The following is a 67,630-nucleotide window of genomic DNA, read 5'->3' as shown; positions in this document are numbered from 1 at the left end:
GGGGCGTTCATGGCCCTCCCGGTTAGTGCCACGGGGTGTAGGCCGAGTTGGGATTCAGGGGTCTCCGTCTAGGTTTGGGCCTTGTGGTTGTGGGGTGGTGGGGCTCGAGTTGTTGCCCCCATTCTGCCCCTCCTCTCCTCTTACCCCCCTTTTTCTGGTAGTTCCCTTGCCCCTATCTCTCCATGTCAAAGGCCCTGCTCTGTGTCCGGTGTGAAAACGTGCCGTTGTCCAGCTCGCTATATAGCGTATTAAACTATGGTATTAGTAATACAAAGAAAATAGCATATAAAAGATATGTATAGGTGGGTTCAAGTTCCTTAGGTTGGTTAGTGGCCTCAGTCCCCTCAGGCCCCAGGAGGCAGTCCCTGTTGGTGTGTAGTTGTGCCCGGTTGGTGCCGGCTATGTTATATTCATAAGTCCCAGTCCCGGGCATGCGGTGAAGCTTGTTGATGCTGTTTGGTTGGTCGGTTCCTGGGTGTTCCTTCTCACAGAGCAGCGGTCGTTGTGGTCTTGCATTAGTTGACGGGGTTGTGGACCTCACTTGTGTCTCTGGTAGTTTGATGCCCAGTGTGGCTGCAACGGTTGCCATCTTTGAGGTATCTTGAAGGACGTGGGTGGTGTCTTGCTTGCGGACTAGCAGGTTGAATGGGTGTCCCCAGCGGTATTCCATGTTCGCTTGTGCCAGTGCACTGGTGAGTGGTTTGAGTTCCCGGGCGCTTGGCTAGTGTGATGGGTGAGAAGTCTTGGTAGAACTGGAGGGTGATGGCGTCTAATTTTGGAGGGTTTCTGCGCATAGCAGCCATGATGGCTTCTTTGAATGTGAAATAGTGGAGTCGCACTATTACGTCTCTGGGCGCCATTTGGTTTTGGCTGGGAGGCTTCAGGGCTCTGTGTGCCCGGTCTATGGCCAGGTCTTGTGGCGTCGCTTCTGGGAGGATTGTCCGAAAGAGTTTGCGTAGCATGGAGGGTAGCATGTCAGGGGTAACCATTGCAGGGAGGCCCCTTACCCTTATGTTGTTGCTCCTGGAGCGATTTATTAAGGTCCTCCATGACGTTTTCCAGTGCCTCCACTCTGTGTTTTTAAAGTCGTAATTTCTGCTTCGTGGGTGTTCTGCATTTCTAAGAGCTCCTCTGCTCTCTGCTCCACTTGCCCTGTCCCCCAGGTCAGCTATTTCTGCTTTGAGGCTGTGGAGCTGCTTTTCAAGCTCTGCAGCCATGTGTTCTTTAATATCTTCTGCAACGTTGCGCAATAGTACCTGCAGGTCTGTGAGTGGCGTGGATGCCGGGGCTGCTGCCTCACTGTGGTCTGATTTGGAGGCTGAGTCTTCCCGCCGTCGTGGGGAAAATGGCGCTGGAACAGAGAGGCCACAGATGGTGTTGAGTCGCGCTTTTTGTGATTCCCTCCCATCTCGGGCGAGCATGGAGGTCTTGGTGCGTGTGCCGGGTTGTTGGGTGGTCTGTACGCCGATTGTAGCTGGTAAGGTAGCTATTGTGAGAGCCTGATAGCAGGAGCTTATTCACTAAGCAGCCATATTATTCCCCGGTCATGCTCCCTCTTTTCTTTGTTATCATATATCTACAACACAGGATTGCACCAGGGCAAAATCATACCCATATACTAAAAGAAAGAGTGAGTGCCAAGCCATTGATATGAAATATCATTTTATATATTTTTTTATATTTTCAATTTTAACCAAAATGATTAAATCATTTTTAAAAAAATTATAAAAAAATATTGGAAAGGTCATCAATATGGGCTGGCTGTAGTATTGTATGTGTGGATGATATGACACATAGTGTGTTTGGTGGTGTGTGTATTTGTGAGGCTGCTTGTGGGATACAGGGAACTGGTGGTGGGCTTAACACAATATGGCTGTATTGTGGAACTGAATCCCCATAGTTGTTTGCTGGGATTGGAGATTTTAAGTAGCCTTATAGCATTTAGAAATTTATTTTATGAGTGTGCTGTTCCTTAACCCCTTAAGGACACATGACATGTGTGACATGTCATGATTCCCTTTTATTCCAGAAGTTTGGTCCTTAACCCCTTAAGGACCAAACTTCTGCAATAAAAGGGAATCATGACGTGTCACACACGTCATGTGTCCTTAAGGGGTTAAGGGGTTAATCTGTATTATTAAAACTAATTCATGGTATTTATTTTCCAGATGGACAGGTCTACTGGTCTTTTAAAACAGACTCCTCATCATCCAAGCCAAATTCGTTAGAGGTAGAGGTAGCATCCTTTGTGGCCCTTGCCCATCTTTCCATGAAAGCCCCCACTAAGAAAGACATCTTCAATGCTTCAAAGATAATTTCTTGGCTGTCCAATAAGCAGAATTCACATGGGGGCTTCGCTGGCACACAGGTAAGCAGCGTATACATGTGTAACCTACAGTTCCACTAGCATGTCTGTTACATCTTTTATATGTTGACAAAATTATGTAAACGCATTTCCTGTAGTCTTTCTAGACCTAGGAATATAGTACCATTCCCAATGCTATAGTGTTCTCTTCTTTATTTAAATTCAGGGCCCATTAAATCTAAATAAAAATGTAAGAAAAAGGGTATTACTTACCTTTTTTTCCAGCGCCGAGATCAAGTCCTGCAGCCAATTGTCCTGCCTCTCGCAATATCACAATATGCATATAATGGTCCAATTTAATGTTCCCTATAGAGGAGAACTGGAGTTGCTTGACGTTTTTATTAGAGACTGTGGGAGAACGTTCTCACAGCAAATGCACCTCTACTGGATGTCAGGTAGAGGTAGAGGCAATTTTTTTTGTTTTTCCAGATAAAATGTTGAGACACATATGCAAATAAGATGGTACATGAGATCAAAACAATACAGAAACACTAGCACTAAGATGATAATTGTGTTGTGACACAATGCATTGTGCCATGCATAGTAAATACAGGCCATAAGGTATCTCCTCATAGACAAAGCATAGATATCTGATATCTGAAGGTCAAGTAAGCCCACTGGTTAAGAATAGAGAAAGAGGTGGAAAGTAAAAAAAAGAAGGGTGGGCGGTGAGAAGTAGATAGAATACTCTGCCACAGTCTGCTTGCCAATTTGTCAACACTGCTTGAAAGCGTTTCAAGTTCCGTAGGTTTTATGTGACAAATCTTCATATTTCTTAGTGATGTAAAGTATGTCAGACATGGCTTGGGTATGTGGGGGTTGCATCGATTTCCACATGTGTGCAATAGTTGTGATGGCTGCTGTGATAATATTGAGGATAAGAGAGAGCCTCACTCCCTCTACCTCTGCTTGGAGCATCTTCAATAAATATATCTCTGGTTCTAAAGGGAGCACCTAAGTGGCTGTGTTCTGGATCTTTTGAATCTTCAGCCAGAAGTGGTTTTCAAGATTGGACAAGACCAGAAGATGAGAGGGAGGAGTTATGCCAGTCAAAGGGATGTTGTTGCTATTGTTGCTTCAGTGTGTCAGTACCTCAACTATCTCAGGCAATGCCTGGGTCTTGCGGAGATTGTTTTTATAAAAGGAAACATCTCCATATTTCCTAAAGAGATCATTTAACTGTTGTAGGGTTATGTTATACTGAGGGTGATGTCATCAGTAAATAATGGCAACTTGTTTATCGAATCGTTCAGAGTGGCACCTTGAATTTCTGTAGTGTGTTTGATTTCTGAGATCTGTGGTTCTAATGCCAGAATAAACATTAAGGGAGAGAGTGGGCATCCTCGCCTAGTAACATTTTGAATTGTGACAGACTTGGAGAAGAATCCGAACTTTAAGACCCTTGCAGTTGGGGATTAGTATAATAACTTGACAACTAGTGATGTACCGAACTGTCCGCCGGCGAACAGTTCCTGGCGAAATTAGCGTGTTCGCGTTCGCAGCGTGCTTTTACAACCAAAATTTTGTTTCCACTGTAATAGAAGAGCAGATGCCTGCCTGCCAGCTTCTGTGTGAGGTTCACATTGGATACTGTGCCTACTTGCCCAGTGCCACCACTCATATCTGTTTTAACAATTGGTTAAGCTTTACATTTAAAATAAATAATTTGTTTTCACTGTAATAGAAGAGCAGTTGCCTGCCTGACAGCTTCTGTGTCAGGTTGGATGCCTTGCCCATTTGCACAGTCAGTGCCACCACTCATATCTGTTTTAACAATAGCTTAAGCTTTAGATTTTAAAGAAATCATTTTTTTTCACTGTAATAGAAGATCAGTTAGTTGTCTGCAAGCGTCTGGGTGTCAGGCCTACTTCAGCGTGTGCTCTGTAGACCTGTTCCAGCGTGATTTGACAGTTGCCAATCATATTTGGTGTCTCTATAGCGTGCTTTTAAAACCAAAATTTGTTTTTCACTGTTATAGATTGAATAGCAGTTACTTGTCTTCAAGCGGGTGTCTCAGGCCTACAGTGTGTGCTCTGCAGAACTGTTCCAGTGCACATTGCCAATCATATCTGGTGTCTCTATAGCGTGCTTTTAAAACCAAAATTTGTTTTTCACTGTTATAGATTGAATAGCAGTTACTTATCTTCAAGCGGCTCTGTCAGTCCTTCCTTCAGCGTGTGCTCTGCAGAACTGTTCCATTGCCAATCATATCTGTTCTCACAGTAGCTTGCACGCATAGTACCACTAATCCCCCAAAAAATGACAGGCAGAGGCAGGCCACCCTGCAGGGGCCGTCGTGGTCGTGGTGCTGTGATTCCCTTTTGCCCTAGAATAATGCCCAGTTTTCAGAAGCCACGTACCCTGAACTTGAAAAGTTCTGAGGACATAGTTGACTGGCTAACACAGGACACCCAATCTTGTACAGCCTCCGCTCGGAACCTTGACGCACCATCCTCCTCCAGCTTAGCTTCAGGCACCTCTCAAGATAGCACTCACCCGCCTGCCGCCACCGCCAAAACTAGCACCACAGCCGCTTTACTTGGTATGTCAGAGGAGTTATTCACACACCCGTTTGAAGAAATGAGTGATGCGCAACCATTATTGCTAGAGGATGTAGATAACAGGGATATGTCTCAGGCAGGCAGCATTAAACACATGGAGGTACGGTGTGATGATGATGATGTTGTACCCGCTGCTGCTTCCTTTTCTGACTTGTCAGATACAAGCGAAGCGGTTGATGATGACGATGCGTCCATGGATGTCACGTGGGTGCCCGCTCGGCAAGAAGAAGAACAGGGCGAAAGTTCAGATGGGGAGACAGAGAGGAGGAGGAGGAGACGAGTTGGAAGCAGGGGGGGGTCGTCGCAAGGAGCTAGTGGCACAGTCAGACAGCATGCATCGGCACCCGGGGTCAGCCCGACAGCACGCCAATCAACGCATGCTGTGTCCACCACCAGAATGCCGTCATTGCAGAGCTCAGCAGTGTGGCATTTTTTTTGTGTGTCTGCCTCTGACAACAGCGATGCCATTTGCAACCTGTGCCAAAGGAAACTGAGTCGTGGGAGGTCCAACACCCACCTAGGTACAACTGCTTTGCGTAGGCACATGATCTCACATCACAAACGCCTATGGGATCAACACATGAGTACAAGCAGCACGCCTACTCTAAGCCGCCATCCTCCTCCTGGTCCAGCATCTTCAGCCACGTCAACCACTGCTGTCCTTCTTGCCCCCTCTCAACCATCCGCCACTCCGTTTCCCGCCTTGAGCAGTTCCCGCTCATCTGCCCACAGTCATGTGTCTGTCAAGGACATGTTTGAGCGTAAGAAGCCAATGTACCAAGTCACCCCCTTGCCCAGCGTCTGACAGCTGGCTTGTCCGAACTATTAGCCCGCCAGCTTTTACCATACAATCTGGTTGAGTCTGAGGCGTTCAAAAAATTTGTAGCTATTGGGACACCGCAGTGGAAGGTACCCGGCCGGAATTTCTTTTCACAAAAGGCAATCCCCAACTTGTACTCGATTGTGCAAAAGGAAGTCATGGCATGTCTGGCACACAGTGTTGGGGCAAGGGTCCATCTGACCACTGATACCTGGTCTGCAAAGCATGGTCAGGGCAGGTATATCACCTACACTGCGCATTGGGTAAACCTGCTGACGGCTGACAAGCAAGGAATGCGTGGCATTGCAGAGGAGTTGGTGACACCGCCACGAATTGCAGGCAGTCCTGCTGCCACCTCCTCTACTCCTCCTACTCCATCCTCTTCCATAACCTCCTCGGCTGAGTCCTCTTGTGCCGCTGCTTCTTGCTCCACATCAACGGCACCCCCCCCAGCTCCCCAGGTACTATTCCACATCCCGGATACGGCAGTGTCACGCCGTCTTGGGTTTGACTTGCTTGAAAGCAGAGAGTCACACCGGACAAGCACTCCTGTCCGCCCTGAACGCACAGGTGGAAAAGTGGCTGACTCCGCAGCAACTGGATATCGGCAAAGTGGTGTGTGACAACAGAAAAAATTTGATAGCGGCATTGAAGTTGGGCAAGTTGACACATGTGCCGTGCATGGCACATGTGTGTAATCTGATCGTACAACGCTTTGTGCATAAGTACACAGGCTTACAGGACGTCCTGAAGCAGGCCAGGAAGGTGTGTGGCCATTTCAGGCGTTCCTACACAGCCATGGCTCACTTTGCCGATATCCAGCGGCGAAACAACATGCCAGTGAGGCGCTTGATTTGCGACAGCCCTACACGTTGGAATTCAACACTCCTAATGTTCGACCGCCTGCTCCAACAAGAAAAAGCTGTTAATGAATATTTGTATGACCGGGGTGCTAGGACAGCCTCTGGGGAGCTGGGAATTTTTTTGCCACGTTACTGGACGCTCATGCGCAATGCCTGTAGGCTCATGCGTCCTTTTGAGGAGGTGACAAACCTAGTCAGTCGCAGTTGTGTGTGTGCGTGTGTGCGTGTGTATGGCTGTCTGCCTGTGTGTGTGTGTGTGTGACAGGGTGAAGATTTCTTGCACAGGGCGCCCAAAGGCCTAAGGCTGGCCCTGCGCATGGGTCAGTGGCTCTGCACCAGACTTCCCTCCAATTGATCAAAGTTAAAGAATTTCAAGTGGACTGATTACAATTACAGGGCCTCTAAAGAGTCCTGTATTGTTATTTGTCGTCACTACCTTCCCGCGTCGGGAGTGGGTCATTTGCGCCCCTGCTGCCTTCCTTGCATGTGGTAGCTGTTTGTCAGTGATTTGTCAATCCATATCTGCCAAGTGACCCTATGTAGGGGTAACAGTCCCTATTCTGCTCTGTGTCAGTGTGTATCATGGTCTCTGTGGACAGGGAACAGTCTCTATTCTGCTCTGTGTCAGTGTGTATCAGGGGTTTTGAGGACAGGTGTCAATCCATATCTGCCAAGTGACCCTATGTATATCTGCTGTCAGTACACAGGAAAAGTTTAAATATTTCTTGTTCTACGTTCTCTGCAACTCCACGCACCGACTCATCCAATACGTGAAGATCTGGGGTTTCTCTGACTCTCCTCAGTAGTGTATCAAACAGAGTCTGCACTGTGGTAACACGGACATCTTCAGGACATAACTCAACTATTTGCAGATAGGCAGTCTGCAGCTTCTCTTTTTCACCTGTTCTCTTCTTTCTCTTATGCGTATTCTTGTCTATATGCAGGTGGTCTCTTGCCTTTCTTTTAACCAATTCGTTCCTTCCATATGGTTTCAAAAGATCTCTGGCATCATTACTTTCAACGCAAATAACGTCATCATAGTTAGTCTCCTCATTATTCACCGGGAAGAGAGTGTTTGCACTGACTACCCACAGCATGCTCTTGCCATTGCCTACTCCACCTTCAACGACAGGGTGCAAGTCCCAAGGAGAAGGATCATTCACTTTATTATCTGTCTTTATTTCACAAGTAGTGCCTGGAACATCCTCATGGGTCACAAGATGTAAATCTGGACTAATGTCAACCCCAGGGTCTGGAAAATCATCAATTTGAAATTTTTCGAATAATCCCAGTGGGCTGCCACATTCTTCCTCCTCTGATGGTATTAAAGTTTGCAGAGATTCACTATGGGGTGGTATCAAGCATTTTGGAGAACAATTAAGCATCTCCATCCCAATACGTTTCAGATGTCCTATCAGCTCTTCCACCCTATGCGATACTATGGGCAGGCTACCCGTGACGTCATTACTCACGGCCCTATTTCACGCGGACACTCTGTGTCAGTGTGTATCATGGTGTCTGTGGACAGGGAACAGTCTCTATTCTGCTCTGTGTCAGTGTGTATCATGGTCTCTGTGGACGGTGAACAGTCTCTATTCTGCTCTGTGTCAGTGTGTATCATGGTCTCTGTGGACGGTGAACAGTCTCTATTCTGCTCTGTGTCAGTGTGTATCAGGGGTTTTGAGGACAGGTGTCAATCCATATCTGCCAAGTGACCCTATGTAGGGGGAACAGTCTCTATTCTGCTCTGTGTCAGTGTGTATCAGGGGTTTTGAGGACAGGTGTCAATCCATATCTGCCAAGTGACCCTATGTAGGGGGAACAGTCTCTATTCTGCTCTGTGTCAGTGTGTATCAGGGATCATTAGGATAGGTGTCAATCCATATCTGCCAAGTGACCCTATGTAGGGGGAACAGTCCCTATTCTGCTCTGTGTCAGTGTGTATCATGGTCTCTGTGGACGGTGAACAGTCTCTATTCTGCTCTGTGTCAGTGTGTATCATGGTCTCTGTGGACAGGGAACAGTCTCTATTCTGCTCTGTGTCAGTGTGTATCAGGGGTTTTGAGGACAGGTGTCAATCCATATCTGCCAAGTGACCCTATGTAGGGGTAACAGTCCCTATTCTGCTCTGTGTCAGTGTGTATCATGGTCTCTGTGGACGGTGAACAGTCTCTATTCTGTTCTGTGTCAGTGTGTATCATGGTCTCTGTGGACAGGAAACAGTCTCTATTCTGCTCTGTGTCAGTGTGTATCAGGGGTTTTGAGGACAGGTGTCAATCCATATCTGTCAAGTGACCCTATGTAGGGGTAACAGTCCCTATTCTGCTCTGTGTCAGTGTGTATCATGGTCTCTGTGGACGGTGAACAGTCTCTATTCTGCTCTGTGTCAGTGTGTATCATGGTCTCTGTGGACAGGGAACAGTCTCTATTCTGCTCTGTGTCAGTGTGTATCAGGGGTTTTGAGGACAGGTGTCAATCGATATCTGCCAAGTGACCCTATGTAGGGGGAACAGTCCCTATTCTGCTCTGTGTCAGTGTGTATCAGGGGTTTTGAGGACAGGTGTCAATCCATATCTGCCAAGTGACCCTATGTAGGGGGAACAGTCTCTATTCTGCTCTGTGTCAGTGTGTATCAGGGTCTCTGAGGACAGGTGTCAATCCATATCTGCCAAGTGACCCTATGTAGGGGGAACAGTCTCTATTCTGCTCTGTGTCAGTGTGTATCAGGGCTGGGCTTTGAGGACAGGTGTCAATGTCAGGTGATTTCTGCCCTTTATGGATTAAAAGCAGACTCTGCATCAACTGTGCAATTTTGCATGGGAGTTTTGCCATGGATCCCCCTCTGGCATGCCACAGTCCAGGTGTTAGTCCCCTTGAAACAACTTTTCCATCACTATTGTGGCCAGAAAGAGTCCCTGTTGTTTTTAAAATTCGCCTGCCCATTGAAGTCAATGGCGGTTCGCGCGGTTCGCCGGTTCGCGAACATTTGCGGAAGTTTCGGGTTCGCGACAACACTATTGACAACTTTTATAAAAGGTTCAAGTAAGCCAAAACGTACATGTATTGTCAGTTTAGTCGGTCAATTTGGCATCCAATGCAAGGGCAATTTGGCTCTATTCCTAGCTGCCTCAACCAAGGATAAATCTCCATGTGTTATCTGAGACTTGCCATCCAGGGGCAAATCCCACTTGTTCCAGTAATTTAATGCTGGGTAATAGGTGGCTGAGTATGGAAGCCAATAGTTTGGCATACAGTTTCAAGTCTGTATTTAAATGAGATTTGGGTCTGAAATTGGGGAAGGAGGTGGGAGGTTTACCCGGCTTCGGTAGGGTAATGATAGTAGTCTCAAACATGTTGTAAAGTTCCTCCTCGGGCATTGGAGCATACTCCGAAAGCTAGTTGAGGCTCTCTGAGAGGCAGTTTCAGACACAGGTGAGCTTGCCCTCCAGTGGACAGCATCTTGCCTAGCAAACATTTTGTCAAAACACTGAAACACGTGCCTTTTTCCCCAGGTTTACTCTGGGGCTTGTGGGAAGACATTAGGGTCTCAGCTGTAAGTATTTTAGCTTTGGTCTACAAAGGTTTGAGGATTGCTGTTAGTTTGGAAAGCTGGGTCTGTACTTTTACGGAGTGATACTTACATGTGTCTGCTCTCTGTTGCACTTTGGACATACCCCCACTACCTGCAGGGTAAGCATTGCAGTATTTACTAAATGATAATGCTTTACATTGCAGAGTTAAAGGTAACAGACTACTGCACCCATACCATTTTATTAAGATCTGGTCTGGCTTTTGGGCACAAAGCAAAAGCAAAGCATTATTAGGGCTCACATTATCTGTTTTCAGAATGACATACTAACATTCATAAAAATAATTTATTACTTCTATACTTTATTATAGTATGAACCCTGTGGATAACATGTCTAATCTTTTGTAGGACACATTGGTGGCATTTCAGGCTTTGTGTCGTTATGCTGAACTGACCTACACTGGACATCTAGATTTAGAGGTGACGGTAACTGGAGATGATTTTCAATACAAGTTCTCGGTGAATGACACGACTCGACTCCTACTGCAAAAAGGATCTCTCCAGCAGATACCGGGAAACTACACTATACAGCTCAAAGGGGAAGGTTGTGCATATGTACGGGTAAGGACATATACGGGATAGGTTTCATTTTTACCATTTTCTTTGTTTGAGTGAGGACTTATAGTTGATCCAGCTTACTCTTTGGCATATTTATACATTAACAAAAAGGCATTTTTTGCTAAGCACCAAAACAGCGTTAGTTTAATAAGGAAGTTTTGGTTTAAAACTCATGCCCATGCAGTCTCATTGGTTAATCCTCTGCTGTTTATGAGTTACAGTACTTTGTGTATGCAGGCCGTGTCACATGGCCCTTGACTTTGACTCACACAACCTCCATAATAAAATAGAAAATACAGCATAGTTTGTTTCCTTTAGTGAACACAAGTTTTATTTCCTATCTGTGAACTGTACTCTAATCACAAACAGGAGGCTGCTGCAGGCTCTAACAGGCAAATCACAAAACAGGAGATAATAAAAATCTGATTTACACACACTGCTCAATAAGAGAATCCAGAAATGTATACTCTTTCAGGAAAAGAGTAGGAAGGCTGTGTGAGTCAAAGGCAGGGGAGGTGTGACTATATGGACGAATAGAGGGACACATAACTAGACAGGTGGATAGATAGATAGATGGGTGGCTAGATAGACATATGTCTAAACACACAGATATATGGACAGATGGCTAGAATGATGGATAGTTGGATAGATTTGTATTTGGTGGTTGTGATTAACTTGTATTCTTCTAGCATTTGTTTATTCAATGTGTGTTATCGAGCACCTTATTAACTATTACAAAACTCTGCAGACCATGCTGAAATACAATATGAATTCTGCCGAGAAAAGCATAATGTTCGACCTTCATGTCAATACCACTACGGCAGACTGCAAGGACCGAACTAAACTATGTTTCCACATTAACATTTGCACACGGTAAGTTACAGTGAAAGAGTAAAACATCCGCTTTGGAAGAGCTCACACTGGAGACGGTACAGTATGATCTAATTCTTCATTTATTGTTTTAAGCTAAATTTTAAGTAAATCGTCTGTTAGTATTTGTCTTGTTTATTGCCCTATGTTTTGCTGAATGTGCCTGTTTTAGGTATATTGGGCAGCGGACAGAAACTGGCATGGCGTTAATTGAAGTTGATTTACTCTCCGGCTGCAGCGCCGATATAGAAACCATAGCAAAGGTAATACAGGGAATGGGGAATAATTCAGGGAATGTGGGGTAATTCATGGAATGTGGGGTTAATACAGCACATTGGAACAGTAAATGAGGTATCTAGCACAGGATAAATCTAAATGCACAGCAATGGCCCGGTGTAATATAGGGTATAAAAATGCTGTGTGGTAACCAGTATAGTGGGTATAATGACGCTGTGTGGAGGGTTGTTATCCAGTTGCGTTAATGATTTTTGTCCAGTACAGAGAGTGCTATTATATGGAAAATGACTTACTGTGATAAACCTTGTCATGTAAGTTTTAATATGAATCTGTTTTATTTATTTTTGTATTCAATCATTTCAGCTTGAGATGCAAAGTTTGGTAATGAAGACTGAAGTCAAAAGGGATAAAGTTATCATTTATATTAATGGGGTGAGCTGGTCGGTGACATGGAATATCGAGACACAGACAGACACAGAGACAGACTCGGATACAGACAAGAGACCAGAGGCTAAACCAGAAACTTAGGAATTTGCTGTCCCTTTTCATCTTTATTTATCTCTAAACTTTTCACAACTCTCAGTTTTTAAAATGGAAATTGCAGATTTTAGGCTCAGACTGTTTAATTGGTAAAATTCAGATATATAACTTCGTTATTAAGGTGAATGTGCAACTTTGTAATCCATTATTGACAATTCCTGGTTTAGTGAATAGCTCTATAGATCTCTCTGTCTCTCTATGATTCCTGTTCCTTTCACACTCTGTCTCTATGTATTTGTTTTTGTGTGTCTGTCTATATTCACATTCACTCACTGTCTCTCTTTATTTTTATGCAGCTCTCTCATCAAACTGAATGTTTCTCGTTCACCATAATTCAAGATATCCCAGTGGAAAATGTGCGCCCCCAGCTGGTCAAGGTGTTTAGTTACTATATGCCAGGTAACAAAATGATTTTTAAAACTCCTATATACTTACATGCTGACTTCTATGCTGCAAACGAAAAACAACAACAACAAAAAATAAGATTAAAAACAAACAGGATTAAGGGGGAAGTGGTGCTGTGTTAAGAAACCCATTTCAGCTACAATAAACCAAATGTAATGTCGGGCGTGCACTTCACAAAATATCAGCAAACCCAGGTGAAAGCTTGCAGTGATTCTATTTGCCATACACAATATACCGTATATACTCGAGTATAAGCCGACCCGAATATAAGCCGAGGCCCCTAATTTTTCCCCAAAAAACTGGGAAAACTTATTGACTCGAGTATAAGACTAGGGTGGGAAATGCAGCAGCTACTGGTAAATTTCTAAATAAAATTAGATCCTAAAAAAAATATATTAATTGAATATTTATTTACAGTGTGTGTATAATGAATGCAGTGTGTGCGTATGAGTGCAGCGTGTGTGTGTATGAGTGCAGCGTGTGTGTGTATGAGTGCAGCGTGTGTGTGTATGAGTGCAGCGTGTGTGTGTATGAGTGCAGCGTGTGTGTGTATGAGTGCAGCGTGTGTGTGTATGAGTGCAGCGTGTGTGTATGAGTGCAGTGTGTGTATGAGTGCAGCGTGTGTGTGTATGAATGCAGTGTGTGTGAGTGCAGTGTGTGCGTATGAGTGCAGCGTGTGTGTGTATGAGTGCAGCGTGTGTGTGTATGAATGCAGTGTGTGTGAGTGCAGTGTGTGTGTGTATGAATGCAGTGTGTGTATGAATGCAGTGTATGAATGCAGTGTGTGCAGGGCCGGTGCAAGGATATTTGCCCCCCCCCCATATGTCCTGACCTCCCCTCCTACTCCCTCAGTGGTCCTTACCTCCCCACCCCCGTGTTCCTTCACCCCCCTCCCCCAGTGGTCCTGACTCACCCCTCCCCTAGTGGTCCTTACCCTCCCCTCCCCTAGTGGTCCTTACTTCCCCCTCCCCTCCCCTAGTGGTCCTTACTTCCCCCTCCCCTCCCCTAGTGGTCCTTATCCCCCCCTCCCTCCCATAGTGGTCCTTATCCCCCTCCCTCCCATAGTGGTCCTTATCCCCCCCCTCCCTCCCTCCCATAGTGGTCCTTATCCCCCCCTCCCTCCCATAGTGTTCCTTTTCTCCCCCCCTCCCTCCCATAGTGGTCCTTATCCCACCCCCTCCCTCCGATAGTGGTCCTTATCCCCCCCTCCCTTCCATAGTGGTCCTTATCCCCCCCTCCCTCCCATAGTGGTCCTTATCCCCCCCCTCCCTCCCATAGTGGTCCTTATCCCCCCCCTCCCTCCCATAGTGGTCCTTATACCCCCCCTCCCTCCCATAGCGGTCCTTATACCCCCCTCCCTCCCATAGTGGTCCTTATACCCCCCCCCTCCCACAGTGGTCCTTATACCCCCTTTTTTATTATTATTATTTTTTATTATTATTATTATTTTTTATTATTATTTCTTATTTTATTTATATTTTTATTTATTTTTCGTCCCCCCCTCCCTGCTTGATACATGGCAGGGAGGGGGGCTCTCCTTCCCTCGCTGGTCCAGTGGCAGTTCAGTGGGGGGGAGAGGGGGGCTGGCAGAGCTGTAACTTACCTGTTCTGCAGCTCCTGTCAGCTCTCTCCTCCTCTGCGCCGTCCGTGCAGCTCCTTCTATCAGCTCACACTGTAAGTCTCGCGAGGATTTACACTGGGAGCTGACCGAGGTGCTGAACGGACGGCGCGGAGGAGGAGAGAGCTGACAGGAGCTGCAGAACAGGTAAGTTACAGCTCTGCCAGCCCCCCTCTCCCCCAGTCTGTATTATGGCAATGCAAATTGCCATAATACAGACCTTGACTCGAGTATAAGCCGAGTTGGGGTTTTTCAGCCCAAAAAATGGGCTGAAAAACTCGGCTTATACTCGAGTATATACGGTTATACTGTACTTAAGATAACCACGTTCTATGCTATAAGAAAAACATGAAAACAAATCATAGTGTAGTAGTGTATAGAGCACAAAACAAAGATATAACACATTATTCAGAGCCTTGTAAAAAATTGACTCTAATCTATAGCAGCGTAGAAAATAAATACTCAGACAGTATAAGTAGCCAAGACAGGAATACTGAGACCAGGTCCTGCTCCCTCTTCTCCATGATTTGACAAACAACTGCTCAAATGCAAGCAGAAACACAGAAAATGTATAATAGAAATGCAATACTTTACAATGAATAAATGGAGCCACAGCACAATGTGTTTCAAACATCCATCTAGGGCAGGGATAGTCGACCTTCGGCACTGCAGATGTTGTGGACTACATCCCCCCCCATAATGCTCTTACACCGATAATGCGGGCAAATTATCATGGGAGGTGTAGAGCAAAACATCTAGAGTGCCAAAGGTTGCCTATGCGTGATCTAGGGTCTTCCTCAGGTAAATATGAAGTACTAAGTTCCATTTTTTTTACTCCACCATGCCAAAACTACTGCTTTCCAGATTTATGGTGGCCAGTAACATCTAGACAAGGCTAGTAGGTTAGATCCTGGTATTCTGAGTCCTGGTCAGAGCTTACGACAAAAGCTCAGTGAGGGCCAGTGACAGGCTAACTATAGTGCTGCATTCATTAACAGATTGTCATTGCATTCTTCCCTTGCAGATGAAGAGGCCTACGCAATGTATAACCTACCCAACTAAGAGGTAAGTGGAGTCCAATTTAAAAAGTTAAATTAAGTTAAAACACTGCATTAGACAGTAAGCAAAGTATTAGAGTGCAAAAACCGTGAGAGTATAATCACAGCATTAGTGCGCACACACTGCTTTAGAATGTGTACTCAGTGTTAGAGTATCTACATTAGAGTTAGTAGTGTCAATAGAGTGTCAATATAATATATATACCCACGTGTAATAAGTGAACTATAATACAATAAAACATATACAAGAGTACTAAACTTCAAATCGAAAACAGCTTCCCAGGGCGCCTCCCCAACTAACACCCCCTTATATGACAAAATATGGAAATATACAGAAAATGGGATACAGCTGTATATCTGCTAAGAAAATTAACACATAGTGATGTACTGTAATGTACAAATTATCACTTTACTGCTGATAGCACTCACAAGAGGTCGGAATATAGAGCACCTTGAATCAATCCTTGAGGGACTTATAGCTGTTATCACGTCCACCTCCTTTGTATCCGGGAATCGCTGGTCCCCCCACAGAATACTTCTCAAAGATCAGGATAACGATTATAAAAATGTATTTGGGGCACAATCAGCCAATAAAAACATAAGTCATATATATGGAATTTGTTAAGAACAGTCCAAGATTTAATGTATATTTTGTTTTCTGTTGTGCATTGTTACAGATTGTGGATGCTTGTAACAATGCACATTGCATTAACTCATTGCGGTAATTCAAGTCTAAAACACCCTGCTACATTGGTTTTTTTATGTGTTGATAGGGAGAAGGAATGTCTCTTGAATAGAAATGGGAAGCCAACAGGCACGAACACGTTGGTGTCCAGAATAACATCAGAGAAAAATTCAGCTTTTATGTTTATTCTGTTGTCAAGCAAAATAACAAATTGTACACGTTATTACTTTCCATGTCGAAATAAAAATATATTTCTATTCATAATAAATCAGTAACAAATCATAAAAGCTTGTCTTTACTATAACTTTATAAAGTGATTACAGATTGTAATACTCTTGGGGAAAAAAATATTTGGAACTCAGCTGCAGGTGAAAAAATAAATTGGATACTGTCCCTTTAAGAAAATATATTTTATTTAAATAAAGAAAATGTAACCTTGGCAGTCTTCTGCAGCAATAATATTTAAAGTAAAAATGCATGAAAAATGGAATCTGGTTTAAGTATAACTTCACAAGAAAGTAGTAATTGGTTGAAAATGGAAATAGAGAATACTTAATTAGCAACACGCAGTATAGTCCATTAGACTTAAATAAAATGTTGACCAAGCAGGTGATTCCTGTAGTACAAAGTAACAGGTCTACTGGTATGAGTAGTGGTTGTAGTCATTAGACTCCAATAATAATAATTAACATTTGAGTAATTTGGCAAATTATATATTCGATACAGATAGTAAGTGGAATCCCTGAGGGCAGACTTCAGTATTCCTTATCCTTCCCAGATAACCTCACATAAGAACCAATTAGTTATTGCAATCACTGGAGAACGTATCTTGCCTTCCATTAGTAATGGGAGTTAAAGTCCTTTCCAGAGTAGAATGAATTATGGTTCCCTGAAGTAAGTGGAGAGAGGGAGGAATCCGAAGTTAAGTCTGTTCCTGGAGAGGGAGAGTGGAGTAGAGCGTAGCCAGGATCAAAGCCAGAGGTCCGTTACACAGGTAGTCCGTTTAGCAGAGCACCGTAGCACAGCCGCAACAATGTAGCAAGTAGCGAGAGCACATCAAACCACAAAGATTGAGCACTTTAGATGCGGTCACGGCTTCCTATCGAAGGGAAGCGCGTAGCATCGGACGCATGGGCGGAGACTGATCGGCGAAACCTGGATGTCATGGAGGAGTTCCGAGACAATATGGAGGAATCCTGACACAGATGGACGTTTCTCGTCTACAAGAACCATAAAACACATTCTTTGTATGAGGAACTTGCAAACCCAGTGTCTAAATGTTAAACTGTTTGTGCGTCTGTTTTGTCTTTGTGCTCTTGTGCTTGTTAGAACGTTAACATCATCCTATTTTTGGAAACCCTATTTACTATGGACGTATGTTGTTACACCTTTTCAAATGCAACACAGCAAGACGGGATCTTCATTTTACAGATCGTCCTCTGGTCAACCTTGTGACTGATGGAGAATCCTAAACTATGTCCCAATGTGGTCATGGGTGTATGGTGCTTGGATCTGATATCATTAAACATGAACGCAAAAAGGAACAAAAATAAAACTATGAAACCCAGTGTAAGCATGAATTTTAACCACAAGAGGGGGTTAAAGTACAAAGTAAAGTGCAAAGTGACTAACTTGAAAAGGAAGAGACAATGTTTCCCAAGTTAGATAGTTACTTTATTTGTGTTACAAACTCTACAACAATTTATACTGAGTTTTGCTCTCATCCCTCACTAGTAAATGGACACTATATAGCACCCATTTCATCTGCTTATTTACCAGAGTAGTTTTTCTGCTCTGTTTGTAAGAACAGATCTACCCTGATCCAGTCATAGATGCTTTTTTGAATAAACTTTTTAAATATATATTTTTTGAATATTACAAAATAATATATATTTAATTTATAAAAGAGTATAGCAATATATCAATAAATATCAAGATATTGACATTTTTAACCCCTTAAGGACACATGACATGTGTGACATGTCATGATTCCCTTTTATTCCAGACGTTTGGTCCTTAAGGGGTTAAACTAGTAAATACTTTTTTAAAATTTAGCCAAAAATATCAAATCATTTGAAAAGCTGATCTAAAAGTATGTGACAAATGCCAAAATTAGCTAAGTTATGGCATTTACATAAACACATAAAGGCATTCATGATTAATTATTAGAGTAATAATTAATATTAGTTGAAAATTAAAATATAACTATTAAAATAATATGAATAAATTAAACAAGTAAAAGTTATCCATTTATAAAAAGATTCCTACGCATACAAGACTAATTTTTGTTCGCATAGATAACACCTTTAATAACACCTAACGCAATATTATGCAAATTCAAAATATCTAATTTATCATAAGATATCAAGTATAATCATCGTTTAGCCCCGTTAATCCACTACATGATCATGTTTAGCACTAGCAGAACAAAACAATATAAGAGAGTGCAAATTTACAAATAAGAGAAAGGGTATTATACTCAATAGTATAAGATGAGTGTATAGAAAGCCGCTGGATACAAAAAACCTTCCCAAGTTTCAAATGTAATACATGCAAAAACACAAAACAGTACCAGCGCTTAGCAGATATTCCACTGTGAAACAAAATGGGGAAAAAGGAAAAAGAAAGTCCAAAATGTTAGAGTCCCAAAGTACAAATAATTTAGAAAAAATATATTTCCCGTTAGATTGGGCTTTCTAAGAATTGCTATGGCAATTCTGCCTTGAGAAAGCCCAACCTAACCGGCGAAACGTGTAGACTGAGCCTGGCGGCAGTTTTAATTTGAAAGCTTTTGGAAGCAGATCCAGCGGTGCTCACGGTTGGAATCCTTCCGGGTGATAGAGGTCTGCACCGGCTCGGATGCACAGGATCGGTCTGCACCGGCTAGGATGCACAGGATCGGTCTGCAGTATCTCCCAAACGGAGTGGTCAACTACCAGAGACTTGTGCACTGTATTTGCACCAATGCTTTATTGTGGTTCTTAGAGATAGGTTCCACCACTCAATCTCGTCAGAGTTCCACAAAGGTTTTTTTTTTTTTTCAGGGGATGATAAAATACTTAGTGTTGCACTATATTTGTGTTTTTTTTAATTTAAGGTGGATACATTGTCACACCGGGATTGGATTCATTTAAATCGTTAAGTATACAGATCATAGCACTGTACAACTACAAGTATATTCCCCACTATCTGGAAATATCATTTTTCAAAATTATATGTACTTTGGGACTCTAACATTTTGGACTTACTTTTTCCTTTTCCCCCCATTTTGTTTCACAGGGGAATATCTGCTAAGCGCTGATACTGTTTTGTGTTTTTGCATGTTTAGCACTAGACTTGGAGAATAATTTGGGGACAAACTGCCAAATTGTGGTCAATTCGTGATTGGTTGAACTCACAAACTCTGAGCTGAACTATAGCTGAAGCATGGACCACCAGAACCAGAACCAGAACCACACAATGAAAATCATGATCAGTTCGAGTTTGTGATTCTAGATTCTGTCCGTGGCCTTAAAAAGAGACAATTGGTGGGATAAAGGATGATTGAAGGATAGGGAACAGACACTAAATGTTGATTTTATTCATATATCACATGAGAAGTGACCAAAAAAAAAAATCTATATTTGTATATTCTTCTTCTTATTATTTTATTATTTATATAGCGCCAACAAATTTCGTAGCGCTGTACAATGGGTGGACTAACTGACACATAATTGAGATCAGACCACTGGACGTACAGGAACAGAGGAGGTTGAGGGCCATGCTCAATGAGCTTACATGCTAGATATATTATGTATATATTTTGCGGCACACTGATTGGCCCAGTTTTGCTCCCTTTTATGTTCTTTTGAATCGATTTCCGGATCAGAATCTCAGTTCCAAAATTCTGCCGAGCCGAACTGTAATTCGCCCGATATAAGGGTCTCCTTAAAAAGCGTTCTGTTGGGCGGGGCCTGACCGGGGAGCTGAACAGACATGCTTTCTGTGAGCTCCCAGGCCTGAATTCGATTTTTGTCAGAAAACAGTGGGAATACAGCCTGCTTCAGAACCCCAACTTACCCCACCTTGCTATATGGAGGCAGGGGTACTGGGGGACACCTCGCACGCTCAAAAGCCAGCTGGGAAACCGGACCGGAGGCTTGGGGCCTACAACATGCAGAGCAGAGGAGAGACGGCCGCTCTCCCGGCTCACCAAATCTTGCAGCACCCGAAGCATTGGGCTTCCCCCCCCCCCTCAGGACCGGCGGGGGTTATCCCGGTCCACGCAATCGAGTACCACAAGCATATACGGACCGCAGAAGATGGCAGCAGCCTAAATCGTATCCCCAACCAGCAAACCCCTATTGACAAGATGGAGACCGAAATGGCCGCCGCCACGTGTGCTCGGGACGCAAAGAAACCTGACCTTGAGACTAGGCTGGACGAGCTGTTCGCCAGGTTCTGGAGGACAATAGCCTCCAGGGAGCAACAGGCCAAGGCATACCATCCTGTCACAATCCTGCCGGTGATCCCCCAACAAACGTGCACACCGCCTCTCGCCAACAAAGCCCGTGGACGGCAACACCGAAAAGCCCGTAAGCCCAAGCGACTACCACTACCTATGACGGCGACCCGCCCACACAAAGGCCCGGCAAAACTAAACCTACCTAAGAGGCATAAAAGGTGATCCTGCTGCAGCAACACACTGCGCTAAACAGGGACCGGAAAGGCCCCAGGCAGACCACATCGCAACCCTTCTACCGACAACACTCAGAGGCAGACCCTCGCCCTGGCATACCTCGGAGAAGACACAACAGCCTGCGACACATCACCTCACGCAGACTCTCACACGTTGGCAGGTCCACCACACCGGAGTGGGGCTATGCCCGTACCAACGCAGAGACCCCCTGCATCGAACGAAGAGGCTGGATACACCATCAAACCGATAAGATCTCTGCGACCAGACTGCACGCCCTGAGATCTGGAGTCGGCTAGGTGATTGCCTGACCTGGCTACCGGAGCCCGACACCCGCGTCAGGCTCCATGGGAACATATGTGGACTTTACCTGCACCACGGACATATCTAATCACAGACAGTAGAGGACTCTATTTATGGCAAGAGTGTAAATATGCATCTTAATTTTTTACGAGTTGCATTTATTGTTACTTAATTTTCTTTTGCTCTATATCTGCTCCACAACTGCACCTACACACTTCATGTAAAGCCAGCGCCACTGCCGCCAACTACACACTAAGCCCAATTGGCACTGGCGAACAGCAATCCAGCATGGCACATAGATCTGTCAACGCCAGGGACCACGGGGGGAATGCCACTCGGGACAAAGCAATTGCATACCGAGCCTCTCTGAGTATAACCTCGATACCCTGTCACCAGAGCTAGTCCAGCACACTTATCCGTGGGACCACTAATCTATAGCCTTAATGGCTAAGAGGGTTCTAATTACTCATAAGCTCAACACCCACAGATAGGTAGACATACCAGCCTGCCATGATGATGTCCAACTCAACATGTCACCAACTTATTTCAGCCATGTCACAGCATATCTTGTAAACATATCTCCTGCTGCTGTCACTAGCAATCACTAATCTGCTGAATCACTCACCCTTACTCTAACGCATGTGGTAACCTACTCATAGCTTCACTAACTCTTGCCACTGCAAAATACTCACATGCCTAGACAGTTAAGCGATATCGCTCTATGTTATGTTACGTTATATATAAAAAATTTGCTTGATCTACCTTATACCCCTATGTTCAACTGTTCGTATTGTGCTGGAGGACTGCCTTTGGGGTACCTTTTGTTATTGGTGAAAATGTCGTCACAGTGCACATGTCTAATTAGCACAATAAGAAAATTCAAACCATTCTTTTTATTTTAATTTGAGAAAAAAATATATAATTTAGCAACAACAATAATGCCAGATTATTATAACTCAGAATAATTGAAATTTATATGAATAAGCCACTTTTTTTTTTAGTGTACTACTAAAGCCTAAGCTCCTTTGGTTTAGTGGTAGACCAAAAGTGGAAATAGAACTCTTTATTTTATTTTTACTGGTTAATCATCTACATATATATTCACATAAATAGAGATGTGTAGGTATATAGCGAGAGAGATTGAGTGTCCGTTGACAGATTCATTTTCCATAACTAGGTGAAACATATAAAGGTAATTATCCTGACACCTTTAATACCGGGTACACCAATCTGGCTAGTAACATTAATAAGGTTTAGTGATGTCGCGAACATAAAATTTTCGGTTTGCGAACGCGAACTTCCGCAAATGTTTGCGAACGGGCGAACCGCCATAGACTTCAATAGGCAGGCGAATTTTAAAACCCACAGGGACTCTTTCTGGCCACAATAGTGATGGAAAAGTTGTTTCAAGAGGACTAACACCTGGACTGTGGCATGCCGGAGGCGGATCCATGGCAAAACTCCCATGGAAAATTACATAGTTGATGCATGTCCTCCCCCCGGCCCCCACCCCTGAGCGGTGGGTGGGGGCCCTGTTAAGACACCTTTTGTCTTAATTAGTAAATCACCGTTTAGTCCACCTTCCCCTCTCACCGTATCAAGGCCTTGTTCATATACTGTATAATCCACGAACCATAACCAGGGGAAGCAATAATCTCTCGAATCACGATATCCACCAAACGGCATAAGTTCCCAATAATAGTCCTTAAGCGTAAATAAGAATCCCCCCAATAACGAGACTGAAGCTCCGTGTTGAGGGTCAAAACAAGATCTGAGGACTGGAACATCCAGCCTGCTTTTTATTAGGAAAAGGCACACACAGGGCACTCCCAGGGGGAGGATGAAAATAACCAATTATACACAGGGTAACACCCCCACCTCTCCTCCCCTCAGATAACCACATAACACAATTATACTGTACAATAATTTACCCCAGTTCTGGATGTACCCCAAAACCAGGGGGTACACCTTTAAGTCCAGCACCGCTTGAAAGGTCTTGGTTAGGGGAACACTCTGTTCAAATCCCAGCCCATTCGGTTAAGGGGTTCGGGAGTTATGGATGATTGAAGTTTTGACCGACTGCACGGATCTTCTAGCCGAAAAGAGTTCCACAAGTTTTGGCCCTGCAGTCGGTCTCCGTTCGCCGGTTAGAATCATACGAAATCCTCATCATCCACAACTATCTCCGAGTTCGCTGGATTCCCCATAGCCGATTACAAGTAACTACCGAATGGCTCGTCGTTCGGTAGTTCCAACACGAATTTCTGGGTGTATGGAGGTCTCAGCGGTGTTCGCCTGGTTGGGTATCCGTTTTTAGTTCCACGCGTTCACAGGCAAACACCGCTGTTCGCACGCAAGATGGCCGCGAACACGTGCAAAAGTCCCAAAATGGCGGCCACCCATATGTTAGACATGGAGTTCGTGCGAAATGAGGTGAACGGCTGGAAAACAGGCTGGAACGGTAAAACATGCTTCATAACCTAACGAATCAGTCATTTAGACGGATGGCCCAAAATAGTCGAATCCACTAAAGCACTAGACAGACGGATGGTTCCGTCACACGGCTCCCCCCTTGTGGAACACTCCGGCAGACCCGGCTTGACCCTGTGGCGGGTCAACTTGGGGATGCCCGGACTAAGAGGTGGTGGATATGTCGGTTTGCCGTGATAAGCCATCCGCATTTCCGTTCAGCTTACCGGGTCTGTAGCTAATAGTAAAGTTGTAAGGTTGCAATGCCAAGCTCCATCTCAGCAGTCTCCCATTGTCGCCTGAGACCCGGTTAAGCCAAACGAGGGGGTTATGATCTGTTACAAGGGAAAATTCTTGCCCATACAAGTAGGGACTTAACTTTTTCAATGCCCAGACTAGGGCTAAACATTCTTTCTCAACTGCCGCATAACTCACTTCTCGGTGTAGTAATTTTCGACTGAGGTATATGACAGGATACTCTCCTCCATCTTCCCCAACTTGGCTTAACACAGCCCCCAGTCCATACATGGAAGCATCTGTGTGAACGAGAAAGCGTTTGTTAGGGACTGGGGCAGCCAAGATAGGGGCATTCACGAGAGCTTGTTTCAGTGCCTGGAACGCAGCTTCACAAGCCGGGGACCACAGGACCTGCTTAGGCAAATTCTTTTTCGTCAGGTCTGTCAGGGGCTTAGCAATAGAGCTGTAGTCAGGAACGAAACGTCGGTAGTACCCTGCTGTCCCTAAGAAGGCCAATACCTGGGTCTTAGTAGTGGGTGTGGGCCAGTTAGCCACCGCTTCTACTTTGGCGGGCTCTGGTCTCTGGTTCCCACATCCCACTCGGTGACCCAGGTACTGTACTTCTGCCATACCTACATGGCACTTTTCTGGCTTCAATGTCAGGCCGGCGGCCCGAATCTTATCCAGTACTACCCCTATGTGTACCAGGTGTTCCTCCCAGGACCCACTATAGATCGCTATGTCGTCCAAGTATGCACAGGCAAATTCTTGGAAGCCATCCAGGAGTCTATCCACCATCCGTTGGAAGGTAGCCGGGGCATTCTTCATCCCAAAAGGCATGACCCTAAATTGGTACAGGCCAAATTGGGTGATGAAGGCCGACTTGGGGATAGCATCCTCGGCCAGGGGAATCTGCCAGTAGCCCTTACATAGGTCTATGGTGGTCAGATAACGTCCCCTGGCAATACGATCCAGTAATTCGTCTACCCGGGGCATTGGGTAGGCGTCAATGGTAGTCCGCTCGTTGAGTCGCCTGTAGTCCACACAGAACCGGGTGGTCCCATCTTTCTTAGGTACTAAGACTACAGGCGAAGCCCAAGGGCTGTCAGAGGGTTCGATGACCCCAAGCTGGGTCATCTCCTGTATCTCCTTCCGCATTCCATCTCGGACTGCTTCAGGGATACGGTAAGGCGGCTGTCGTCCAGGGGTCTCTACCTTGTGTATAGCGAGGTGGGTGTAACCTGGCTCCTGGGAGAAAGTTGCTTGCTTCTCCCATAACAACTGTTTCGCTTGGATCCTTTCTGTGGGGTTTAACCTGTCTCCTAACTGTACGAGGGAGGTGAGGTCAGTCTGGGGGTCCCTTTCTAATAGATCAGGGAGAGGCAAATTCTCAGGGTCATCTGTAGCTGGGGCACATACGGCTGCAATGTTCTCAGGTCGTTCTTGATACTCTTTCAGCATGTTTACATGAAAGGATCTCTGGACCCTTTCGTCTGAACAGCTGGCTATCAAATAGGTAGTATCGCAGATCTGCGCCACTATTCTGTACGGGCCTTGCCAAGAGGCTTGCATCTTGTTGGCCTTCACAGGTTTGAGCACTAATACTTTTTGCCCCACCTGGAAGGCTCGCTGTCGGGCACCCTGATCGTACCATCTTTTCTGTTTCCCCTGGGCCGCCTGGAGATTCTCCCTTACCATCAGGGACAGTTTCTCCATGCGGTCCCGAAGTTCCAGAACATATGGCACTATGGGGGTCCCTTCTTGCTCCGTCTCCCCTTCCCAGTGTCCCCGGATGAGATCTAGGGGTCCGCGGACCCGTCTCCCATACAGTAACTCAAAAGGGGAGAACCCAGTAGATTCCTGGGGCACCTCCCGGTATGAAAACAGGAGGTGCGGCAGGAATCTCTCCCAGTCCCTGCAAGTGTCCGTAAAGGTCCTCAGCATCTGTTTGAGGGTACCATTAAAACGCTCGCAGAGACCGTTAGTCTGTGGATGGTAAGGCGAGCTAAGCAAGGGTTTAATGCCACATACTTTCCACAGCTGCTGGGTGAGCACCGCAGTAAATTGGGTTCCCTGGTCGGAGAGGATCTCCTTAGGGAACCCAACCCTGGTAAAAATCCTAACCAGGGCATCAGCAATCGTCTCTGTCTCTATGTTAGACAGTGCTACTGCCTCTGGATAGCGAGTGGCATAGTCCACTACAGTAAGAATATACTTCTTGCCTGATGGACTAGCCCTGGCCAGTGGACCCACAATGTCAACAGCTATGCAGGAAAAGGGCTCCCCTATAATAGGCATCGATGATAGTTTAGCCTTAGGGTGGTCCCCCCGCTTTCCTACCCGTTGACATGTGTCACAAGTACTGCAATATATCCGCACAGCCTGGTTGAAGTTGGGCCAAAAGAAATTCTGGGAGATCCTATAGGCCGTGCGACGAGACCCTAGATGTCCTGCTAAAGGGACATCGTGCCCTATCCGCAGAAGCTCCTGCCGGTATTTCGCGGGCACCACCAGCTGGTGATTCTGCGGAGGGGCTATCTTCTTCTGGGAAGGTTTCGGGATTCTGTATAGCCTGTCCCCCACCCACTTATACCGCTCCCCGTCTATCCCTTCCTCTCCAGCATCTGCTCGGTCCCTGTACTTTTGAAGGGTAGGATCTGCCCGGGTTTCCCTCCCAAACTCCTCTGGGGAATCCCAACGTAAGGGTGTCTGAGCTAAGGTGTCAGTCGGGGAAAAGGGTCTTACCTGGGCCTCCTCGGCAGGTGGGCTGGTTCCAGAGGCACGGGTCTGAGAGCGAGTAGTCACTGGGTTAACGTCCAAGGGGCCCATTGGAGCATAGGCCGAAACCAAAGGGGCCAAATCATTCCCAAGAAGCACATCAGCGGGCAAGTCTTTCATAACTCCAACATCCACGTGTCTAGCGCCCACTCCCCAGTCCAGGTGAACACGGGTAACAGGTAACCGGAATACGGCTCCCCCTGCTACCCTCACGGCCACTGTGTCTCCTGTGTGCTGGTGTTCTGAGACCAAGTTCTTTTGGAGTAGTGTCATGGTGGCTCCTGTGTCTCTAAGTCCATTTACCACTCGGCCATTTAGTTTCACAGTCTGCCGGTGTTGCTGGCGATTGTCCTGATGGGCGGCTTGCACCGGGTCGGCTTCGTGCAAGATGCCCCAGAATTCCTCCTGCTCTACACAGTGAGCAGCAGGCTGTGGTGGTCGCTGATTCGTGTTGGCTGATCTCCTCCAGGACTGAGCTTGGTTGGCGTGGTTCAGTGGACACTCCGGGCGCTTGTGTCCCAACTGTTTGCACAGAAAGCACCGAATGGGTTGGGAATAATCCCTGGCATTAAATTTGGATGGCTGCACATAAGTATTGGTCGGTGGTACTACTGGGCTGCGATGCACTGGGGGTTGGTATGTTGTTGGAATCGGAGGGGCTGCTGGTCGGTATTCCACTCTGGTCGGAACTTTAACAACGGTATTGTCCAGTTTGCGAGCATCAGTATATTCGTCTGCCAACCGGGCCGCCTCGGGTAGGGTAGAGGGTTTTCTATCTCTGACCCACTCCCGGACCCCGGTAGGCAATTTCTCGAAGCAGTGTTCCAGTAAAAATACCTGCAGCACCTCCTCCCCCGATACTGCTTGGCATCCCGCCATCCAGTGGGCTGCAGTACGGTGAACTCTGCAAGCCCATTCAACATAAGAATCGCCACTTTGCTTGTTGGTTTCCCTGAAGCGCCGTCTGTAAACTTCTGGGGTCACCGCATACCTGGCTAGGAGCGCATCCTTCACTGCCCGGTAGCTGGTGATCTCCTCCTCTGGGATGGCCCGAAATGCGTCACTAGCCCGGCCGGATAATTTCCCAGAGAGGATGGTGACCCATTGGTCTGTGGGTACCTGGTGGAGGGCACACTGCCTCTCAAAATCGGCCAGGAACCCATCGATCTCTCCTTCATTTTCAATAAAATTTTTAAATGCAGCAAATGGTACCTTTTTTCTTCCGGAATCGTTATTGGGTACCTCTGCTGCTGCAGCTCCTCTTCCTTGGAGCGCTTGGTGTGCTGCTACTGCGGCTTGCACACGTTCCACAATGTCTGCTGAGGGGTTGGGGCCAAAGTGTGCCAGCCTTATTTGCACTGCCCGGTTAAATTGTATTTCCTCGGGTGTTAAATCCAAACTGCTGGGCACATTAGCGCTCTCCGTTCCCTGTGTTGCATCCATTTCCCTTAGCAAAGCAATAATTTCCCGTTTCTTTAAATTGCTTGCTGATCGACCTCGGCGTTCTATTATGTCCTTAAGAGTAGCACGTCTTAACTGTTCATACTGCATTTCTTTCCTTCTGTGTTGTGGGATTCATCCCGTCGCTTGCCACCAATTGTTAAGACACCTTTTGTCTTAATAAGTAAATCACCGTTTAGTCCACCTTCCCCTCTCACCGTATCAAGGCCTTGTTCGTATACTGTATAATCCACGAACCATAACCAGGGGAAGCAATAATCTCTCGAATCACGATATCCACCAAACGGCATAAGTTCCCAATAATAGTCCTTAAGCGTAAATAAGAATCCTCCCAATAACGAGACTGAAGCTCCGTGTTGAGGGTCAAAACAAGATCTGAGGACTGGAACATCCAGCCTGCTTTTTATTAGGAAAAGGCACACACAGGGCACTCCCAGGGGGAGGATGAAAATAACCAATTATACACAGGGTAACACCCCCACCTCTCCTCCCCTCAGATAACCACATAACACAATTATACTGTACAATAATTTACCCCAGTTCTGGATGTACCCCAAAACCAGGGGGTACACCTTTAAGTCCAGCACCGCTTGAAAGGTCTTGGTTAGGGGAACACTCTGTTCAAATCCCAGCCCATTCGGTTAAGGGGTTCGGGAGTTATGGATGATTGAAGTTTTGACCGACTGCACGGATCTTCTAGCCGAAAAGAGTTCCACAAGTTTTGGCCCTGCAGTCGGTCTCCGTTCGCCGGTTAGAATCATACGAAATCCTCATCATCCACAACTATCTCCGAGTTCGCTGGATTCCCCATAGCCGATTACAAGTAACTACCGAATGGCTCGTCGTTTGGTAGTTCCAACACGAATTTCTGGGTGTATGGAGGTCTCAGCGGTGTTCGCCTGGTTGGGTATCCGTTTTTAGTTCCACGCGTTCACAGGCAAACACCGCTGTTCGCACGCAAGATGGCCGCGAACACGTGCAAAAGTCCCAAAATGGCGGCCACCCATATGTTAGACATGGAGTTCGTGCGAAATGAGGTGAACGGCTGGAAAACAGGCTGGAACGGTAAAACATGCTTCATAACCTAACGAATCAGTCATTTAGACGGATGGCCCAAAATAGTCGAATCCACTAAAGCACTAGACAGACGGATGGTTCCGTCACAGGCCCTAGATAAGAATGGTGGGGGGGACCTACCGTCCTTTCCCCTGGCCCCCACCCCTGAGCAGTGGGTGGGGGCCCTAAAAAAACAAGAAGGGGGGGACCTACTGTCCCCCTCGGATCCCACCCCTGAGCGGTGGGTGGGGGCCCTAAAAAAACAATAAGAGGGGGGGACCTACTGTCCTCCCCCCTGGCCCCCACCCCTGAGCAGTGGGTGGGGGCCCTTAATAAAGAGAGAGGGGACCTACTGTCCTCCCCCCGGCCCCCACCCCTGAGCAGTGGGTGGGGGCCCTAGATAAGAATGGTCGGGGGGGACCTACCGTCCTCCCCCCCGGCCCCCACCCCTGAGCCAGGGGCGTATTAGCCGCGTGGCAAACAAGGCATTTGCCTTGGGCGGCATTTTCCAGGGGGCGGCAAAAAAAGCCGCCCCCAAACGCCCAGGGCAAATGCCTTGTTAGCCTTGCGGCTAACTGACATGCCGTCTGGGCGGGCGGTCTGCTGGGCAGTGCTGGCGGGCGGGCGGCCAGCGAGGGAGCACTTCCTCTGAGCTGTCTGCTCAGCTCCCTCACGCGCCACAGAGTGAGGCTGGGAGCCGGAATATGACGTCATATTCCGGCTCCGCCTCCCAGCCTCACTGTGCGGCGCGCGAGGGAGCTGAGCAGACAGCTCAGAGGAAGTGCTCCCTCGCCGGCCGCCCGCCAGCACTGCCCAGCAGCCACTGGACCACCAGGGAGAAATAGAACCCCCCTCCAGCATTCCCAAAGGTAAGGAGGGGGTAAGGAGGGGGGGGGAGAATTTAAAAAAAAAAAATAAAAATGGTTTTCAAGCCATCCAATCACAGTGCTCTGTGTCATTTTACACAGTGTGGGAAAACCCCTGAGCAGTGGGTGGGGACCCTAAATAAAGAGAGGGGTGGGACCTACTGTCCTCCCCCCAGCCCCCACCCCTGAGCAGTGGGTGGGGGCCCTAGATAAGAATGGTGGGGGGGGACCTATCGTCCTCCCACCCGGCCCCCACCCCTGAGCGGTGGGTGGGGGCCCTAAAAAAACAAAATTCCAAAGAACTTTGTAAAATGACACAGAGCACTGTGATGGGATGGTTTTCAAGCCATCCAATCACAGTGCTCTGTGTCATTTTACACAGCGTGGGAAAATTCCAAAGAACTTTCCCACGCTGTGTAAAATGACAAAGAGCACTCTGATTGGCTTAAACCCAGCAATCAGAGTGTTCTTAGCCTAAATGCAGGACGGGGCAAGGCTTTATAAGCCTGCCCCCCCCCCCCCCCCCGTGTAGCTCAGTCTGCGCGGAGCCCTCCATGGGTGAAGATGGATTATTTTTTTGCGCTCTGGTTTTTTCTTTTTCGTCAGGTTTTTTTTTGGCGCTCGGGTTTTTTATTTTATTTTAAGTTCAACGGGTATGATGGCTTTTTATTTGCCCTTCTTTGGGGCTGAAAAATGAAGATTTTAGAAAATCTACAGGTTAGTTATTTTATTCCCCCCTCACTATTTTTAGGGTGAGGGGGGTAGGTAGGGGATAGTTTGATTTGGGTGGGGGGGGGGGATGACTAGGGGCTTGGGACCCCTAGTCACCTTGATTGGGCGGGGGGGTATTTTCATTTAGGGTCCCCACCCGCCGCTCAGGGGTGGGGGCCGGGGGGGAGGACGGTATTAAATTATATATTTCTTATATAAATTATAAATATATATATATTTACTAATCTACTTTCCAATCCCACAGACCCACAATCATTCTCCCCATAGACACACTGCCCCCATACACTCACACTGCCCCATACACACACTGCCCCCATACTCGCATACACACACACAGTCCCCTATATACACACACTGCCCTCATATACACACACACACTGCCCCCCATACACACACACACTTCCCCTCCCCACACACACTGTATATGTGCCACTATGTGTGTGTGTATATCTGTGTATCAGTGTGAATCTAAGTGTGTGTGTATCTGAGTGTGTGTATGTGCCAGTGTGTGTGTATCTGCAGGTCACTGTGTGTATCAGAGTGTGTGTATGTGCACATGTGTGTATCTGTAGTGTGTGTATCTGTATGTGTACGTCAGTGTATGTATCTGAGTGTATGTGACAATGTGTATCTGAGTGTGTGTTTTAATATGTGTGTGTCAGTGTGTATCTGAGTGTGTGTTTCAATGTGTGTATGTGTCAATGTGTGTGTGTCAGTGTGTATCTGAATGTGTGTATTTGCCAGTGTGTATCTGAGTGTATGTTTCAATGTGTGTGTGTGTGTATCTGAATGTGTGTTTTGTTGTGTATGTGCCGTGTGTATCTATGTGCCAGTGTGTGTATCTGTGTGTCAGTGCGTGTATCTGTGTGTATGTGCCAGTGTGTATCTGTGTGTTAGTGTGTGTATCTGTGTGTATGTGCCAGTGTGTATCTGTGTGTCAAGGTGTTTATACGTATTTAGTGGCTGTGTGTGTTTGGTGGGGGTGGAGGGGTATAGCGCAGTATCTCATGAAGCCACTTCCCTGTAATGCATTTTTGCAAGTTGGCATGTCTGTTAATATAATAATCCTTTCATCAAGTTTTGAAAGTAAAAAGATTTGTTTTTAAAATTAAACATATGTCGGGATCCTTCAGCCATATACGCCTTGGATCAGACAGTGCTTGAAAACATTCTCGCTGTTTCTGTGGAGAGGATTAAGGAGGAAAAACCATAGAGACTGTCACATTTAAACGTTGTCCGATCCAAGGTTGGTGTATATGGCTGAAGGCTCCTGTTATTTACTAAATGTGCAATTTATTATCTCATTTCTTTACCTATACATTTAAAAAACATTATCTAATGTCCCAAATTATATTTAACTGTGTTACAATAGTTCTGGGGTGACGGTTGGATGGAGCATAAATGTGGAAGAGGGATAAATATTGTCGGAACGATGGATTTATTACTAAAAAAGGCAAAATAAATGAACGTGACCATTTTTATACCTAACGGAGCGCGTGCCCAAACTGGCGCAGACGGAAACGTGACCATTTTTTTACCTAACGTAACGGAGCGCGTGCCCAAACTGGCGCAGACGGAAACGTGACCATTTTTATACCTAACGTAACGTAGCGCGTGCCCAAACTGGCGCAGACGTGAACGTGACCATTTTTATACCTAACGTAACGGAGCGCGTGCCCAAACTGGCGCAGACGTAAACGTGACCATTTTTATACCTAACGTAATGTAGCGCGTGCCCAAACTGGCGCAGACGTGAACGTGACCATTTTTATACCTAACGTAACGTAGCGCGTGCCCAAACTGGCGCAGACGTGAACGTGACCATTTTTATACCTAACGTAACGGAGCGCGTGCCCAAACTGGCGCAGACGTAAACGTGACCATTTTTATACCTAACGTAACGTAGCGCGTGCCCAAACTGGCGCAGACGTGAACGTGACCATTTTTATACCTAACGTAACGGAGCGCGTGCCCAAACTGGCGCAGACGTAAACGTGACCATTTTTATACCTAACGTAACGGAGCGCGTGCCCAAACTGACGCAGACGTGAACGTGACCATTTTTATACCTAACGTAACGGAGTACGTGCCCAAACTGGCGCAGACGTGAGCGTGACTATTTTTTATACCTAATATAATAATGTTATATTTATAACTATTATTGTTAATATGTCTTTATTTGCAATGTTTGCCCTGAGTCTGCCTGATTTGAGCTGGAATTTGCTATAAATGTAAAATAAACCTGAGCATCACGTGATCACATGGATATCACGTGTCATTTTTAACCTCTTGCTCAATTAGAACATTACCACAGAAGCATAGTATCAGTTCTGCGTAAAACTACATTTCCCGTCATTCACTGCCACATCCGTTACATCACGTGGTACTCTCATGACCACAGTCTTGTGACAGGGAGACGTTAGTGGGCGTGGTCACTGCATGATAGACATGAGCACGCCGACAGCTGAGTGGCTGAAGTGATGTGGGGGTGTGGTTAACGCGGCGTTAGAGCGTTTCCCGGAAGCTGAATGGTTGAGTTGCGCCAGGAGGGGGCGTGGCTACATGTTGAGGGCAAGAATTTCCTCGGCGCTGATTGGCGGAGTCTGCTCGCCAGCCTTGTCATGCGGCTTCACTTCCGGCTTCCGGTCCCACTGAAGCACACTGACAGGAGTAGGTGAAGTTAGGGGTGCAGGGAGAGGGACCCCAGAGTTATTATAGAGTTAGGGGTGCAGGGAGAGGAACCCCAGAGTTATTATAGAGTTAGGGGTACAGGGAGAGGGACCCCAGAATTATTATAGAGTTAGGGGTGCAGGGAGAGGGACCCCAGAGTTATTATAGAGTTAGGGGTACAGGGAGAGGGACCCCAGAGTTATTATAGAGCAAAGGGTGCAGGGATTGGGACCAGAGAGTTATAGAGTTAGGGGTGCAGGGAGAGGGACCCCAGAATTATTATAGAGTTAGGGGTGCAGGGAGAGGGACCCCAGAATTATTATAGAGTTAGGGGTGCAGGGAGAGGGACCCCAGAATTATTATAGAGTTAGGGGTGCAGGGAGAGGGACCCCAGAGTAGTTATAGAGTTAGGGGTGCAGGGAGAGGGACCCCAGAGTTATTATAGAGTTAGGGGTGCAGGGAGAGGGACCCCAGAGGTTTTATAGAGTTAGGGGAGCAGGGAGAGGGACCCCAGAGGTTTTATAGAGTTAGGGGAGCAGGGAGAGGGACCCCAGAGTTATTATAGAGTTAGGGGAGCAGGGAGAGGGACCCCAGAGTTATAATAGAGTTAGGGGTGCAGGGAGAGGGACCCCAGAGTTATAATAGAGTTAGAGGTGCAGGGAGAGGGACCCCAGAGTTATTATAGAGTTAGGGGTGCAGGGAGAGGGACCCCAGAGTTATTATAGAGTTAGGGGTGCAGGGAGAGGGACCCCAGAGTTATTATAGAGTTAGGGGTGCAGGGAGAGGGACCCCAGAGTTATTATAGAGTTAGGGGTGCAGGGAGAGGGACCCCAGAGTTATTATAGAGTTAGGGGTGCAGGGAGAGGGACCCCAGAGTTATTATAGAGTTAGGGGTGCAGGGAGAGGGACCCCAGAGTTATTATAGAGTTAGGGGTGCAGGGAGAGGGACCCCAGAGTTATTATAGAGTTAGGGGTGCAGGGAGAGGGACCCCAGAGTTAGGGGTACAGGGAGAGGGTACTGAGAGTTATTATAGTTAGGGGTGCAGGGTGAGGGACCCAGAGTTATTAAAGAGTTTGTGGGGTTAACAGAGGTGACCAAGTTATTGTAGTGTTGGGGGTGCAGGGTACCTAGAGTTATTATAGAGTTTGGGGGCTAAGAGAGGTGACCACGTTATTGTAGAGTTGGGGGCACAGGGAGAGTTATTGTACATGACACGTGTTGTTACAAGAGAATACATGTACCAGAGGAACTCGGGGGCAGGGTGAGAATGCATATGGAATAAAAATATATATATAATTTCTTTTTAGGGTTAGGATTGTATGCCACATCTTCTCATTGTGAAATAACGTACCAAAAATTTTCTTGGCTGATAAGTTATATTCTAGTGTTATTGCTTCAGTATATTATATTCGTGTAAGAGCTGAGCAATATATTCTACCTTGGAAGTCTAGTTTTAGAGTTGTTGAATGTTTCAGGTCTTAATTAAGGAAGAAACGGGTATTTCGTTATCTACTAGCAGGGTAACCGGTTTGGTGAGGTTTGGATAGTGTTTTGCTACAGAGATAGGGCAGTGCAGGTTAAAGTAAGTTTCAGAAAGGTTTACAAGTTAGGGATCACGAAACATAACTGCACGTGAGCAAATAGGAGAATCGTTTTCCAGTGGCATACAGAGGATACTACACAGGTAATATGGCTCTGTCATTTGGGTGTTCAAATAGTGGTTCTACATGAAGAGCAAATCTAAGGGAAAAAACAAAAGTGGGGAGATAAGCAAAACAAGTTAGGTTACAACTTTAATGTGTTTATAAAGTAAGAAATAAACCCCTTTTAAAAGGGAACAATCACGTTGTGCAAAAAAATATGTTCTTATGTCCAAAATTGCATTTAAAACCGTTTAAAATATGCTTTTATTGTGCAATGTGATACTTCCTTTTTAACAGGGATCTATTTTCTTATGTTGTAAGCATGTTCGTTAAAGCTCTGTGACTCAACAACTGTAACCCATGTGTGCGGAGAAAGGCCGAACTTATAACTATTCAACTATGTACGTGATTTTGTTTTCATCCAAACTGTATGTAAAGCTTTGCTACAAATTGTTTTGTTTTTCTGGTTTGTATTGTGTGCATATATTTCTACCCTCCATACAGTCCTCAATGTATACGTTAAAGGACCACTCTAGTGCCAGGAAAGCATACTCGTTTTCCTGGCACTAGAGTGCCCTGAGGGTGCCCCCACGCTCAGGGACCCCCTCCCACCCGGCTCTGGAAAGGGGAAAGGGGTTAAACTTACCTTTTTCCAGCGATGGGCGGAGAGATCTCCTCCTGCTCTCCTCAACCGATCCTCCGCTTCTCCTCCCCGTCGGCTGAATGCGCACGTGCGGCAAGAGCTGCGCGCGCATTCAGCCGGTCACATAGGAAAGCATTCATAATGCTTTCCTATGGACGCTTGCGTGCTCTCACTGTGATTTTCACAGTGAGAATCACGCAAGCGCCTCTAGCGGCTGTCAGTGAGACAGCCACTAGAGGACATAGGGGGAAGGCTTAACCCATTCGTAAACATAGCAGTTTCTCTGAAACTGCTATGTTTATGAAAAAATGGGTTAACCCTAGAAGGACCTGGCAGCCAGACCACCTCATTAAGCTGAAGTGGTCTGGGTGCCTAGAGTGGTCCTTTAATCATTAATAGTTCTGCTGCAATGTCATAGTCTGTTTCTTCCCCATTTCAGTCTCCACATACTGACCAATATATCAGCCTACTGAACTTTCAGGCAAAAACATGGGACCTCCTGGCGTATATTTATAGCAGATTGTCTATAGCTTGTATCTATATTTCTTAGTGTAAAATTTGGCAAATGCTGACACCAGGCTATATACAGAGAATAAAGGATGGTTTGCCCAGTCAGCTCTGAAGAAGAGAACATTTTCAAAAATAGCCACAATTTATAAGCCAACCATCTGTCTGAGAGACATCACAGAGGGAAGCTTGTGCCTTCCCAGACAATCAGTGTGTGTGAAGCTCTACCTCTAATGGACTTTAACACTGCTTACTGTGAAGGAGACCGAGCCATAGCAGTATTTACTGCTTAATTCAGTTCTGTAAATGGGGCTGTTATTAAACAGCACAGCTGCTGCCATTCATATATGATAAATTAAAATTATCCCAGGTGATGAGCAGAGGTTGATGAAATAGCTGAATAACTTCAACCTTCATAAAAAATACACGTGGTTTCTGGGTTGCATGAGCCAGTTCCTGGCTTCCCAAACACCCAGTGTAGCATAACAGCAAAGGCAGAAATTGCAAAGGGAAATGCTTATTTTCTTCATTTTTTTTGCGTGTGAAAATATGGGGGGGGGGGGGGGGTAACTGTGTGTGTGTGTGTGTGTGTGTGTGTGTATATAGATATATTCGGTTCTATATTGTTTCATGTTTCTCTTACTGGTTACAGGATGGGTACCGTTCGCTGGTGTGTTTATCTCGTGGTTCTTTCAGCCATGGTTGCAGCTGATCTCGTAAATGATTGTGTGCTGGTGGGAGGTGAGCAGAAGTCTGCAATAGATCAAGCTGTCCTGGCAAAGCTTGCTCCACTGAAGAACAAGAGGTAACATTTTACATTTGTTCTCAAACCATCGTGAAGTAGACCATTACGAATACGAATTTGCAGGCAATGTCTTGGAGAATCAGCGAAAAATAGCAAAATAATTGTCTGTCTACACTGAATGTTTTGTTGCTTGATAACCTTAGATAATACAGTGTTATCTAAGTTGCTGATTTGTCTTTGCCAATTCACTATATTCTGTTTGTAGTTTTTAAAGGGTTACTCTTGCTACCATGCAACTTCTGCTTTCAAGTGGATATGCTGCACATACTGAGATATTTGCACTTGTGTGCCTGAAGCCAAATGTCAAAGTCCGTTTTCCTACTCGGAATTGAGGCATACTGCTCGTCATATTGTAGCTGGAGAAAGGCTCATGTCGTGATGTATGGAAAATAAGTTAATGCGTGCGTTTGTTGATAATTTCACTAGTACATTGTGTAAATCACACACAAACCTTCAATTTGGGGAAACTTAGAACGTGGAAATGATAACTTCCTATCTTTTTATTTTTTAGGCATTGAAAGGAAACCTAAGGGGTTAATATGACCCCTAATTGTTAATGCATTAATAACAAATAATGCAAAAATAATTTAAAGGTCAGTATTTAATTTTCAATTTTGTTTTCCTGACTCAACCTTGCAGTGGTTCTGTCTGCAACTGCATGCAGATTTGTCCCACACAAGGACGAAACTCTTATTCCATAAACAAATGCCGTGCTGAGGCTTATGTACCAAGTGGTTTATCCTTCAAGAGCAGTTCCACTCTGTAAAAGGATAACAACCTACCAAGGCTGCTATCAGTTTACACACAGCCTGGTTCATTGTTTACTGAACCAGGCTGTATTAAGTTCTCCCTGTGTGCGGTTGATGGCTTGGCGCTCTCTCTCTCACTCCTGGGAGGAGAGAGCTCAGTCCAAAATCTGCCGAAAATCGATATAGCCCCAGTTAAATATGTCAAGTATCTTCGATCTGGCAGTGTTTCAATATGAAATGCTGTACAGACTGGGTCCTTGCACTATAATCGCGTTAGCAGTTGAAGTTGCTATAATGTTAGGAGGGTAACATTGTTCTGGGAGCTCATGAGAGGGCTTAACCATTCTTTTATCTAATAGAACTTTATAAACACACCTCCGTAATCCTGCCGAATTTCTCAATTAACCAGTGCATGCATGTTTAATAATGTTTTTCCTTTATTAGATTTGTAGTTTTTTTTTTTTGTGTGTTTTTCATTTATTTTGTCCTATACTCTGGTCCAGCATGTTGATTCTTTTAACTAGATGGAATTGGCGTGGAAAGATCCACCATATTTTTCTAGACACAGAATACCTATGTTATTACACATTATGTACACAGTGAGTGGTGCTACAAAGCATATGCTTTCACATTATTTGTGATACCTTTTGTGTTTATCTGTGGGAGGTTTTTTTTTTTTCCTGCTTTCCTTCTTTTATCTTTCTGTGCATTCTCTTTTTTATAGATAACCATGATAAAATTTACGTTCAGGAATTGCCTGCTTATACATATAACTGCTGCAAGAAGCTCTGAATCATAGCGTAAGCAAGTAAAGAGAGCAGCCGAGAGAGAGAGGAAAAAAAATAAAAATTGGACTTAATTGAAAATCACAGGTGTGCGATAATTTGCAAATCGAGAATTTCAGGCTATAAAAACCATCCGCTGATACATGATCTTAACTTGCATAGAATAAAGTAACTGTAACCCCCTATAAAATATCAAGTTATTGCAGTTGTAGGTGAAACTTTTCCGGGTCACGTTCTTCCCTCTAGAGATTTAAGGTTGGACTTTGTCCAAGTACCAATTCAGTAAGATTTTCAATCTGTGAAGGTTTTCCACTAATGACGAAATAAAAAGCATAATTTTAACCTTGCAACAGTCCTTTTTTCAAACCTTGGTTGGACCACTGCATAGGTTCAAACTTTCTATTTATCTTTGGTGAGATAATTCTACTGCGTGTTTGTGAATTATTCTAGATCTGCTGTAAATTGCAGCTTCAGGATATCTCTGAATATCTCAGAATATATACACAGTGACTTGTTGTACATTTTTGTAACTGTGCTCTTTTATGGTGGATTCTACTTTTTTTTTTTTTTTTTCTTTCTTTTTGCTGCTTTGTTTCTGCAGTGTGCTTGTTTGGTTGCACACCTTACCATAGGATTTAAACGGACTCTTGTCCCCAGAACCACTAGTGTACTGGTTCTGATGCCTATAGCCTGTCCCTGCAGGATTTTCAATGTAAACACTGGCTTTTCAGAGAAAAGGCCGTGTTTACACTGATGCCTAGCAACACCTCTACTGGCAGTCACTCAAATGGCCACTAGAGGCGCTCCCTATCTCAGTGCTACACAGTGGACCGCACCTACATTCAGATTATCCATGATGAACATTCCCCATAAAAATGCATTATTTCCTGTGGGAAAGCATTGGATTTATGACCTTAGCCAGGGGAAAAAAGGGGGAGTTAAAACACCATTCCTGTGCGATTGGAGGGGGGCTGGTGACATGTATTCCTGACACTATAATGTTAAGCTAAATATCTATGTTTGTATTCCTTTAAGTTTTTAGTTTATGTGGTGACAGTGGAAACATTAAATGTACCCATTTATACGTCATAATCTACATGAATGTTAGCGGTGATGTTTTCTTGGCAGTAGTGTCCCTACTATTTTTATTGCAGTTTCTCTACTTAATTATCATCAGAGAGTTTAACCGTTTTTTTTTATTTTTTTATTCCCAGAAATGTCATCTGCCACTACGAAGTGTGTTCTCTATCGCTCTAATCATATTGGCAAATCTTTTGTAGTTTCAGGTTATATCTGATTGCTGGCTCTCTCTAGTTAAGAAAACAATGTGCTGCCTATCAGGATGGCTTCACGTCTCCACTGAGCATGTGAAAACAAGACATGTGCAGAACCTTGGTTCCATCATAAACAAATCGATTTGTCAGAATTAAAATGCTTTTAATCCACATTCAAATGAATAGATCTGCATGAATCGATCCCAAGTATGGATTTGTTCGGGTATACATTAAAAGGACTTTGATTCTGACAAATCGATTTGTTTATGTATAATTTATTTGCACGTCTAGTCTCCCTAGATGCTCACGATATTTCCAGGTTCAGTAAATCTTGCAGGATACTTGTGGTATAGACTTTAGTCTATGAGTATTGACATATAATCTTTATTATCTTTTTTTTATTTTTTTATCCTTCATTAGGTTTGAAATTGAAATTCAAGAAGATACTGGCACCTATACTTACACCTTTGTGGTGTGTGGAAAGGTCCTTACCAATGGATCCACAAATGAGGGGCTGCTACAAACAAAAAAACCGGCATCCACTACAGAAAAAGAGAACAATATCGTTATTGGCCGAATCAATGAGACCCATGTCATCAATGGAAGTAAGATTTCGGATTCCATTCTGTTTCTGCAATGCAGTCACTTTGCTATAAGATAAGCGATGCATTGTTTAGTATGTTTATAATTATTTATAATTATTTTAATTTACAGAGTAATTACCAAAATCCTGCGATTAACCTTCTCTGTACCACATTGCATTTATATTATCTTAATGTAAAGAAACACTAAAGTCTTAGACTACTTTATATTAATGAAGTATTCAGAGTGCAGTGGTCCTGTCCTTTTAACCCTTTAGTATAAAACATTGCAGCTTTTGCCTTTTTTTTTTTTTTTTTTATACAGGGGTGCAGTTTTTGTTGTTGCAAGAATAACTAAATAGTCTTAAAAATACAAGAGCCTTAACAACATGAGATTTTTTGTTTAAAACCCATGGAATAATCCCACCTATCTTCCAATGTTCCCTGTTTAAATGTTAAGTCTGTGATGTTTCTGTTTAACACAGCTGACTGGATATTGCTGTCCTACAGAGGAGGAGATAAATATGACAACCATTGCGGCAGCGAACCACGGAAAGCTATGATAATGATTTCTTGCAACAAGAACACATTGGCGGTAAGGAACGGACAGTACTACGAGAGTGTGTACTTTCTTGTGGCAGCCATAACTAGAAATAAAGCATTTTCAAAATCTTTACCATTTTCTTTGCGTAGTTGGATTTGTGGTTAGACGATTTGAGGTAACAATTTTAATAAAGTTCAGCTGCTGCACAAAAAGGTGACTTTCACTTCTTCTGAAATAGCAACTCCACTTCAAATCTTGTATTAGAAGAGAACATATTTCATGTCATTTCTAGCTTTTTAAAAAAGACAAAATATAATCATAAAAATATTTGGGACAGAACAAATTGGAACCTTAGAGTTCAGCTGTCTGGCGGTAATTTCAATGAAGCTATACAGTACTGATTGGGTATATACCCCCACTGCCTACCTTCTTATTAGCCTCTCTGCACTGTGATTGGCTGGCTTCTCATCTAACCAATCATGGGTCAAAACTGGGCAAACCTTCCATTGGTCAGATGGCTACTGGGGCTGTGAGTTTGTACACAGAGGATTGTTGAAATCCACGAACCCTTGTTTAAATGGAAGAGAAGTGTATAAATGGGGCCAGGGAGGCTTAGGAAAAACCACTAGCTGTATATCGAACGACTGTGTTCCTATGTTCACAGCATCTGGCCTGCCATTGGTTCGCCGTACCTGATCCCATTGTGTTGTTTGCAATGTGCATTTTTGTTCTTGGCAGGATGGTTTCATGGCAATTAAAGAAGAAAGAAGCAAGTCCAATGAGTGCTTTTACCTGTTTGAGATGGACAGTAGTGTTGCCTGCCCTCCGGAGGAATCCCATCTCAGTGTGGGATCCATTCTACTTATTGTGTAAGTGTTTACCGTGAAATTATTATTAATTATTTTTTTTTTCTTCAATAAATGTGTAAAAAAAATAATAATTGTTTTTTCCTCTAACATTTAATGCTAAACTTAGGTGTAAACATGTTTAAGGTCATCCCCCCCCCCCCCCCTTGTATTGTGGAGAGCTGAATGTAGCCATAGAAATGCTCAGTTCTCCTCAATGTAAGACATCTGATTCCATTTTATGTTTTTTTTTTTAATTCTCCATTCTAGTTCTCTCTGTGTCAGGCAGGTTTTAACTACCGATGTTTATATGATCATATAAAGATGGGCAAACAAAATATAGGGCTGTTTTTAACAGGAGAAAAGGGGGAACTGTGACGTGAAGTATTTTTGGAGAGTCTGGTGGTTAACGAGATGTTAGTTTTATTAAATCTGAGAATCCTGCTGCAGTGACCACAGGGAGATCAATAACATAAACCCTGCTAATGTCTTGCTTGTATGATGATTTGAAGCCTATGTAGTGCAGACCGTGAGATACTAAGTGACCAAATTAATAATGACTGTCGATTCACATCCAGTCTATAGAGATCCGGTTAATGATGACATTGGTCCTGTAGGGCCTATAGAGATTAGATTATTATGACAGTCTGTGTAGCACCCTATATATTAGATTAATAATGGCATAGACTGTATGTGCAGTGTCTATAGGGACCTGGTTAGTAATTTGATATAGTCTGTGCAGTGTCTATAGGGACCTGGTTAGTAATTTGATATAGTCTGTGCAGTGTCTATAGGGACCTGGTTAGTAATTTTATACTGTCTGTGTAGGGTCTATGGGCACCTGGTTAGTAATTGTACACAGTCTGTGTAGGGTCTATAGGGACCTGGTTAGTAATTTTATACCGTCTGTGTAGGGTCTATGGGCACCTGGTTAGTAATTGTATACAGTCTGTGTAGGGTCTATAGGGACCTGGTTAGTAATTGTATACATACACTAATAAAAAAAACTATACCCTTAACCTCTAGTTACAATTCTGTTATTGCAATGTTGTCACCTAGACTATCACTTTAGGATAGTTAGACAGTAATATATCGTAATCAACAATAAAACAGAAGATCGGTAATAAATCTCATATAATGAATGCAACAGACTATAAATAATAAAGTCCAGTGTTGGTCTATGCAAATCCCTTTATTCCAGGTATTTTCTTGAGTAGTGTCAAAATGGATATATAAAAATGCAAAGAAAAAAGTGAATTAGTAACTTTCTGCTTCAATGCATGAAAAAGCAATCCAAATATATGAAAAATAAAATGGCTTTATTGGAGTCTTAGCTCTGAGCTAAAAATCAATATTTAAAAGGTTCAAATTAAAACAAATTCAGATAAAATTTGGAATAGCAATAATCAGACTTCATTCACATGTGTCTGCAAATTGATACAGAAAGTGCATATTGGGTGCAGACCTTATATTGTTCACGGCGTCCCGGATTAGCAGTTTAGATGTTAATCTGCTGGGTACAATGCAGGTAAATGCTTCCCAAACGCTGGCTTTCAGTGATCAATAATCAGTCCTTCCAAACGCCTTTCTCCATCAAGACGGCTTTGTCAATGGATACGGACTGTCAGGCAATTACCGCTTATATAGCAGTTTGTTCCTCTCGTTTTACACATATCAATAAACAATGTAATACTATATGTAGGATTGCGAATAAGTTTATAAATATTTGTCAGAACTGTAACATTGTAATAGTAATGAATATTATGCATGTTTAAAAATTTGCACAGACCAACACTGGACTTTATTATTTAGTCTGTTGCATTCATTATATGAGATTTATTACCGATCTTCTGTTTTATTGTTGATTACGATATATTACTGTCTAACTATCCTAAAGTGATAGTCTAAGTGACAACATTGCAATAACAGAATTGTAACTAGAGGTTAACAGTATATTTTTTTAAATTAGTGTATGTTTATTTTAATAGGTCGTTAGGTTTCCTATTTTATATACCCTCCTCTTATTTAGATACATTTAATCAGCGCTCCACTTCCTGAATATTTTTAGTAATTTTATACAGTCTGTGCAGTGTCTATAGGGACCTGGTTAGTAATTGTATACAGTCTGTGCAGTGTCTATAGGGACCTGGTTAGTAATTGTATACAGTCTGTGCAGTGTCTATAGGGACCTGGTTAGTAATTGTATACAGTCTGTGCAGTGTCTATAGGGACCTGGTTAGTAATTGTATACAGTCTGTGCAGTGTCTATAGGGACCGGGTTAGTAATTGTATACAGTCTGTGCAGTGTCTATAGGGACCTGGTTAGTAATTGTATACAGTCTGTGCAGTGTCTATAGGGACCTGGTTAGTAATTGTATACAGTCTGTGCAGTGTCTATAGGGACCTGGTTAGTAATTGTATACAGTCTGTGCAGTGTCTATAGGGACCTGGTTAGTAATTGTATACAGTCTGTGCAGTGTCTATAGGGACCGGGTTAGTAATTGTATACAGTCTGTGCAGTGTCTATAGGGACCTGGTTAGTAATTGTATACAGTCTGTGCAGTGTCTATAGGGACCTGGTTAGTAATTGTATACAGTCTGTGCAGTGTCTATAGGGACCTGGTTAGTAATTGTATACAGTCTGTGCAGTGTCTATAGGGACCTGGTTAGTAATTGTATACAGTCTGTGCAGTGTCTATAGGGCCTGGTTAGTAATTGTATACAGCTGGAGGGAAGTGGTACTATAAATATAGCAGCAACAAATCCAGGAGCAAATCCAATATAAATCAAATGAGTAAAAAAGGCTAAGTGTGTTAGAATGCAACTGCAATGTAAAATCAATTCTTAGATACAGTGTTAAACTCGTGCTTGTTACTATTTTGAGCTGCTATTTTAAGTTGTTACTTGTTACTCTTTTGTAAAAAAGTGAGATGGAATAAAATAAAGGAAATAATTGAATCAAATGAAATCGAAAATAAAATAAAGTATCAGTACTGGTGTGGAAAACTCGGGCTTCTCGGTATGTACAGATATCTGTATGGCATGGATAACTTCAACCTAGGAAACGAAAAAGTCCCAAGGTCAGGATATCTTTATACCAATTGTTATACTTTCAAATGATTTTTTTAAATGAAAGATACAATCATCTCATTGGGAAAAAATTAATGATAGCAGATATATTGGTATTTATATCCTATAATGTTATATACTGTGGCAGAAACCAGTTATAAAAAAGCTGGCTGCCCTGAGCAATTTGAAAAAATCGCCAAAAACAACTGGGGTTATAATGAAGCAAAAAATATTTATTAAAGATAAAAATATATTAAAAAATAGAATCACAATAGCAGCAATAAACTTTCGGGTAAAAATCGCACAGAAAAACCTTATTCATAGGCTCGGATGGATGTGGATAATCATTCACTCCAATGCCTCTATTTCTCACCGGCGATCGAAATAGAGACATTGGAGTGAATGATTATCCACATCCATCCGAGCCTATGAATAAGGTTTTTCTGTGCGATTTTTACCCGAAAGTTTATTGCTGCTATTGTGATTCTATTTTTTTTTTTTTTTTAATATTTAGTTTTTATTGAAGGTTTTCAAGATTATGATTCCAGTACATAGTTGGTTTACATAACAAGCATAACTGAGTATACAAAAATGTATTGTTTGGGTATTACAGTGGTTAGTAACGTAACACAATGTTTATGTCTGTTTTAATTTACACTTTAGCATTCCATTCTTGTTGCACTGTGGTTTACAGTTATTTCCTTCAGTAAGATATATGGTAAAATGAAAAATTAACTCAACAAATGTATTTACACAAACAGATTTTCAGACAACCACGGAGTTTCCTCCTTAACGTTGTTATATATGTTGTTTCCTGTTGTGGTATAGACGTCCCTTCCTTGTACCAGTCCCTCATTTGGTACCTCTTATGTCTCCCTAGATTTCCTTCCCCTGTACCACCTATTCCAAACCTCCCATACCTCTCTAAACTCTTCTGTGGCTTTAGCGGACTCAGTGGACATTTTTTCATAGATATAGAATTGTTGGACCTTATCTATTAGTTGTTGTTTATTTGGGCACTTGTGTGATTTCCAATTTAAGGCAATTAGGTGTCTGGCAGCCATGAGGATTATGCCCACTAGTTGGGTATGGTTCCGGCAGGTGTTATCAGGAAATCGTAAAAGCAGGCAGGAATGCATGTCCATAGGGAAGTTGTTAATTGCGAGTTAAGTTAGTAGGGTTTGGACGTCCCCCCAGAGCGGTTGTATCCCCCCACATTTCCACCAGATGTGTGGCAAAGTCCCTTCGTCTGTATCGCATCTCCAGCATTTGGATGAGACCTCTGGATATATTTTATGTAGCCTATCGGGGGTCATATACCACCTATAAAGTAATTTGCGGTGTGCTTCAATATGTGAGTAACACTTGGTCCATTTTCTGATCCCATTAAGGGCAAGAAGCCAGTCCTCCTCAGTTAATGTGATTCCCACCTCTGATTCCCAATGTTGTTTGCATGTCAGTGGTTTCTGTGGGGCTAGTTCTAGCAATTCCTTATAGCAGAGTGAGAGGGCTTTGGGTTTCGTTGGGGCAGTCCAACATCTGTGAGGTATTAATCTGGCTGCAATCGTAGTGGCAAGTGAGGTGGGCATTATAGTCTGAACGTGGGCTGTAATAGTATGTTTCAATTGTAAGTAGGGGAAGATGTCCTTTTCTGGGATTCCCCATTTAGTTTGTATATCGGGGAAGTCCATGATTTGGTGACCTTTACAGATTTTATGAATTTGGGATATGCCCAACCGTGTCCATCTAGCTAGGGGGATTGTGGGGTTCACCGCTTGGAGTGCGGTTAGGGGGGCTTCTGGGTGGAAGAGCTTCTTCCAGCCCAGGGAGGACATATAAAGATCCCATACTCTGATCGATGCTTTTGTGGTAGGGTAAAGATCTACTTTAGGGCTTCTTAGGGAGCGTGGTGTCCACATGTAATTGGTTAGAGATGTGTGTCGGATTTGGTCTTGTTCCATATCTACCCACTGTGTTGTTCCTCTTTGAGCGTGTAGGTGGATGTTCGTTGCGAGTATAGAGGCTTTGTAATAAAGTCCAATGTTAGGTAGTCCTATTCCTCCCCTTTTTGTTGTCTGCTGTAAAAGGCTCAGGGGTAATCTGGGTCTCTTGCCTCCCCAAATGAAGGAGCTACAAGTGGCCTGCAGTGTTTTAAAGATTACAGTTGGGACCTCTATTGTGAGCATGCGGAATATATACAATAACCTCGGTAGGAGCATCATCTTATAAGCATTTACACGGCCTAGCCATGACATTTTTGCGTTCTTCCATTTGTGTAATTCTATATTGCACATATGTATGAGGGGTTTATAATTGAGTTTTATTATATTGCCAATAGAGGTGGCGATTTTAACTCCTAAATACGTTATGGATGACGACCTCCAGTCTAGGTCAAAGGAATTTTTAAGCGCAGTGACGGCCAAGTTTGATAAGTTAATTGGTAAGGCTTGTGCGTTTTCTTTGTTTAGGCGGTAATAAGAGACTGTACCGAAGTCTGTCAGTAGTGCCAGCAGTTGGGGTAATGAACGTTCAGGATGTGAGATAGTAACAAATATGTCATCTGCGAACATCGCTAGACAGCATTCCTTGTCTCTCAGTTTGATGCCGGATATGGAGTGGTGTTGTCTTATCTTCCAAGCTAATGGTTCTAGGGAAAGTATGTAAAGTAAAGGGGACAATGGGCATCCTTGACGTGTCCCATTTGTTATGTGGAATATTCGCGATAGGAAGCCTCCATGAGAGACCCTAGCGCTGGGTTTCGCGTATAGCGCCATTATCCCTTTGATAGCCCCTTCGGGGAATTTATATATGCGTAGTACCTCCGTCATGTATTGCCAGTTTAGCCTATCGAAGGCCTTTTCGGCGTCTAACGCCAGAAAAAGACCTCCGAGTTGCCCCTTTTCCATTCCCGCTATGATATTAAGAACCTTCCTTGAATTGTCGGAGCCCTGTCTACCCCTTACGAATCCCGACTGGTCATTGTGCACTAATTTTTGTAGGAGCGGTGCCAGTCGTTCGCTAAACAGTTTGGCGTATATTTTGGCGTCACTATTAAGCAGTGAAATAGGCCTGAAGTTCTTACATTGGTCTTTGCTTTTGCCTGGTTTAGGAAGCGTGGATACATGTGCCATTGTCACCTCTTCAGGCAATGCTCCCTCTTCTCTGCAGTGATTGAATATTGCCTGGAGAGGTTGAATTAACGTGGGTAGGAAAGTACGATAATATATATTAGATAGGCCATCGGGGCCTGGAGATTTGTGTGGTGGGAGTGTGGAGACCACTGCAGTGATCTCTTCTAATGTGAAGGGCTTATCAAGCTGCTCTGCGTCTGTGATAGACAGTGTTGGGAGGTCTATGCCCGATAAGAAGGAGTCAATGTCTGTCTTGGAGGGGTGGATGGTCTGTTGGTCATCTTTCAGGTTGTAAAGTTTTTCATAATAGTGTGCGAATTCGTCTACTATTCCTTGTGGGTTTAGAATGGTGGCACCTTTGGGGTTTTTTATGGATGCGATCTTGGAGTTAGCAGCCCTCTGTTTTAATTGGGCGGCCAGTTTGGCTCCGGCTTTATTACCTGCTGCGAAAAAGCCATGTTTGTGCCTGTGCGTGAGAAAGGTCGTTTTTGCTAATTCCAGATCACGTAATTGTGATTGTAATGATAATAGTTTAGCGTGAGTGGTTGCTGTGGGAGAGTGTTTGTTAGAGTGTGTTAGGGCGGTTAATTCGGAAAGTATGGCCGTGTATGCTGCGAGCCTCTTTTTTTTTTGCAAAGCTAGCATGTTTTATTAAACAGCCTCTTATGAAGGCTTTGTGTGCCAACCAGATTTGGGGGAGAGGAGAGTCCGGAGTCTTGTTTTCTTTAAAGTAAAACTGTAAGTCCTGTTCTATTTGTTTGACAACGTCAGGGTCTGCTAGTAGTCGTTCATTTAGTCTCCAGCTAGCCTTTCCTGTGTTTGGGAATTGTTCTCTGAAATGTAACGTAATTGGGGCATGATCAGACCAAGTGATTAATCCTATATCGGTATGTTCAACTTTCATAAGGGAAGAGGAGTGTAATAGGAATCTATCAATTCTTGAGTAGCTATTATGAGCTGCGGTATGGCATGTATAGTCTCTTTCCGTGGGATGGTTAATTCGCCACGGATCTACGAGGTTGTGTGCATTTAATTTGTTGCGGATTGCCGTGGTCAGTTTGGACCTGTTCTTTAGTGTTTGTGCGGTTAGGTTCGTGCCTCCCGAGGAGTCTAATTCGCTATCCAACAAGAAGTTCGTGTCACCTCCTATGATTACTTCCCCTAGTGAATGAGCAGACATCAATCCCATCAAAACATCGACAAAATCACCTTGATTAACATTAGGACCATAGACATTAATTAAAGTATACACATTATTATTCAAAGAGCATTGTAGGATAAGATAGCGTCCCTGTTTATCCCCAATTTTGCGTATTAAGGAGAAGGCCACCTCTTTACTGATGAGGATAGATACTCCTCTCTTTTTCGCGGAGTAGCAGGAGTGGAAATCTATGGGGTACTGCGGGGAATTAAATTTTGGTCGTTTACTCCATAAAAAATGGGTTTCTTGGTACAGCATTACATGGGCACCCAGTGATTTGGCTTCGCGTAAGGCTAAGCGGCGTTTATGAGGGGAATTCAACCCTTTGGCATTCAGGGAGCATATTTTGAGTGCCATCTAGTTGGTGGGTTTGGTTGTGGCTGGTTCTGGTAGCTGGGGTGTCTTTTTGTTACGGTCATACCCCAGACTATGGGGCCAGCTGGTGGTAGCGGCATGGGACTTATTATCCGCGGGTCTGATTTTGAAAGAAATAATATGCAAAAGGAAAAGAAAATCAATAAAACACTTGGACCTTAGGTCAACTATGTACATTTTTCCGTTCACTGCACCCTGGTAGTGCAGTGTCAATGATAACGGGTTCTCTAGTGGCTCTGAGTTGCAGCCACTTGGGGGTGGGTAAAGAAATCTGAATATCAGGTTTAACAGCAACAAAGGTAAAAACAGTTGTTAAGTGTCGTAGGTTGGCTCTCGACAGGTGCGAGTAATCTATAAGTCCGGCATGGTATAATAAGGAAAGGATACGTATGAGTACAGTTTATGTATACGACCTGTCCGTTATATATGCAGTACAGTCCATGGGCAGTTAGGTGTCCTGGGCCTTCCTGTGGTATCTGTGTGAGCTCGTGGAGCGCGGCCTTTTCTGCCACTCGTTGTGGAGTTTGATTGTAGATCCGCTGTCTGTTGATCGGAGGTGGACATCGGGTATAGGGATGTTCCAGTCTTGCAGCTGTTTCGTGCCCGATTCTGGATCAAGGATCTGGTTCTCTATGCCATTGCGTTTGACCAGTAGTTTAGTCGGGAAGCCCCATTTATATTGCACCTCCGCTGCCCTCAGGGCCGCTGTAATGTGCGCAAAGGAGCGCCTTTTGATCATGGTAGCAGAGGATAGGTCAATAAACAATTTAATTTGGGAAAATTGCTCAGGAGGTTGTGTCTGGCGTCTGGATGTTTGCATGATGCGCTCTTTCGTGGTAAAATAGTGAATGCGCGTAATAACATCTCTCGGTACTGTTGCTGGTAGGTGTTTTGGCTTGGGGAGACGGTGTGTTCTATCCAAGATCAGTTCACTGTCAGTCAGAGTAGGGACATATGCCTTAAAGAGCTCTTGCACATATTGGGACAGTTCCTGAGAGCTGATAGATTCTGGTATTCCCCGAATCCGAATGTTGTTACGGCGGTCCCTATCTTCGTGGTCTGCAATTTTAGCTTCTAGGCGTTGAACTTTATCGCAGAGTGCTGTATGGGCTTCAGATAGACCATTATGTGCGTCAATTATGTCTTCTGCCTGTTCCTCCAGGCGAGCTGTCCTTTCACCCAGTGCATGTATGTCTGCCCTGATTTCTGCAGCAACTTGTTGTAAGTCCGTTTTAAAAGAGCCTTGAAAGCCAGAGAGCATGTCATGTATGGAGGCATTGGTGACCGGAGTGTGCATGTTGTCTGTGGTGTGATTAGACTCACCCATTGTTGCACACGTGGCTGGGGTTTGATGCCGGCCGGCGCCATTTTGTTCCTCTGCTCCACTCTTCGGCGACGCTGCTGCTTGCAATTGGAGCGTTTTCTGCCGGAATTTTTTGGTAATTTTAGTGGACATGGTGTAGTGAAGGTGTACCCTCGTTTTGTGCTCGGTTGCCGGTATGTACACGCTGTATTTTCTCGCTGTTGCACCCGTCGGCGGGAGAGCTCCGTGCTCAGGCGACTGTTCTCATTCGCCGCTAAGCCACGCCCCCGTGATTCTATTTTTTAATATATTTTTATCTTTAATAAATATTTTAACACATTCTAACACACTTAGCCTTTTTTACTCATTTGATTTATATTGGATTTGCTCCTGGATTTGTTGCTGCTATATTTATAGTACCACTTCCCTCCAGCTAACTATCTTTATAGGTTTGGTGTATCCCTATACTAATCCAGTTTCAGAGCTCCAAATTTAAGGTATTTTTCCCTCTTTCACTCCTCTATACTCTTCACGTATAAGGTTTATTTTATAGTAATTTTATACAGTCTGTGCAGTGTCTATAGGGACCTGGTTAGTAATTCCAGCATGTTGCCAAATCCTGTAGATTCCATCTTAAAAACATATCCCGCATCCGCCCCTTTCTTGCACCAGATACTACCAAGGAGCTTGTCCATGCTCTAGTAATTTCCCGCATGGATTATTACAACCCTCTCCTGATTGGTCTTCCCAAAAGCCGTACTGCGCCCCTACAGTCCGTAATGAACACTGCTGCCAGACTGATTTTCTAGTCGGTTCTCTTACTCCTCACCCCTCTGCCAGTCCATACATTGGCTTCCTGTATGCTATAGGAGTCAATTCAAGGTACTAACTCACACCTATAAAGCACTGAACAACTCTAGCCCCTCTTATGTCTCCCCTTACAGATCCATAGGTATGTCCCTTCTCGGTCTCTCCGCTCTGCCCGTGACCACCTGTTGTCCGCACCCGTACGGCTAACTCACGCTTGCAGGACTTCTCGCGGGCGGCTCCCTTCCTATGGAATAGCCTGCCTACCGCCATCAGACTCTCCCCTAGTCTTGCATCTTTTAAGAAGTGCCTTAAAACCCATCTCTTTAGGAAAGCTGATGGCCTCCAAGACTAACCTCTACCTCACATACCTGTCTCTTGCTCTCTCTTAAAGGGCAGCCCACCTTATTTGACTGCAAATTCCTGTCCTAATGTGTTTTACACCCCACCTCCTATAGAATTTAAGCTCGACTGAGCAGGGTCCTCTTCAACCTATTGTTCCCGTAAGTTTATTTGTAATTGTCCTATTTATAGTTATATCCCCTCTCATAATATTGTAAAGCGCTACGGAATCTGTTGGCGCTATATAAATGGCAATAATAATAATAATTATTGTATACAGTCTGTGCAGGGTCTATGGGCACCTGGTTAGTAATTGTACACAGTCTGTGTAGGGTCTATAGGCACCTGGTTAGTAATTGTACACAGTCTGTGCAGTGTCTATAGGGACCTGGTTAGTAATTGAATACAGTCTGTGTAGGGTCTATAGGGACCTGGTTAGTAATTGTATACAGTCTGTGCAGTGTCTAGAGGCACCTGGTTAGTAATTGTATACAGTCTGTGCAGAGTCTCTATAGGGACCGGGTTAGTAATTGTACACAGTCTGTGCAGTGTCTATAGGGACCGGGTTAGTAATTGTATACAGTCTGTGTAGGGTCTATAGGGACCTAGTTAGTAATTGTACACAGTCTGTGCAGGGTCTTTAGGGCCTGGTTAGTAATTGTATACTAAAAGAGAAGTCCTGCGCTTAAGCAGCAAGGACTACAACACACATCAGCCCCAATATATAGTAAAAACCAAAGAAAAGAAAATGTTACTTGCGCTTTTTCCTTAATCCCTATGTATATTTAGACAAATGGAGGTCATTTAGTTGCTCCAATGGCCATTTAGTTGCTCCAAGGGACCTGGTTAGTAATTGTATACTGTCTGTGTAGGGTCTATAGGGACCGGGTTAGTAATTGTATACAGTCTGTGCAGTGTCTATAGGCACCTGGTTAGTAATTGTACACAGTCTGTGCAGTGTCTATAGGGACCGGTTTAGTAATTGTACACAGTCTGTGTAGGGTCTATAGGGACCTAGTTAGTAATTGTACACAGTCTGTGTAGGGTCTATAGGCACCTGGTTAGTAATTGTATACAGTCTGTGCAGTGTCTATAGGGACCGGGTTAGTAATTGTACACAGTCTTTGTAGGGTCTATAGGCACCTGGTTAGTAATTGTACACAGTCTGTGTAGGGTCTATAGGCACCTGGTTAGTAATTGTATACAGTCTGTGTAGGGTCTATAGGCACCTGGTTAGGTCTGTGTAGGGTCTATAGGCACCTGGTTAGGTCTGTGCAGGGTCTATAGGGAACTGATTCATTCTGTGAGAGGGAAAGTAGAATGTTTAGAGCCGTCGTTAATAATTTGAGAGTTGTGGATCCTTTATTTAAATGTAATTGGATATATCCACTATTTATTGAACTGCTAGTTGGTCCAGTCTTTCAGATATAAAGCATGTATGTTGTGGCAACGTTGTGTTGTGTGATAGTAACATTGTGTTCTGTAATAACATGGAAATTGCAGTATATGAAACATGCTGTCCCAGGTTGGCTTTAGATTTGCAATGTTTATACACTATAGCAATTTGAAAGGGTGTAACATCAAAGGCAACCCTTAGAAAATAATCCTAAAAATATTTTGATGATAACATCTGTCCTTTCTCTTTATTCATCTAACATCAAAGACTTTTTTTTTTTTTTTTTTTTTTTAAAGCACAAAAAATCAGGAGTAAGAACGTGGGTGAGACCACTACATGCAGACCCCACCAAGTACACCTGTCACAACCTCCAAAGAACCATCTGTAGGTAAAAGCTCATTTCTAACACAGTGGCTGGCATGTACGTCTGTCAGTGCCCCATTTGCAGGTTCTGCCCATACCCACAGACTATTTCTAGAGGCCCCGACAGGCGCACTTAATAGCCACTGCTTTAGTAGTGAGCCCGCACCAACCAATGATCTCTTAGGCTCGGTCATATTGGTTAATACACTTCGCCTGCAAGATGCTATAAATATTTATCCGTTTACAATTTAAGATCTATACATACCGCTCATCATTGATCTCTTTTTAGTTTTGTGGGGGAGGAGGTGTTTTTATTTTAAGGGGTGCCCACGAAGGCACAGTAGGATAATAGTCCGTATCATAGTATTTCTGTATTTTCCCACTAATTTATTTACTCACTCTCCCACGGCGTCTAGTCTGTAACAATGTTGCAGGACTCTACTAGTATCTACATTCTTACTTTGTAACACATCGTATCGGAGTATATCTTTACCCAATTTATGTGATTCCTCCCAATATCAAAGACCTTTACCTAAAATAACCTTTACTATCTCTGACATCATGCTAAGCCGCGTGTACAAATGTCATGTATTTGTTTTTTTGGGTAAGGGTGTGTGTAATATCTTATCCTATTTATCTTATCGCTCATGGTTCTGAGATTAAATTATGTTACACAATCTGTAGTAATATAATAAGGATCATATAGACAAGAGCCTTTTGGTCATGTTTTCATAGCACAATAACGTGCTGTTGACACTGACTGCTGTTGGATGCTTCTCTTATTAAATGAGTGGTTTAAAAAAAAAAAGTGGAACCTGATGGAGTTCCCATATTGTTTAGGATTCTGTAACCATGTTAGAGATGTTCAGCTTGTACCTGGAGTCATGTGACATATTACTCTGCCTAATCCACACAGTGTGCCTCTCCACATTCTGGACTCTGTCAAGTTCACTTTCTGATCAACTGAGAGATGTTGGAACCAACTATATGCTTCCATAGAGGGAATGTGGCTGGATTTCATGTTCAGCCAGATTTTTGCTGGAGTACTTAAAGGACCACTATAGTGGCAGGAAAACAAACTTCAGCCACTTGCCTTTCTCCAGCGCCGGGCTTCCTCTGTGCTGGGGAACTCTCCACCCCCTGCCGACGTCAGATCCGAATGCGCATGAGCGGAATGGGGTGCGCAGTGATATCAGCGAGTAGATTGTAAACCATTCTTGTTCATGTTCTTTGCAGGTTTGCTGTGCTGATTGCAGTTTATCTCATTGGTGGATTTCTCTATCAGCGCTTTGTCGTTGGTGCCAAAGGCATGGAACAGTTTCCAAATATCACCTTCTGGCAAGAGTTTGGCAATTTGGTTGCAGTGAGTATGGTTTAATTACAATTAAAATATATATATCTTTTTTTTTTTTTTTTACTAAAATAAGTTTACTGAAAGTTTTTCATGTGACAATTGTAGCAGCAGTATCAACAGAACATCCCATGGCCAAATAGTAATAGCCAAGCTATAATACAATAAATCCAAGGTACAGTAAGGAAAGATGTTATCCTGTACAGCAAGGAGCAAGCCTACGAAACCCCTTTAATCTCCCCACGCTTGCTGGAAAAGGTCCCTTTTAATATGAATCCTGGACATATGGGGTAGGAATTGTAATTTTTTTTTCTTTTCTTGTTTATAGGATGGCTGTGATTTCACTTGCCGCTCTCGGCCTCGGTCTGCTGATACAGCATATAGAGGAGTCGGCGATGATCAGCTTGGGGAAGAGCCAGAAGAAAGAGACGATCACTTATTACCAATGTGATGATATTGGAACCCAGGTCACCCCTGAAACCTTAGGAATTGGGAGAAGCACAGCTATATTACCCGTAGCAGCCCCTTTTTCTGTACTTTTCCTGCTGCTTAGCCTCTCCTCTCTTTCTGCTTCTATGCTGAATAGGGCCTTATTCTAAATTCTCTTGTTGTGGTGGTCCTGCTGGTATTAACATGATCGTATGCTGGGGACCGAACCGTAGTGCTGTGCTACCAAGTAATGCTTCCATGGAAATTGTGGACTTCTGTAGTGACCCAGTACAACGCAACCAGGCTCCCCGATCTATTTATTACATGTAGGCAGCGGTCTGCGGTAGGAGAGAATGACTGGAGATCTCTCAGCAGGAGCCGGGTGTCTAGATACTTTTGACTTTACAAGGAAAATGGATTATGTTGTGCATTTAAAGTTTCAAAAGAGATGCGGCACAGATGGTTTCATAAACTGCCTAGCAGTTTGCAGGTTTATAATCTATGTGTTTGGCAAAAATGGTTGAAAGTCTTCCTGTTTTGTTTAACATCATGTGGGACTTGGCTGGCACCAGTTAGTTTATGCTGCAGGTTTGGTATGCGATGGTCTGTTCTTTTAACTACTGGACTGATATAACTGGTGCTAAAAGTGGGATTAAGATATAGTCACACCCAATACACTGAAATTCAAAGTAATACTTAATAAGACTTGCCCACATTATACAATATTCTCCACACCCCACAACCACTGCCATGTATAGGGAGCACCATTTAGTAAAAAGGGTACAGTAAGCACCAACCACTACTCAACCGATCCCACTCCACCCCACCCTTGAAGTCATTATCTAATCTTTGTTTTTGGGTGTTAATATTTTTTGTGATTTTTTTTTTTTATTGACGGTTTTGGGAATTTTGTTTTGTACAAAATATTTTGGGAAAATATAAAATGTAAAAACAGATGTTTTGGTTTTCCTTTCTTCCTCCTAACGTAGCCAATGACTACTCCTATATAAGCAATAAGTGATTGGGAGAGAGCGAGGAGTGGAATAGCGCTTAGTTTCTATAGGGTAGGCAGCACGCCTAAACAGGTTAATGTCTCCTAAAAACCTAAAAGAAATAAATAGAAATACAAAACAATACGGTAAGCCAACGGATTGGGGATAAGAATGACTATAGATAAAACAAATAAAATGAAATGGAATATACACTGACCTATAATAGTAAAAGGTTGTGTATATAAAAGGAACAAAGTCCAAGATAAAATACAGTAGTATGGATAAGTGTAAGGGTTTGCCTGTATCTTCAGGTTAGTGTACCTTCCAGATGTTCAAAATCCAGGAACATAAGAGAGAAGAAAAGGACTCCCAATAGTGCAATATGTATAAAATAAGGTAAAAACTTGAATAAGAACAAGTCCAAATGACCTACTCACATGGAAGAGAGCTAAAACCAGCTCTAGTATAAAGCACTTGCAGTGGATATGATCCCCCCACTTCAGGGATATTGATCAGCGGATGTCTTAGCAGAGATATATGTGAAAATAGAAAAGTGCAACAATAGTGCTCTCTGTATAAAACCAGGAGTAAAAATACATAAGTTGTACTCACATTTAACTGAGCAGATAGCCAGCTCAGTGTAATCAGCATAGGTGGTATAGTCCCCACCTGGGATACTTGGTGAGGTCCTCACTGAAAGATAAAAAAAACTGGATGCCAGGTAACAAAAGAAAAGAAGGGTATATGGTACAAATATTTGTTGTAAAAACGACCAAAAGCTTTATTTTAACAAAAACCATAATAAAATAAATTTTGGATTGTGGATTTATTTTATTACGACTTTTGTTAAAATAAAGGTTTTGGTCATTTTTACAACAAATATTTGTACCATATACCTTTTATTTTGTTACCTGGCATCCATTTTTTTTATCTTTCCAGTGAGGACCTCATAAAGTATCCCAGATTGGGGATTATACCACCTTTGCCGATTACACTGAGCGGGCTATCTGCTCAGTTAAATGTGAGTACAACTTATTTATTTTTACTCCTGATTGTATAAAGAGAGCATTATTATTGCTCTTTTTTATTTTTACATATATCCTGCTGTTAAGACATCCGATCAATATCCCTGAAGTGGGGGATCATATCCACATAGCTCTATTCCATGTGAGTAGGTCATTTTTACATTATTTTGTACATATTGCACTATTGAAGTTCTTTTCTTCTCTCTTATGTTCCTGGATTTTGAACATCTGGAAGGTACACTAACCGGAAGATTCAGGCAAATCCTACAGACTTATCCATACTATTGTATTTTATCTTTTTGTTCCTTTTTATATACACCATATTTTACTATCATAGGTCAGTGTATATTCCGTTTTTTTAATTTGTTTTATCTATAGTCATTCTTATCCCCAATCCCTTGGCGCACCCCATTATTATTTTTTTTGTATTTCTAAGAAGTGATTGGGAATCTAAAGCAAATTAGGGAACGGCAAATTATCTTGAAATCTGCAACTGGACATTTAAAGACAATTTGTAAATACTTATCATTAGTACCCACATTGGAGGGTGGTTGGTAAAATCTGCAAATCCAGAACAAGGTGCTAAATGTTTAGGATAAAACTGGGACATTCCATTGGTTCCCATGGTAACTGCTGTTTGTAGAACATATTTATTCTCTCAAGTGCAGATCATAGTGAATTGAACATTTTGTGCAAAATAAGAAGTTTGGCTCTTTTGTCCTATATTTCTATTTCACTACAATTCACTATTTATGGGGAAAAAAAAACTTGCATGCGTGACTGAGTTTCAGATAACAAATACGATTCACCAATATTTATGTAGCGTAGACAGATGTGCAATAGTTGACACTTCCTTCTACTTAAACGTATGATGGAGATGTATGGCTATTCACAGGGTGGGGGAGGTAAAATCACTGGCCTTTTGTAATCTTCTGCAGATACTTTTTTTAAATGGTTTCGTGCTCCCTCCAACAGTGCAATTTACATTTTTGTGCTGTTAAAAATATCCCAAAATGTGATTAGACAAAGTACCAAAAGTCTATGGTTTGAGATATAAAAAAAAAAAATAATAAACTGCGCAGATCTTATTTGTCCCTGTAATGTTACAAAAATGTGCCAATAGTATACATATGGTATTTGTTCTATTGCTGGTTTTTTTTTTTGTTTTTTTACACATTGAAGTAGCATACATAAAGATTACAAAACACACAGACAACATGGGGTTATATTTAAACTCCAACTGAAAACCTAGCTTCAGCTGAATGTTTAGCTGTTTAAACGAATTTTGCACCTCCATTAGCCTGCAATTTAGCTCATCAGCCGATTCTCAGTATAATATACGTTATTGAACTATTGACAAACAAATTGATTTTATACTAAAATCCATTTCTGACTCCTAGGGGAAGTTACGGTACCTTTTGTCACTATGATCGTTTGAGTTGTACTACCAATTTAATCTGGGCTGTGTCACATTAGTATAGAGTTGCAGTTGATTTAAAGCAAATGGAAGACCACAGATAGCTCCTGCTGCAACAGGTACTTTGCCTAATAAGCAAACACTCCTGACTACATCTCTCATGGAGCTTCGCTGTAGGATATGGGAGGAATGGTAGCTCCATGGGAGGATGAAGGGTTGATTTGAGACGGCTGGATAATTTTCTAGTAAAATGAGGGGTGCAGTTATTGTTCACCAAGGTGGGGAAAATGTTAAGAGGGCACATATTGACTGGAGCATGAGGTTTAGACATACAGGTGATACTCGAAAAATTAGAATATCGTGCAAAAGTAAATTTATTTCAGTAATGCAACGTAAAAGGGGAAACTAATATATGAGATAGATGCATTACATGCAAAGCAAGATAGTTCAAGCCGTGATTTGTCATAAGTGCGATGATTATGCTTTACAGCTCATGAAAACCCCAAATCCACAATCTCAGTAAATTAGAATATTGTGAAAAGGTTGCAATATTCTAGGCTCACAGTGTCCCACTCTAATCAGCTAAGTAAGCCATAACACCTGCAAAGGGTTTCTGAGCCTTTAAATGGTCTCTCAGTCTGGTTCAGTAGGAATCACAATCATGGGGAAGACTGCTGACCTGACAGTTGTGAAGAAAACCATCATTGACACCCTCCATAAAGCGTGAAAGCCTCAAAAGGTAATTGCGAAGGTTGGATGTTCTTAAAGTGCTGTATCAAAGCACATTATAGAAAGTTGTGTGGAAGAAAAAGGTGCACAAGCAGCAGGGATGACCGCAGCCTGGAGAGGATTGTCAGGAACAGGCCATTCACATATGTTGGAGACTTTCACAAGGAATGGACTGAGGCTGGAGTCAGTGCATCAAGAGCCACCACACAGAGACTGATCCTGGACATGGGCTTCAGATGTCGTATTCCTCTTGTCTAGACCCTCCTGAACAACAAACGTCAGAAACGTCTTACCCGGGCTAAAGAAAAACAGACCTGGTCTTTTGCTCAGTGGTCCAAAGCCCTCTTTTCTGATGAGAGCAACTTTTGCATCTCATTTGGAAATCAAGGAACCAGAGTCTAGAGGAAGAATGAGAGGCACACATGGCAAGATGCTTGAAGTCCAGTGTGAAGTTTCCACAGTCTGTGTTGATTTGGGGAGCCATGTCATCTGCTGGTGTTGGTCCACTGTGCTTCATTAATTCCAGGATCAGCGCAGTCGTCTACCAGGAGATTTTGGAGTACTTCATGCTTCCTTCTGCAGATGAGCTTTATGGGGATGCTGGCTTCATTTTCCAGCAGGACTTGGCACCTGCCCACACTGCCAAAAGCACCAAAGCCTGGTTCAATGACTGTGGGATTACTGTGCTTGATTGGCCAGCAAACTCGCCTGACCTGAACCCCATAGAGAATCTATGGGGCATTGCCAAGAGAAAGATGAGACATGAGACCGAACAATGCAGAAGAGCTGAAGGCATCTATTGAAGCATTCTGGTATTCAATAACACCTCAGCAGTGCCACAGGCTGATAGCTTCCATGCCACGCTGCATTGAGGCAGTATTTGCTGCAAAAAGGGCCCAAACAAAGTACTGAGTCCATTTGCATGCTTATACTTTTCAGAGGTCCGATATTGTTCTATGTACACTCCTTGTTTTATTGATTGCATGTAATATTCTAATTTACTGAGATTGTGGATTTGGGGTTTTCATGAGCTGTAAGCCATAACCATTGCACTTATGACAAATCACGGCTTGATTTATCTTGCTTTGCATGTAATGCATCTATCTCATATATTAGTTTCCCCTTTTACATTGCATTACTGAAATAAATGAACTTTTGCACGATATTCAAATTTTTCGAGTATCACCTGTAGATCCGCAGGGCTTGGTAGGCAGGCTTGTTGGCTATCTGTGCAATAATCTAGTTTCCTAATGTCCTGGGCCTGCAGCGCCGTCAGCAAGGAATGGCCTTGTTAACATAATTAAAGAGACTGGTTAATGGCAAACAAGAAAATAGTGTCTGGAAACTCTCAATAAACTAGATTGTTAGGAACATAGTTCCTGGCCTATGTTTTATCAAAAGTTGTAATGGTCTTGTGGGCTTTCACTGATCATATTCCCAGACATGGTTTTATATGTTAAATTCTGAGCCATAGTATTTTAATCCAAATTGCAAAGTTTAGTCTATAATAGCGGTTTATGAATTATACTCCAACTAGGCTCTAGTCATAAACTTCATTCACAAGAAGTTGGGTGCAGGAAATAAGTCTTTCACCGTTTGGGAGGTGGGGTGGCAGGGGAGGGAACTGCTACCTCCTTAGCGTATGGTACACTTCAAACACTCCTGACACTTTGCAGCAACTACAGGATGACAATGAAAGGCCTGGTCCAAAGTAAACGGTCACCTCATATTTCTAGGTGATCCAGCAGAATGCATACATGAACCCTGTGTCTAGTAAAGTGCTGCAATCACTGTAGGAATATATGGGAGTGTGGAAAATAACACTTTAAATCTTACGTGAATTCTCCCAAGAAAGAGACCAACTGTGTACTTGATGCATGCACGTTTATAAGAGCAGAGCAGCCATCCGGAAGTTAGATTATCTGCTGTCTGTCATTGCATATTGTATAATCTATGCCATCAAAAGTATTTAAGCCTGTGATACAATTATACTGCAGAGTGAAAGGATTCATTCTCACCGGAAGAGGAAATAGCACTAATTGTAATTCATTATTTAGTACCAATTAAGTGTTTACTTTCATATAGAACTGCAAATGTTCTTGTGGAACCTTTTCTGGAACTGCTCCATAAACAATATGTATAAGAGCATTTGCTCACAGTGTGAAACAATCTCGTGAATAGATAAAATGTGCCAATTTATTTACAGTATTATCAATTAACTTTTGGGTGTAGGTTTTCTAAATCCAATAGGTGTAAATCCACAGTAGAACAGACCTAGTCACACACCAAGAGTAGGCCTGTCTTATTTCACCCAATATGCAAACTCATAGCGTAAACTTACTCCAATACAGGCTCACCAAACACCAACTTCTGTCCAAAAGAAGCAGAGCGTGGACAATCCTTTGCATCCAGAAAAGCAAATTTAACAAGAACCACCTCTCAATCTGTGTTCCTGATCTTAAGCAAAGGAGTTACTTTGTTCCAGCATGCAGGCACCGCTCCCAATAAAGTGCCTTCAACGTTAGACGAATCGGGTTTAAAGACTTTTTTTTTTTTTTTTTTTTATAAACTGCACACAAGCCTGTATAAAATGAGGCACCTGTCAATTTTTCTGGCATTAGCCTCTCGATAAGGCACACCTGATACCTTAATGGAATATGAAAGGCTTTGGAAAACATGTCCATGTGTGAATAGCCTAAGACCTCCAAGTGCTATCCACATCTACAAAGAGCACACATTGACACAAAATGTCACTTGGGAGGATATTAATGCACAAATGCCAATTACCCTTGTTTTCTTTTTCTAATGTTTGTTCAGCCTTGTGCATGAATATCATCCTTTGAACTGAGAGTCCTTTAGGATCACCATCATATTCTTTATAAATATATCAAACCTGTCTGCAGATAAGCATTGACGAACAGATACAGACATACAGAAGATAGATATATATTTAGAGAGTAACAATGAGGAGATGATAAAAGATGAGCGAGTTCAGGAGTGTTGAAGCAGTCATGGAGAGGTTATGAATGCTGGAATAAGCTGTAGATCCTTCTCTCCTTAAAACCGGCTGAGGTGTTTTCAGTCTGTACTCCTAGTAAAATCATTGACCGCTGTTGCTAAAGCCACCTGCTGCTTGTTTTCCAATCCACATGTGGATAGCATAAAAGGCTGAGTTAAGTTTCCTTGAGCAGGTTGATCTTGGCGCAGATTTTCAATGCAGGTCCCAGTTTAATGTTTAGAGCAGTCATGAGATGTTCCTCTTTCAGCAACAACAAAGCCTGCCCATCAATTTCCTGGGAGCGGAAATCCTCTGCCAACTCTTGGCAGCCTGCACAACATATAAATGGGGAAAAAAAAAAAATATTGTCCTATTATTTTCCAAATTGGGAGCAAAACAATGCAAAATAATACATAAAAGGTTAAAGGAGCACTATAGTGCCAGGAAAACAAACCCCCCCCCCCCCCCCCCGCTGGGCTGAAGGAGTTAAAACCCCTTCACCCACTTACTTTAATCCCTTGGCGCTGGTGACCTCTCCTTCCCCTGCCGACGTCAGCTCCTAATGCGCATCTGTCCGCGCATTCAAACCGTCCATAGGAAAGCATTACTCAGTGCTTTCCTATTGACGTCCAGCGTGTCCTCAATGCGATTTTCAGGGAGACAGCCACTAGAGGCTAGATTAACCCTCATTGTAAACATAGCAGTTTCTCTGAAAGTGATATGTTTGCAGCTGCAGGGTTAAAACTAGGGGGACCTGGCACCAAGACCACTTCATTGAGCTGAAGTGGTCTGGGTGCCTATAGTGGTCCTTTAAGCCAACACTTCTCAGGCTCAGTGATACTTGGCTGCACATGATTAAAATGAGCAATATGAAATGGAACTGCTGTATAATAGCAGAACACTTTTTCATTGAAAAATTATTGATCCCCATTTGGTCTCACTAATCAGGACTCTTTCAAGTTTGTGGTCTGATCTTATGCCATAAAAACTTGACTTTCAAGGGTTTAGTAGTCAACTCGTTCATGCCCTTAGCTGTCCATCCGATATGATGAGCAGAACGATTTTTAAATGAATAAGCGGATAGCAGCACATTTATCCTTACCCTTATAGCTGCAGTTATAATACACCATAATTAAGAGACTCAAACTGTGGCCTTCTTACCATGGAGCTAATGAAGCCATTTCATTAAACTTTTTTTTTTTCATTGAACTACTATGGAGTACATATGCTTCTGGCACGTGCTCATTACTCCTTCTGAAAACAATGGAAAGCTAGGATAGGCTAACAGGTACTTCAGCAGAGCTCACCAGAGGAAGCTGAGAAATTTGTAATGTGAGGTTACAAATATACATTTAAAAGGGGGATTACAAACTGAATGTTATAATGGGCTAAAGTTAGCGGGAGCTAATTGTAAAATAGGAGTAAGCTTAAAGAAGCCCTTTTGCCGCTGACGCTATTAATAGCTAAACAGGAGCAGAGGAAGAGAGGATGAGGAAATGGTTTAAAATAAGTTGAATATTCAGTCATACCTTGCAGAGAACATATGAACTCGTACACCTCCTCCACACTCCAGCGGCTTGGGTTACTAGACAGGAACACTGGGTTTATCCCCAGGAGGTCAGAATTTGAAGGTCCGCTGGTGGGAGTGCTTCCTTCTCGCTCTCCATGTGATGATCTACAAGAGGGTGGAGCGACCGTTGCAGGTGAGAATGCCTCATCATAACTGGAATTATCGGATCCCCGGCTTGAGTCTTCCTGTAAGAGAGACACCGAATCAGAAATACATTTAGATTGGTTTGCAAAGAATTCTATAATGTAACGTAGCAGTTAAAATACCTAACAAAGAGCAAAGGCATACCAAAACAAATAGGAGACCAGTCCTTACCCGCATCCTCTTCCCTTGGATCTTGGCACGTGCGATCTCTGAGCTATTCCTCCTCGGTCTACGTGCTCTCACAGCCCCGGCTTCCTGAAGCTCCTTCAGCTTCTTCCGCTTTAGCCGAAACTGGTGGCTGCAGCTGACATTATATCTGAGAGGGAGAAATCCGCATATAACATGTTTTAAGATATCCCTGAATTCACTTCTTCAAACAATCACACTAATATAATTTATTATTGTTTACTGGACACATTTAAATATATATAAAAAATATATATATGCTGTGAAGCTAGAAATTCCACTGTCAACTTGCCTTTAAAACACAAGAACATGTAGCAGACAACTGAAGAATGTGGAAATAAACAAACAAAACAAAAAATTGTCCATAATTCAAACAGGCTACAAACATAATTTACCCAAAAGTGAATCTGCATTTTCAGAGAATTACCTCTTGGCACAAGTCATTGAACAGAACCTTTTGGATCCACGAAACTGGTCAGCTGGGGCAAATTTCCCACAATACTCGCATTTCAGGAGCTTAGCACTCCCAGAATCTAACAAATGAAGGATGCACAGTACAATAAGGGAATAGATGACAGGGAACATATCGGCAAACATACAATGGAGAAAGATTTGGAAAGACCCAGAAATATCAGACATGGAGTAACTGACAACACTAAAAAGGACAGTGGAAAAATGTGATCTATAAGAAACTGATCGATCAACCAGTCAGAAGTCAGCTAACAGTGATACATGAACAAACTGATATACAGATGAATGTAGCTAAGAGCACTGATAGCATAACGCATACCACTAACAGCTGTGTCTTCTGCAGGGGTTGGAAGAGAACTTTCCACTGCTGGTAGAAGAGTTCCAACAGCTGGCAGCTTCTCCGGGTCCTTTAGCAGTTGAGGGCTACCCACCTGAAAGGAAACATACAAGTTATTCAGCTACTATAGGCGGAGCTAGTGGAATACCTTGCACATGCAGCTCTACAGACGTCGTACTCACAGGAAATGGTTCAGCACCTTCCTGGATAACAAAACCTTCAATGATATGAGTTAGGATCTGTGGCTTGACAATGGCTTGAGGGGGCTTTGAGTCACTGTGCTGGCGAGAAGTGACCGAAAGAGTAGGAACACAAGGGGCAGTGGATACTGAAAGAACAGGAGGGGCTTGGGAGGCAGCTTCTGATTTATCTGCTGAAGAAAATGATATTCCATTACATGAGGTTGTGATGGAGAATAAAAGGACAATCAAGGTTATAAATAACCTAAATAATGTTGAATACCATTGATACAATACAGAAAAGCAAAGATTACTTTATCTGCAAACAATATAATGGCAAACTTTACCACACATTGCTTACCAGCTGGGGTGCTACTTTCCTCCACATTGGGGGGAGTATCAGCAGGGGGAGAGGTTTTAACAGGCAGCGTAGGGGATTCTTCCCTGTCTTCTTCAGATTCAGCCTTCCGCTTTCCAGCTCCAGGTATCTTACCCTGAAGGGCCACAGACACGGATGTTAGCCTGGTATGCAACACAGTAAACACAGCAAAAGAACTTTGCCTTCTCCCTTCTGCTCACCTGCAGCACTCCAAAAAATGCAGCTTGCGATTCCTGCACTGTGCCAGTCACAGCAGTAGGTACAGGAGCAGGGGATGGGGGTAAAGTCATCTGTGTGAGGGAAGAACCTTGGGATGGAACCTGCAGAGCACCCAGTGCCAAAGCTTGAGCAGGGCCTTGCTGCCTGGCCCCCACCAACTGCACAGGGATGTGAGGCTGGCTGGATGGAGGTGTGGGGAGCGCTCTACTACCCTGGGAAGGTTTTGTCCCAAGATGCCCTTGAAGATTCAGAGGGGGGATGCCTTTGCCAGGCTGCTTTGGCTGGATGGGTACAGGAGCTTTGGTTGGCAGAGTGGCCTCAGGGGTCGTCTGCAACATGGGCTGTACAACCAATGTCTGCTGGGCTGGGGGCGTCTGAAGATTCTGCTGTGTGGAAGCTTGTGGCTGTGCCAGCTGCAGGTGGGTGGAGGCGTGGACAAGCTGGGACTGGCGGTGCTGATGGATTGCAATCTGCTGCTGGAAAACCACTTGCTTCTGCTGCAGGACTGAGTGAGGCTGGATATGAGTATAAGTAGCTGCAGCGGACAAAACAAGAAGCTTTGTGAAAAATGTACAAGTGTATCCACGATTGAGAAACAAGAAAAACGAGAGAAACCTTTAACAAAGTCAAAATACAGCAATGCCATCTAGATGGGACAGTAACAGTTTTACACTCACTGCGAAACCAGGAAGCAAGAGAGATAAAAAAAAAATGTAACTATAAAGCAAAATATAAGATTTGTTTGTATGTGAAGTGAGATACCTAAATGTACTCTACTTAACAATCCAAGAATTAAATTTTTGAATGATTTATCGCTAAAGGAGAGTCGTTGGCAGCCGGCAGCCTATCCCTTCTGCACTGCTCTGGCTAATGAGGAAGTATTAGATTGAGCAGAAATGGGTGGCAGGGATTGGCAGAGAGTATCAGCTGACCACTCTCTGATTTGGTTGGTAATGGAGAATGTAATCTCTGCCTTAGCTATACATGCACTGAGGGCTGGGATGTAGGTGGCCAAAATAATAACAAAATAAGTGTTCAAAAATAGTTTACTACTGAATGGAGGGATAACGCTACAGGACTTCAAGCACTATAACCACATCAATGAAATTAAGGGGACAATATAAGGTCAGGAATACAGATATGTATTCCTGACACTAAAGTGTTAAAAACACTATTTAGATGGCCGGTCTCTCCTTGACCTCTGGCTCTGTCCCCGATCCGCCTACTTGGCAGAGATCATCAGAATTAACTAACTATCTCAGTCAATGCATCTCTATGAGGAATGTTCAGCATCGTTCAGCACCGAATGTTCAGCACCAATGCATCTCTATGAGGAATGTTCAGCATCGACCCAGGAAGCACCTCTAGTGGCTGTCTGACTGACTGCCACTGGAGGTGTTCCTGGGCAGCAATGTAAACACTGC

The 67,630-nt window shown here is 43.5% G+C and overlaps 3 protein-coding genes across 7 annotated transcripts in view; 2 read left to right on the top strand and 1 right to left on the bottom strand.

Moving 5' to 3' along the window:
- The window catches only part of LOC134575354 (alpha-2-macroglobulin-like protein 1), a 134,167-nt gene extending 117,770 nt beyond the window's left edge, over positions 1–16,397 (top strand). Inside the window, exons 29-36 of the mRNA XM_063434635.1 lie at positions 2,169–2,368; positions 10,547–10,759; positions 11,505–11,629; positions 11,799–11,889; positions 12,227–12,295; positions 12,700–12,802; positions 15,451–15,491; positions 16,258–16,397. Of these exons, the coding sequence (XP_063290705.1) occupies positions 2,169–2,368; positions 10,547–10,759; positions 11,505–11,629; positions 11,799–11,889; positions 12,227–12,295; positions 12,700–12,802; positions 15,451–15,488 (839 nt within the window). The 3' untranslated portion in view covers positions 15,489–15,491; positions 16,258–16,397. The remainder of the gene's footprint in view (positions 1–2,168; positions 2,369–10,546; positions 10,760–11,504; positions 11,630–11,798; positions 11,890–12,226; positions 12,296–12,699; positions 12,803–15,450; positions 15,492–16,257) is intronic.
- A 16,947-nt stretch (positions 16,398–33,344) lies between these two features.
- Positions 33,345–56,516, top strand: M6PR (mannose-6-phosphate receptor, cation dependent). 3 transcript variants are annotated; one of them, XM_063434642.1, is made up of 7 exons: positions 33,345–33,416; positions 36,863–37,015; positions 40,244–40,428; positions 40,890–40,999; positions 41,687–41,817; positions 55,017–55,143; positions 55,460–56,516. In XM_063434642.1, the coding sequence occupies exons 2-7, from the start codon at positions 36,864–36,866 to the stop codon at positions 55,580–55,582; spliced, it is 828 nt and encodes a 275-aa protein (XP_063290712.1). In that variant the 5' UTR covers positions 33,345–33,416; position 36,863; the 3' UTR covers positions 55,583–56,516. The 3 variants fall into 3 exon arrangements, with proteins under 3 accessions (XP_063290712.1, XP_063290710.1, XP_063290711.1); XM_063434640.1 differs by lacking the exon at positions 33,345–33,416 and adding an exon at positions 33,819–34,678; XM_063434641.1 differs by lacking the exon at positions 33,345–33,416 and adding an exon at positions 33,820–35,101.
- A 5,385-nt stretch (positions 56,517–61,901) lies between these two features.
- PHC1 (polyhomeotic homolog 1) overlaps positions 61,902–67,630 on the bottom strand; it is a 19,933-nt gene continuing 14,204 nt past the window's right edge. For 2 of the 3 annotated variants that reach the window (XM_063434638.1, XM_063434637.1), the window contains exons 8-15: positions 66,188–66,741; positions 65,970–66,102; positions 65,612–65,802; positions 65,412–65,523; positions 65,049–65,154; positions 64,607–64,751; positions 64,251–64,476; positions 61,902–63,051 (exon numbers count right to left, since the gene is read on the bottom strand). In XM_063434638.1, the coding sequence (XP_063290708.1) occupies positions 62,897–63,051; positions 64,251–64,476; positions 64,607–64,751; positions 65,049–65,154; positions 65,412–65,523; positions 65,612–65,802; positions 65,970–66,102; positions 66,188–66,741 (1,622 nt within the window). In that variant the 3' untranslated portion in view covers positions 61,902–62,896. The remainder of the gene's footprint in view (positions 63,052–64,250; positions 64,477–64,606; positions 64,752–65,048; positions 65,155–65,411; positions 65,524–65,611; positions 65,803–65,969; positions 66,103–66,187; positions 66,742–67,630) is intronic. The other variant, XM_063434639.1, reaches the window with a different exon arrangement.

This window comes from Pelobates fuscus, chromosome 10 (assembly GCF_036172605.1).
Source record: "Pelobates fuscus isolate aPelFus1 chromosome 10, aPelFus1.pri, whole genome shotgun sequence".
In the NCBI taxonomy this organism is placed as follows: Eukaryota; Metazoa; Chordata; class Amphibia; order Anura; family Pelobatidae; genus Pelobates; species Pelobates fuscus.
This window is presented reverse-complemented; position numbering and strand designations above follow the sequence as displayed.

Excerpts from the sequence above, each read along its gene's own strand:
- M6PR (XM_063434640.1), top strand. The coding sequence starts at position 34,626 with ATGACACGTGTTGTTACAAGAGAATACATGTACCAGAGGAACTCGGGG. Across the intron at positions 41,000-41,686 it reads GCAACAAGAACACATTGGCG|GATGGTTTCATGGCAATTAA; the intron begins GTAAGGAACGGA and ends TGTTCTTGGCAG. Across the intron at positions 41,818-55,016 it reads GGATCCATTCTACTTATTGT|GTTTGCTGTGCTGATTGCAG; the intron begins GTAAGTGTTTAC and ends TGTTCTTTGCAG.